At 44.4% G+C, this 72089-nt stretch overlaps 1 protein-coding gene and 1 long non-coding RNA gene across 3 annotated transcripts; one reads left to right on the forward strand and one right to left on the reverse strand.

The window, feature by feature from the left end:
* The first annotated feature begins 21619 nt into the window (after positions 1 to 21619).
* On the forward strand, positions 21620 to 24244 carry LOC123726892 (uncharacterized). Of its 2 annotated transcripts, none has more exons than XR_006759019.1 (5): positions 21620 to 22095; positions 22500 to 22750; positions 23000 to 23193; positions 23464 to 23589; positions 23731 to 24244. It is a non-coding gene; the product is annotated as an uncharacterized lncRNA (long non-coding RNA). The 2 variants fall into 2 exon arrangements; XR_006759020.1 differs by having other exon boundaries at positions 21620 to 22025; positions 23731 to 24243.
* Positions 24245 to 24803: 559 nt separating this feature from the next.
* LOC106570721 (histone-binding protein RBBP4) lies at positions 24804 to 49610 on the reverse strand. Its single transcript, XM_014143204.2, has 12 exons — positions 49467 to 49610; positions 45157 to 45304; positions 44885 to 45030; positions 39701 to 39874; positions 35561 to 35676; positions 33112 to 33272; positions 32659 to 32785; positions 30867 to 30944; positions 30693 to 30769; positions 27920 to 27977; positions 27645 to 27755; positions 24804 to 27544 (listed from the first exon to the last, which is right to left on the reverse strand). The coding sequence occupies exons 1-12, from the start codon at positions 49480 to 49482 to the stop codon at positions 27482 to 27484; spliced, it is 1275 nt and encodes a 424-aa protein (XP_013998679.1). The 5' UTR covers positions 49483 to 49610; the 3' UTR covers positions 24804 to 27481.
* Between the last annotated feature and the right edge of the window lie 22479 nt (positions 49611 to 72089).

Consider the following 72089-nt stretch of genomic DNA (forward strand, 5'->3'; position numbering starts at 1 on the left):
TCACAAATTAAAAAACAATGCGAGAGTTTTCTATAGATCATCTCTGACCATTCCCAACATTCTTCTGTTAGCAATATTGTTCAAGTATTCGCTTTAGAAACTGTTTAAATTTCAGCGGGAAGACTGTCTGTTAACAAAGACATTCCTTTGGTTAATTCTGGCGGGGAAAAAAGAGTCCTCTGCTTCCGTAATTTACAACCATCTAGCAGCTTCCTCCCCCCTCCTTGGGTGAGAGAGGGTCTGGTTAGTGTCATCCCTCGCCAAGCTGATCTGACCCATTCTGATTTTATTTTACTAGGCAAGTCAGTTAAGAACAAATTCTTAATTACAATGAAGGCCTACACCGGCCAAAGCCGGACGATGCTGGGCCAACTGTGCGCCGCGGGACTCCTCTGTGATACAGCCTGGATTCGAACCAGTTGTCTGTAGTGACGCCTCCAGCACTGAGACACAATGCCTTAGACCACTGCGTCACACGGGAGCACCCCAGGACAGTCATGACAACCCCCATATGCATCAGAGTCACATTTTTCCCAGGTATTTTACAGCTTGTTTCTAGCATCACCGACCAAAGCGCTGTTATAGATCTCTTTATACAATTGTATCCGTTTTATTTTCATCCGAATCTTAAGCTAACAAGGGTGCTTTTTGATATTCCGTTTAATAGAAGGCCAATGGCATACCTTCTCAGACCCCCTTAACTCAGGTCCTGGTTTTAACTTAACAGGTCTTCACTAACACAGAGGTAGGTGATTTAAAAAGTGCATGGTGGGTAGAGGAATTGACTGATAAATCTATGGATATATCAGCCTATATATAACGGCCTATAGCCTAATTTAATTTGTCAAACAGGTAGACCTACCTCTTACTTCTTAAATAGGAAAGATAGGCTCCAAAACAAAGCCCTCTTGTTGTTAGTAAAGACTAATTAAAATAAAGACGGTTGAAATTAATTATGCATAGGCTACTCGAATTTGCCTCCTTTCAGCATCATGAGCTGTCCATTTCTGATTTATTGTACTGAGGCTGCTGCTTCAAGTTTCAGCATCACAATGTACGTTACTCAAATTTGGCTTATAGTGAGGTCAATAACGCCGATAAGTACATCAACAAAAATACAGTTGAAGTTGGAAGTTTACATACACCTTAGCCAAATACATTTAAACTCAGTTTTTCACAATTCCTGACATTTAATCCTAGTAAAAATTCCCTGCCTTAGGTCAGTTAGGATCACCACTTTATTTTAAGAATGTGAATTGTCAGAATAATAGTAGAGAGAATGATTTATTTCAGATTTTATTTATTTCATCACATTCCCAGTGGGTCAGAAGTTTACATACACTCAATTAGTATTTGGTAGCGTTGCCTTTAAATTGTTTAACTTGGGACAAACATTTTGGGTAGCCTTCCACAAGCTTCCCACAATAAGTTGGGTGAATTTTGGCCCATTCCTCCTGACAGAGTTGGTGTAACTGAGTCAGGTTTGTAGGCCTCCTTGCTCGCACACACTTTTTCAGTTCTGCCTACAAATGTTAAATAGGATTGAGGTCAGGGCTGTGTGATGGCCACTCCAATACCTTGACTTTGTTGTCCTTAAGCCATTTTGCCACTACTTTGGAAGTATGCTTGGGGTCATCGTCCATTTGGAAGACCCATTTGAGAAAAAGCTTTAACTTCCTGACTGATGTCTTGAGATGTTGCTTCAATATATCCACATAATTTTCATCCCTCATGATGCCATCTATTTTGTGAAGTGCACCAGTCCCTCCTGCAGCAAAGCACCCCCACAACATGATGCTGCCACCCCGTGCTTCATGGTTGGGATGGTGTTCTTCGGCTTGCAAGCCTCCCCCTTTTTCCTCCAAACATAACGATGGTCATTATGGTCAAACAGTTCTATTTTTGTTTCATCAGACCCGAGGATATTTCTCCAAAAAGTACGATCTTTGTCCCCATGTGCAGTTGCAAACCGTAGTCTGGCTTTTTTATGGCGGTTTTGGAGCATTGGCTTCTTCCTTGCTGAGCGGCCTTTCAGGTTATGTCCAAATAGGACTCGTTTTATTGTGGATATAGATACTTGTACCTGTTTCCTCCAGCATCTTCACAAGGTCCTTTGCTATTGTTCTGGGATAGATTTGCACCTCTCGCACCAAATTATGTTCATCTCTAGGAGACAGAATGTGTCTCCTTCCTGAGCAGTATGACGGCTGTGTGGTCCCATGGTGTTTATACTTGCGTACTATTGTTTGTACAGATGAACGTGGTACCTTCAGGCATTTGGAAATTGCTCCCAAGGATGAACCAGACTTGTGGAGGTCTACAATTCTTTTTCTGAGGTCTTGGCTGATTTATTTTGATTTTCCCATGATGCCAAGCAAAGAGGCACTGAATTTGAAGGTAGGCCTTTCAATACATCTACAGGTACACCTCCAATTGACTCAAATTATGTCAATTAGGCTATCAGAAGCTTCTAATGCCATGACATCATTTTCTGGAATTTTCCAAGCTGTTTAGTGAATTTTAAGTGAAGTAATCTGTCTGTAAACAATTGTTGGAAAAATTACTTGTGTCATGCGCAAAGTAGATGCCCTAACCGACTTTCCAAAACTATAATTTGTTAACAAGAAATTTGTAGGTGGTTGAAAAACGAGTTTTAATGACTCCAACATAGGTGTATGAAAACTTCCGACTTCAACAGTATTGTTTTTAATCAATTAAATTATGGTATATCCTCTTTGGGAAAGGCGTACCACTAGCGCCCGGCCTCGACAACATCCGGTGAAATTGCAGAGCGCGAAATTCAAAATACAAAATTGGTAATATTAAAAATTCAAGAAAATACAAGTGCTATGCATTGGTTAAAAGCTTAACTTCTTGTTAACTTCTTAGGGATAGGGGGCAGTATTCGGAAGTTTGGATGAATGAGGTGCCCAAAGTAAACTGCCTGTTACTCTGGCCCAGTGTCTAGGATATGCAAATAATAGTATTATTGGATAGAAAACACTCTAAAGTTTCCAAAACTGTTAAAATAATGTATGTGAGTCTAACAGAACTGATATAGCAGGCAAAAACCCGAGGAGAATCCATTCAGAATGTTTTTTTTGGAGGTGACATCTTTTAAAATGCCTGTCTATGTGGAAATCAATGGAAATCCTCCCAGATTGCAGTTCCTAGGGCTTCCAGTAGATGTCAACAGTCTTTAGAAAGAGTTTCTGGCTTGTTTTTTGAAAAATGAGCTAGAATTTGTAGTTTTTCTTAATGGCTCCCATTTTGGCTGTAGTGTTTGTAGCACGTTCCGGTGAGGGCGCGCACTTCGTTATTTATCTCCGTCTTAAATTTGTATTGTTTATTTACCTATTAGGGTACCTGAGGATTGATTAGAAACGTTGTTTGACTTGTTTGGACTACATTTTTTGGTAATGTTTGGGATTCATTTTGTATGCATTCTGAACGAGGGAAACCGGTGGATTATTGAATGAAGCGCGCCAACTAAATTTACTTTTTTGGGATATAAAGAAGGACTTTATCGAACAAAACGACCATTTGTGATGTAGCTGGGACCCTTTGGATTGCAAACAGAGGAAGACCTTCAAAGGTAAGTGATTTATTTTACATCTGACTTTCGTGATGTCTCTGCTTGGTTGGAAAATGTTTTTAATGCTTTTGTACGCGGGGCGCTGTCCTCAGATAATCGCACGGTATGCTTTCGCCATAAAGCCTTTTTGAAATCTGACAAAGCGGCTGGATTAAATTGCAAGCTATCAAAGTTGACCTCTGGTCCTCCTTCTTATCTTTGTGCTCTTCTTCTCAAATTGAACAGAATATAGGCACTAGGCTAGTCCATGCGCAAAGTAGTACAATTTTTTGGACTTGGGCTAATCCCCCTCAAAATTCTGAAGAACCCTTGACTCTCCTCCTGAACTTCCACCGTAGCCCTACACAGCACAGCCATTGGTTAAGCAGCACAGCCATTGGTTAGGCAGCACAGCCATTGGTTAGGCAGCACAGCCATTGGTTAGGCAGCACATGAAAATGTTTTGGATCAGCAAGAGCAGAGCAGGCCAGGACTCAGGATTGGATTCTCCTTTGTAATGTGTGATGCAGCCTAGTTTTAATTACACCATCCCAGCAGCTATCTTAGAAATATAACTTTGCTCTGTGCTTCTCTGAGCATGCGCTTCATAAACTATAACCTATAGGCTATGGATCATGTGATTGAGACCACACTAAATATCCTATAAGTGCAATTGATATTGCGCGCCCAGTGGAGAATCAGAGATGAGGGACAGCATTGGGCACACATCGATATGTAGCCTAAAAAGCATCTAATTCTAAAACACTGATAAATATTGATATTTCATCAATTACAAATTACATGACCCTCTCCTGGACTAGATTTAAAAAATACTAAACCATCCCCTTGACTGAAATTGAAAAAGCCCCTTCTCATTTTCCTCCAGGTAACCATTCTGTAAATGTGCGTCCCTTAAACTGACGGATTTTGATGTGGATGTTTTTATTATGTTCATTAGATTGACACACTTGTGGACTCTCTTCAGGTTAAATTGATATATACATACAGTGCATTTGGAAAGTAATCAAACCCCTTCCCTTTTTCCATATTTTGTTACGTTACAGCCTTATTCTGAAATTGATTCAAACTTTTTTCCCCCTCATCAATCTACACACAATACCCCATAATGTCAAAGCAAAAACAGCTTTTTAATTTTTTGGGGGAAATATGACATTTACATAAGTATTCAGACCCTTTACTCAGTACTTTGCTGAAGCACCTTTCGCAGAGATTACAGCCTCAAGTCTTCTTGGATATGACGCAACAAGCTTGGCACACCTATATTTGGAGAGTTTCTCCCATTCTTATCCGCAGGTCCTCTCAAGATCTGTCAGGTTGGATGGCGAGCGTCACTGCACAGCTATTTTTAGGTCTCTCCAGAGATGTTCAATCGGGTTCAAGTCCAGGCTCTGGCTGGGCAAATCAAGGACATTCAGAGACATGTCCCGAAGCCACTCCTGCATTGTCTTGGCTGTGTGCTTAGGGTTGTTGTCCTGTTGGAAGGTGAACCATCGCCCCAGTCTGAAGTCCTGAGCACTCTGTATCAGGTTTTCATCAAGGATCTCTCTGTACTTTGCTCCGTTCATCTTTCCCTCAATCCTGACTAGTGTCCCAATCCCTGCCACTGAAAAAAATCCCTGCAGCATGATGCTGCCACCACCATGCTTCACTGTAGGGATGGTATTGGCCAGGTGATGTGCGGTGCCTGTTTTCCTCCAGACATGACACTTGGCATTCAGGACAAAGAGTTCAATGTTTGTTTCATCATACAAGAGAATCTTGTTTCTCATGGTCAGTCAGAGTCCTTTCGGTGTCTTTTGGCATACTCCAAGCGGGCTGTCATGTGCTTTTTGCTGAGGAGTTGCTTCCGTCTGGCCACTCTATCATAAACGCCTGATTGGTGGAGTGGTGCAGAGACGGTTGTCCTTCTGGAAGTTTCTCCCATCTGCACAGAGGAACTCTGTCAGAGTGACGATCGGGTTGTTGGTCACCTTCCTGACCAAGGCCCTTGTCCCCAGATTGCCCAGTTTGGCCAGGCGGCCAGCTCTAGGAAGAGCCTTTGTGGTTCCAAACTTCTTCCGTTTAAGAATGACAGAGGCCACTGTGTTCTTGGGGACCTTCAATGCTGTAGACATTTTTTGGTACCCTTCTCCAGATCTGTGCCTCGACACAATCCTGTCTCGGAGCTCTACGGACAATTCCTTCAACCTCACGGCTTGTTTTTTGCTCTGACATGCATTGTCAAATGGTTGGACCTTATATAGACAGGTGTGTGCCTTTCCAAATCATGTCCAATCAATTTAATTTACCACAGATGGAAACAGGATGCACCAGAGCTCAATTTCGAGTCTCATAGCAAAGGGTCTGAATACTTATGTGAATAAGTTATTTCTGTTTTTTATTTGTAATACATTTGCAATAATAAAAAATAAAAAAAGTTTTCACTTTGTCATTATGGGGTATTGTGATGTCATCAAGGGGTATTGTGACGTCATTAAGGGGTATTGTGATGTCATTATGTTACAGTTGTTCTCTGGTTGTGGGCTACAGACCCAGTCCACACTCTCTCCTCTTTCTCCCTGTGGACCAGTGCTTATTAATAAACAAACATAATCAGGGTAGTCATGGTGATGCATAGCAGCACAGGAACTGTTAGAAAAGAGGCCGGGTCAATCCTCTCTCTCTCTCTCTCTCTCTCTCTCGCTCTCCCCCCCATTTCATCCCTCCCTTTCTCTTTATCTCTCTTCCGCTCTCCCTCACTCAGATCCACTGTATAAGATTCGTCCAGTGGATATACAGAGGACTGAGGGCAGAGGAGAAATGATTCTGAGCGGTCTGGTGAACGGCAAGTTCATAAAGAGTGTCTTCAAACAGGATCAGAAGAGGTCAGTGAGCCAGTGGGATCATCACTACTTTTCTCAACACTCGTTAGTTACAACATTCTACTAATAGTTTTACTGGTGTGGCCTTTTCCTCTCTGAATCAGGATAGCCAACTCTGGGACAGCTTGTTTGTGAACAGACATGAACTATGGGATATAAACTAACTAGTAGAGTCTGTGAATTGAAACTGTAGAATAGTTCACGGATGTTCACTAACTCCAGGACAAGTTTGTTTGTGAACAGAGTCAGACATCATGTAAGCAGCAGAGGCTCTGTAGGAATGTGTCCTCTCCAAGGGTATCCTGCCCAGGCACGGAGAGAGAGAGAGAGAGACAGATGGTTCCCCTGCCACGCCTGTCACGGTAACTGTCAATCCCAAGGCACTGTCTGGTGACACTGCAGTTAGTTTAACTTCTACGGAGAAACTGGCACTGAAAACAGGGGACCTCATGTAATATTCATACTTCATATTGAGAAGGTATCAGTGATTCTCATTCACATAAATTGACACAGGCAACAGACTAGGTATCAGTGATTCTCATTCACATAAATTGACACAGGGAACAGACTAGGTATCAGTGATTCTCATTCACATAAATTGACACAGGGAACAGACTAGGTATCAGTGAATCTCATTCACATAAATTGACACAGGGAACAGACTAGGTATCAGTGATTCTCATTCACATAAATTGACACAGGGAACAGACTAGGTATCAGTGATTCTCATTCACATAAATTGACACAGGGAACAGACTAGGTATAAGTGAATCTCAAAAGGTTGACAATGATTGTCGGGACCTACGTTTTGAGTCGTGTGTAATACATGACTAATTATTTTTTGGGGGTCACTGCTGAACATTAGGTCCTGCTTAGAAACGTTGACTTTTGTTTACTTGGTGGGATCACAAAGAAACTAAAAACACTTTTAAGATAGGTCAAAAGAGCACAAAACAGTCTGCTTTTCTTAACTTGCAGAGAAGGCTAAGATTAGCTCTGCCTAGCTTTATCAAGCTCTGTCATTATAGCTGGTCTTCCTGAGGCGTTATGAATAGCTTGTCCATTGATTGGATTCTGCCACATGACGTGTTATGATAATGTACTCTGTAATGTAATCTATGCTAGTAGTCAGAGTGTCAGAGCCGAAGGCTTTCATGCATGCTTATACAAGCCCAGGCTAGACGGTGTCACAGCCAGGCTATAAGGTGTCACAGCCAGGCTATAAGGTGTCACAACCAGGCTAGAGGGTGTCACAGCCAGGCTATAAGGTGTCACAGCCAGGCTATAAGGTGTCACAGCCAGGCTATAAGGTGTCACAGCCAGGCTATAAGGTGTCACAGCCAGGCTATAAGGTGTCACAGCCAGGCTATAAGGTGTCACAGCCAGGCTAGAAGGTGTCACAGCCAGGCTAGAGGGTGTCACAGCCAGGCTAGAGGGTGTCACAGCCAGGCTATAAGGTGTCACAGCCAGGCTATAAGGTGTCACAGCCAGGCTATAAGGTGTCACAGCCAGGCTATAAGGTGTCACAGCCAGGCTAGAGGGTGTCACAGCCAGGCTAGAGGGTGTCACAGCCAGGCTAGAAGGTGTCACAGCCAGGCTATAAGGTGTCACAGCCAGGCTATAAGGTGTCACAGCCAGGCTATAAGGTGTCACAGCCAGGCTAGAGGGTGTCACAGCCAGGCTAGAAGGTGTCACAACCAGGCTATAAGGTGTCACAGCCAGGCTAGAGGGTGTCACAACCAGGCTATAAGTTGTCACAACCAGGCTATAAGGTGTCACAGCCAGGCTAGACAGTGTCACAACCAGGCTAGAGGGTGTCACAGCCAGGCTAGAGGGTGTCACAGCCAGGCTATAAGGTGTCACAGCCAGGCTATAAGGTGTCACAACCAGGCTAGAGGGTGTCACAGCCAGGCTAGAGGGTGTCACAGCCAGGCTATAAGGTGTCACAGCCAGGCTAGAGGGTGTCACAACCAGGCTATAAGGTGTCACAGCCAGGCTATAAGGTGTCACAACCAGGCTATAAGGTGTCACAGCCAGGCTATAAGGTGTCACAGCCAGGCTAGAGGGTGTCACAGCCAGGCTAGAGGGTGTCACAGCCAGGCTATAAGGTGTCACAGCCAGGCTAGAGGGTGTCACAGCCAGGCTATAAGGTGTCACAGCCAGGCTATAAGGTGTCACAGCCAGGCTATAAGGTGTCACAGCCAGGCTATAAGGTGTCACAACCAGGCTAGAGGGTGTCACAGCCAGGCTAGAAGGTGTCACAACCAGGCTATAAGGTGTCACAGCCAGGCTAGAGGGTGTCACAACCAGGCTATAAGTTGTCACAACCAGGCTATAAGGTGTCACAGCCAGGCTATAAGGTGTCACAGCCAGGCTATAAGGTGTCACAGCCAGGCTAGAAGGTGTCACAGCCAGGCTAGAGGGTGTCACAGCCAGGCTATAAGGTGTCACAGCCAGGCTATAAGGTGTCACATCCAGGCTATAAGGTGTCACAGCCAGGCTAGAGGGTGTCACAGCCAGTCTATAAGGTGTCACAGCCAGGCTATAAGGTGTCACAGCCAGGCTAGAGGGTGTCACAGCCAGGCTAGAGGGTGTCACAGCCAGGCTAGAGGGTGTCACAGCCAGGCTATAAGGTGTCACAGCCAGGCTATAAGGTGTCACAGCCAGGCTATAAGGTGTCACAGCCAGGCTAGAAGGTGTCACAGCCAGGCTATAAGGTGTCACAGCCAGGCTATAAGGTGTCACAGCCAGGCTATAAGGTGTCACAGCCAGGCTAGAGGGTGTCACAGCCAGGCTATAAGTTGTCACAGCCAGGCTATAAGGTGTCACAGCCAGGCTATAAGGTGTCACAGCCAGGCTAGAGGGTGTCACAGCCAGGCTATAAGGCGTCACAGCCAGGCTAGAGGGTGTCACAGCCAGGCTATAAGGTGTCACAGCCAGACTAGAAGGTGTCACAACCAGGCTATAAGGTGTCACAACCAGGCTATAAGGTGTCACAGCCAGGCTAGAAGGTGTCACAGCCAGGCTATAAGGTGTCACAACCAGGCTATAAGGTGTCACAGCCAGGCTAGAGGGTGTCACAGCCAGGCTAGAGGGTGTCACAGCCAGGCTAGAGGGTGTCACAGCCAGGCTAGAGGGTGTCACAGCCAGGCTAGAGGGTGTCACAGCCAGGCTATAAGGTGTCACAGCCAGGCTATAAGGTGTCACAGCCAGGCTATAAGGTGTCACAACCAGGCTATAAGGTGTCACAGCCAGGCTAGAGGGTGTCACAGCCAGGCTATAGGGTGTCACAGCCAGGCTAGAGGTGTCACAGCCAGGCTATAAGGTGTCACAGCCAGGCTATAAGGTGTCACAGCCAGGCTATAAGGTGTCACAGCCAGGCTAGAGGGTGTCACAGCCAGGCTAGTAAGGTGTCACAGCCAGGCTATAAGGTGTCACAGCCAGGCTAGAGGGTGTCACAGCCAGGCTAGAGGGTGTCACAGCCAGGCTATAAGGTGTCACAGCCAGGCTAGAAGGTGTCACAGCCAGGCTATAAGGTGTCACAGCCAGGCTAGAGGGTGTCACAGCCAGGCTAGAGGGTGTCACAGCCAGGCTAGAGGGTGTCACAGCCAGGCTATAAGGTGTCACAGCCAGGCTAGAGGGTGTCACAGCCAGGCTATAAGGTGTCACAGCCAGGCTATAAGGTGTCACAGCCAGGCTAGAAGGTGTCACAGCCAGGCTAGAGGGTGTCACAGCCAGGCTATAAGGTGTCACAGCCAGGCTATAGGGTGTCACAGCCAGGCTATAAGGTGTCACAGCCAGGCTATAAGGTGTCACAGCCAGGCTAGAGGGTGTCACAGCCAGGCTATAGGGTGTCACAGCCAGGCTATAGGGTGTCACAGCCAGGCTATAAGGTGTCACAGCCAGGCTATAAGGTGTCACAGCCAGGCTAGAGGGTGTCACAGCCAGGCTATAAGGTGTCACAGCCAGGCTATAAGGTGTCACAGCCAGGCTATAGGGTGTCACAGCCAGGCTAGAAGGTGTCACAGCCAGGCTAGAGGGTGTCACAGCCAGGCTATAAGGTGTCACAGCCAGGCTATAAGGTGTCACAGCCAGGCTATAAGGTGTCACAGCCAGGCTATAAGGTGTCACAGCCAGGCTAGAGGGTGTCACAGCCAGGCTATAAGGTGTCACAGCCAGGCTATAAGGTGTCACAGCCAGGCTAAGAAGGTGTCACAGCCAGGCTATAAGGTGTCTCAGCCAGGCTATAAGGTGTCACAGCCAGGCTATAAGGTGTCACAGCCAGGCTATAAGGTGTCACAGCCAGGCTAGAGGGTGTCACAGCCAGGCTAGAGGGTGTCACAGCCAGGCTATAAGGTGTCACAGCCAGGCTATAAGGTGTCACAGCCAGGCTAGAAGGTGTCACAGCCAGGCTATAAGGTGTCACAGCCAGGCTAGAAGGTGTCACAGCCAGGCTAGAAGGTGTCACAGCCAGGCTATAAGGTGTCACAGCCAGGCTATAAGGTGTCACAGCCAGGCTATAGGGTGTCACAGCCAGGCTATAAGGTGTCACAGCCAGGCTATAAGGTGTCACAGCCAGGCTATAAGGTGTCACAGCCAGGCTAGAGGGTGTCACAACCAGGCTATAAGGTGTCACAGCCAGGCTATAAGGTGTCACAGCCAGGCTATAAGGTGTCACAGCCAGGCTATAAGGTGTCACAGCCAGGCTATAAGGTGTCACAGCCAGGCTATAAGGTGTCACAGCCAGGCTATAAGGTGTCACAGCCAGGCTAGAGGGTGTCACAGCCAGGCTATAAGGTGTCACAGCCAGGCTATAGGGTGTCACAGCCAGGCTATAAGGTGTCACAGCCAGGCTATAAGGTGTCACAACCAGGCTATAGGGTGTCACAGCCAGGCTAGAAGGTGTCACAACCAGGCTATAAGGTGTCACAGCCAGGCTAGAGGGTGTCACAACCAGGCTATAAGGTGTCACAGCCAGGCTATAAGGTGTCACAGCCAGGCTAGAGGGTGTCACAGCCAGGCTAGAGGGTGTCACAGCCAGGCTATGAGGGTGTCACAGCCAGGCTATAGGGTGTCACAGCCAGGCTATAAGGTGTCACAGCCAGGCTATAAGGTGTCACAGCCAGGCTAGAAGGTGTCACAGCCAGGCTATAAGGTGTCACAGCCAGGCTATAGGGTGTCACAGCCAGGCTAGAAGGTGTCACAGCCAGGCTATAAGGTGTCACAGCCAGGCTATAAGGTGTCACAGCCAGGCTATAAGGTGTCACAGCCAGGCTAGAAGGTGTCACAGCCAGGCTATAAGGTGTCACAGCCAGGCTATAAGGTGTCACAGCCAGGCTAGAGGGTGTCACAGCCAGGCTAGAGGGTGTCACAGCCAGGCTATAAGGTGTCACAGCCAGGCTATAAGGTGTCACAGCCAGGCTATAAGGTGTCACAGCCAGGCTAGAGGGTGTCACAGCCAGGCTATAAGGTGTCACAGCCAGGCTATAAGGTGTCACAGCCAGGCTAGAGGGTGTCACAGCCAGGCTAGAGGGTGTCACAGCCAGGCTAGAGGGTGTCACAGCCAGGCTATAAGGTGTCACAGCCAGGCTATAAGGTGTCACAGCCAGGCTATAAGGTGTCACAGCCAGGCTAGAAGGTGTCACAGCCAGGCTATAAGGTGTCACAGCCAGGCTATAAGGTGTCACAGCCAGGCTAGAGGGTGTCACAGCCAGGCTATAAGGTGTCACAGCCAGGCTATAAGGTGTCACAGCCAGGCTATAAGGTGTCACAGCCAGGCTAGAGGGTGTCACAAGCCAGGCTATAAGGTGTCACAGCCAGGCTAGAGGGTGTCACAGCCAGGCTATAAGGTGTCACAGCCAGGCTAGAGGGTGTCACAGCCAGGCTATAAGGTGTCACAGCCAGGCTATAAGGTGTCACAGCCAGGCTATAAGGTGTCACAGCCAGGCTATAAGGTGTCACAGCCAGGCTAGAAGGTGTCACAGCCAGGCTAGAGGGTGTCACAGCCAGGCTAGAGGGTGTCACAGCCAGGCTATAAGGTGTCACAGCCAGGCTATAGGGTGTCACAGCCAGGCTATAAGGTGTCACAGCCAGGCTATAAGGTGTCACAGCCAGGCTATAAGGTGTCACAGCCAGGCTATAAGGTGTCACAGCCAGGCTATAAGGTGTCACAGCCAGGCTAGAGGGTGTCACAGCCAGGCTATAAGGTGTCACAGCCAGGCTAGAGGGTGTCACAGCCAGGCTATAAGGTGTCACAGCCAGGCTAGACGGTGTCACAGCCAGGCTAGAAGGTGTCACAGCCAGGCTATAAGGTGTCACAGCCAGGCTATAAGGTGTCACAGCCAGGCTATAAGGTGTCACAGCCAGGCTATAGGGTGTCACAGCCAGGCTATAAGGTGTCACAGCCAGGCTATAGGGTGTCACAGCCAGGCTAGAGGGTGTCACAGCCAGGCTATAAGGTGTCACAGCCAGGCTATAAGGTGTCACAGCCAGGCTAGAGGGTGTCACAGCCAGGCTATAAGGTGTCACAGCCAGGCTATAAGGTGTCACAACCAGGCTAGAGGGTGTCACAGCCAGGCTAGAGGGTGTCACAGCCAGGCTATAAGGTGTCACAGCCAGGCTAGAGGGTGTCACAGCCAGGCTATAAGGTGTCACAGCCAGGCTAGAGGGTGTCACAGCCAGGCTAGAGTGTGTCACAACCAGGCTAGAAGGTGTCACAGCCAGGCTATAAGGTGTCACAGCCAGGCTAGAGGGTGTCACAGCCAGGCTATAAGGTGTCACAGCCAGGCTATAAGGTGTCACAGCCAGGCTAGAGGGTGTCACAGCCAGGCTAGAGGGTGTCACAGCCAGGCTAGAGGGAGTCACAGCCAGGCTATAAGGTGTCACAGCCAGGCTATAAGGTGTCACAGCCAGGCTATAAGGTGTCACAGCCAGGCTAGAGGGAGTCACAGCCAGGCTATAAGGTGTCACAGCCAGGCTATAGGGTGTCACAGCCAGGCTAGAGGGTGTCACAGCCAGGCTATAAGGTGTCACAACCAGGCTAGAGGGTGTCACAGCCAGGCTATAAGGTGTCACAGCCAGGCTATAAGGTGTCACAGCCAGGCTATAAGGTGTCACAGCCAGGCTATAAGGTGTCACAGCCAGGCTAGAGGGAGTCACAGCCAGGCTATAAGGTGTCACAGCCAGGCTATAAGGTGTCACAGCCAGGCTATAAGGTGTCACAGCCAGGCTAGAAGGTGTCACAGCCAGGCTAGAGGGTGTCACAGCCAGTCTATAAGGTGTCACAGCCAAGCTATAAGGTGTCACAGCCAGGCTATAAGGTGTCACAGCCAGGCTATAAGGTGTCACAGCCAGGCTAGAAGGTGTCACAGCCAGGCTAGAAGGTGTCACAGCCAGGCTAGAAGGTGTCACAGCCAGGCTAGAGGGTGTCACAGCCAGGCTATAAGGTGTCACAGCCAGGCTAGAGGGTGTCACAGCCAGGCTAGAGGGTGTCACAACCAGGCTATAAGGTGTCACAGCCAGGCTATAAGGTGTCACAGCCAGGCTAGAAGGTGTCACAGCCAGGCTATAAGGTGTCACAGCCAGGCTATAAGGTGTCACAGCCAGGCTAGAAGGTGTCACAGCCAGGCTATAAGGTGTCACAGCCAGGCTATAAGGTGTCACAGCCAGGCTATAAGGTGTCACAGCCAGGCTATAAGGTGTCACAACCAGGCTAGAGGGTGTCACAACCAGGCTATGAGGGTGTCACAGCCAGGCTATAAGGTGTCACAGCCAGGCTATAAGGTGTCACAGCCAGGCTATAAGGTGTCACAGCCAGGCTATAAGGTGTCACAGCCAGGCTATAAGGCGTCACAACCAGGCTAGAGGGTGTCACAGCCAGGCTATAAGGTGTCACAGCCAGGCTATAAGGCGTCACAACCAGGCTAGAGGGTGTCACAGCCAGGCTATAAGGTGTCACAGCCAGGCTATAAGGTGTCACAGCCAGGCTAGAGGGCGTCACAGTGTTTTTGTGAATGCTTGAGTATGAGGATCTGAGTGAATGTGTGTGTTCCTAAGAATGAGACAGTTGTTTAGGCATATTGCTGTAATAAACCCCCTCCCCCATAACCCTTACCCCGCCTGACCCCTTCATCTGTTCCTGACCATCAACCTCAGTTTACAGAGTGCTCACTTAGACAGCACTCAAAGGCAACGCCACCAAGTCTGCCAAGTGTATTAACCAAGTTAGAAAGCCCTCCTTGATAACAGAGGGTTGTGTATTAACCATGTTAGAAAGCCCTCCTTGATAACAGAGGGTTGTGTATTAACCATGTTAGAAAGCCCTCCTTGATAACAGAGGGTTGTGTATTAACCAAGTTAGAAAGCCCTCCTTGATAACAGAGGGTTGTGTATTAACCATGTTAGAAAGCCCTCCGTGATAACAGAGGGTTGTGTATTAACCATGTTAGAAAGCCCTCCTTGATAACAGAGGGTTGTGTATTAACCATGTTACAAAGCCCTCCTTGATAACAGAGGGTTGTGTATTAACCATGTTAGAAAGCCCTCCTTGATAACAGAGGGTTGTGTATTAACCATGTTACAAAGCCCTCCTTGATAACAGAGGGTTGTGTATTAACCATGTTAGAAAGCCCTCCTTGATAACAGAGGGTTGTGTATTAACCATGTTAGAAAGCCCTCCTTGATAACAGAGGGTTGTGTATTAACCATGTTAGAAAGCCCTCCTTGATAACAGAGGGTTGTGTATTAACCATGTTAGAAAGCCCTCCTTGATAACAGAGGGTTGTGTATTAACCATGTTAGAAAGCCCTCCTTGATAACAGAGGGTTGTGTATTAACCATGTTAGAAAGCCCTCCTTGATAACAGAGGGTTGTGTATTAACCATGTTAGAAAGCCCTCCTTGATAACAGAGGGTTGTGTATTAACCATGTTAGAAAGCCCTCCTTGATAACAGAGGGTTGTGTATTAACCATGTTAGAAAGCCCTCCTTGATAACAGAGGGTTGTGTATTAACCATGTTAGAAAGCCCTCCTTGATAACAGAGGGTTGTGTATTAACCATGTTAGAAAGCCCTCCTTGATAACAGAGGGTTGTGTATTAACCATGTTAGAAAGCCCTCCTTGATAACAGAGGGTTGTGTATTAACCAAGTTAGAAAGCCCTCCTTGATAACAGAGGGTTGTGTATTAACCATGTTAGAAAGCCCTCCTTGATAACAGAGGGTTGTGTATTAACCATGTTAGAAAGCCCTCCTTGATAACAGAGGGTTGTGTATTAACCATGTTAGAAAGCCCTCCTTGATAACAGAGGGTTGTGTATTAACCATGTTAGAAAGCCCTCCTTGATAACAGAGGGTTGTGTATTAACCATGTTAGAAAGCCCTCCTTGATAACAGAGGGTTGTGTATTAACCATGTTAGAAAGCCCTCCTTGATAACAGAGGGTTGTGTATTAACCATGTTAGAAAGCCCTCCTTGATAACAGAGGGTTGTGTATTAACCATGTTAGAAAGCCCTCCTTGATAACAGAGGGTTGTGTATTAACCATGTTAGAAAGCCCTCCTTGATAACAGAGGGTTGTGTATTAACCATGTTAGAAAGCCCTCCTTGATAACAGAGGGTTGTGTATTAACCATGTTAAAAAGCCCTCCTTGATAACAGAGGGTTGTTCTATTTGATCAGATGTTCAGGAGATAGAAAGTCACAATGATTTTAATAGAGTTATAATATGTTATTAGAGTTACAATATGTTATTAATAGAGTTATAATATGTTATTAATGTAGTTATGTGATAGAGTTACAATAGGTTATTAATATATTTATAATATGTTATTAATATATTTATAATATGTTATTAATATATTTATATTATGTTATTAATATAGTTATGTGATATTAATAGAGTTACAATATGTTATTAATAGAGTTATAATATGTTATTAATAGAGTTATAATATGTTATTAATAGAGTTATATGTTATTAATAGAGGTATAATATGTTATTAATAGAGTTATATGTTATTAATAGAGTTATATGTTATTAATAGAGTTATAATATGTTATTAATAGAGTTATATGTTATTAATAGAGTTATAATATGTTATTAATAGAGTTATATGTTATTAATAGAGTTATATGTTATAGAGTTATGTGATATTAATAGTTACAATATGTTATTAATATATTTATAATATGTTATTAATATAGTTATGTGATATTAATAGAGTTACAATATGTTATTAATAGAGTTATATGTTATTAATAGAGGTATAATATGTTATTAATAGAGTTATATGTTATTAATAGAGTTATATGTTATTAATAGAGTTATAATATGTTATTAATAGAGTTATATGTTATTAATAGAGTTATAATATGTTATTAATAGAGTTATATGTTATTAATAGAGTTATAATATGTTATTAATAGAGTTATATGTTATTAATAGAGTTATATGTTATAGAGTTATGTGATATTAATAGTTACAATATGTTATTAATATATTTATAATATGTTATTAATATAGTTATGTGATATTAATAGAGTTACAATATGTTATTAATAGAGTTATATGTTATTAATATATTTATAATATGTTATTAATATAGTTATATGTTATTAATATATTTATAATATGTTATTAATAGAGTTATATGTTATTAATATATTTATAATATGTTATTAATATAGTTATGTGATATTAATATAGTTACAATATGTTATTAATAGAGTTATAATATGTTATTAATAGAGTTATAATATGTTATTAATAGACGTATAATATGTTATTAATAGAGTTATATGTTATTAATAGAGGTATAATATGTTATTAATAGAGTTATAATATGTTATTAATAGACGTATAATATGTTATTAATAGAGTTATAGGTTATTAATATATTTATAATATGTTATTAATAGAGTTATATGTTATTAATATATTTATAATATGTTATTAATATAGTTATGTGATATTAATATAGTTACAATATGTTATTAATAGAGTTATAATATGTTATTAATAGAGTTATAATATGTTATTAATAGACGTATAATATGTTATTAATAGAGTTATATGTTATTAATATATTTATAATATGTTATTAATATATTTATAATATGTTATTAATATATTTATAATATGTTATTAATATATTTATAATATGTTATTAATATATTTATATTATGTTATTAATATAGTTATGTGATATTAATAGAGTTACAATATGTTATTCATAGAGTTATAATATGTTATTATTAGAGTTATAATTTATCATTAGTAGAGTTATAATATGTTATTAATATATTTATAATATGATATTAATAGAGTTTATTGTTGGTTAAGGGCTTGTAAGTCAGCATTTCACGGTATGTTCTACACCTGTTGTAATCGGCGCGTGTGAAAAATAACATTTGATTTGATTTGATTAATCACAACTTCTGCGACATTTGTCTTCATCTTCTTCCTCTTCATCACAGGGCATGGAGGATCAAGAGTCTGAGCTGCCGACGGACCCCGACATCTGTTTGGATCCGCTGTTCATCAGTACAAACACACTCCTGACTGGCTCAGTCTCGGACACCTCCCTATCGGACACCTCCCTATCGGACAACTCCCTATCGGACACCTCCCTATCGGACACCTCCCTATCGGATACCTCCCTATCGGACACCTCCCTATCGGACACCTCCCTATCGGACACCTCCCTATCGGACACCTACAGGGAGACACACCTCCCTATCGGACACCTCCCTATCGGACACCTCCCTATCGGACACCTCCCTATCGGACACCTACAGAGAGACACACCTGGATGAGACACAAGCCCAGTTTAAGGACATGGACACCACGTTTAGGAGTTGTGTAGGAGAAACTACAGACTATTTTGGGCCTTACCTGTCGACGACAACCCACACCAACACACGCCTTAGTGGGTTAGGACAGATCCAGCAACACCTTAATGGGTTAGGACAGATCCAGCAACACCTTAGTGGGTTAGGACAGATCCAGCATCACCTTAGTGGGTTAGGACAGATCCAGCCACACCTTAATGGGTTAGGACAGATCCAGCCACACCTTAATGGGGTTAGGACAGATCCAGCCACACCTTAATGGGTTAGGACAGATCCAGCCACACCTTAATGGGTTAGGACAGATCCAGCCACACCTTAATGAGTTAGGACAGATCCAGCCACACCTTAGTGGGTCAGGACAGATCCAGCCACACCTTAATGGGTTAGGACAGATCCAGCCACACCTTAATGGGGTTAGGACAGATCCAGCATCACCTTAATGGGTTAGGACAGATCCAGCCACACCTTAATGGGTTAGGACAGATCCAGCCACACCTTAATGGGTTAGGACAGATCCAGCCACACCTTAATGGGGTTAGGACAGATCCAGCCACACCTTAATGGGTTAGGACAGATCCAGCCACACCTTAATGGGTTAGGACAGATCCAGCCACACCTTAATGAGTTAGGACAGATCCAGCCACACCTTAGTGGGTCAGGACAGATCCAGCCACACCTTAATGGGTTAGGACAGATCCAGCCACACCTTAATGGGGTTAGGACAGATCCAGCATCACCTTAATGGGTTAGGACAGATCCAGCCACACCTTAGTGGGTTAGGACAGATCCAGCCACACCTTAATGGGGTTAGGACAGATCCAGCCACACCTTAGTGGGTTAGGACAGATCCAGCCACACCTTAGTGGGTTAGGACAGATCCAGCCACACCTTACTGGGTTAGGACAGATCCAGCCACACCTTAATGGGTTAGGACAGATCCAGCCACACCTTAGTGGGTTAGGACAGATCCAGCCACACCTTACTGGGTTAGGACAGATCCAGCCACACCTTAATGGGTCAGGACAGATCCAGCCACACCTGAGGGAGATGGATGACCTGTTGAAGAGTTGTGAGGACATGACAGGTGTGTCCTTCAACTCCTACCTGTCCACCAGGTACACAGACACTCACCTGACTGGGCCAGCTCAGAACCAGAACCAGTCAGACACTCACCTGACTGGACCAGCTCAGAACCAGAACCAGTCAGACACTAACCTGACTGGGCCAGCTCAGAACCAGAACCAGTCAGACACTAACCTGACTGGGCCAGCTCAGAACCAGAACCAGTCAGACACTCACCTGACTGGGCCAGCTCAGAACCAGAACCAGTCAGACACTCACCTGACTGGACCAGCTCAGAACCAGAACCAGTCAGACGCACACCTGACTGGGCCAGCTCAGAACCAGAACTGGGCCAGCTCAGAACCAGAACCAGTCAGACACACAGAAGATGGATGCTATGATGAGGAGCGTGGTGGTAATGATTGTCACACAGGTGCCTCCATCTTGACCTACACAGACACACACATGGAGGAGTCTAGGAGCCAGTGCCAAAGTCAGCTGAAGGAGGTGGAATCCATTTTGGATCAGAGTGGAGCCACAGGAGCCGCTGTCCAGCCTCAGTTGCCTCCTCTTAACTCAGCAGGCACTCAGCTGAGTGGCACTATGGCTGAGTATCAGACAGAGCTAATGGGGATGCTGGCCATGTTAGACCTCTGTACGGAGGAGGCAGGGATTACTTTTGACCCTTTAGAGTGGACTTACCCTAGCTTACCCAAAGGATATGGCGAACCCAACCCCAACATAAGGTAACACAAGACAGACACATGGAGAGAGGACACAAGGACACATGGAGAGAGGACACAAGGACTCATGGAGAGAAGACTAGCAACACAAGGACACATGGAGAGAGGACACAAGGACACATGGAGAGAGGACACAAGGACTCATGGAGAGAGGACTAGCAACACAAGGACACATGGAGAGAGGACACAAGGACACATGGAGAGAGGACACAAGGACTCATGGAGAGAAGACTAGCAACACAAGGACACATGGAGAGAAGACTCGCAACACAAGGACACATGGAGAGAGGAGAGAGGACTAGCAACACAAGGACTCATGGAGAGAGGACTAGCAACACAAGGACAGATGGAGAGAGGACTAGCAACACAAGGACACATGGAGAGAGGACTAGCAACACAAGGACAGAGGACTAGCAACACAAGGACACATGGAGAGAGGACTGGCAACACAAGGACACATGGAGAGAGGACTAGCAACACAAGGACTCATGGAGAGAGGACTAGCAACACAAGGACACATGGAGAGAGGACACAAGGACTCATGGAGAGAAGACTAGCAACACAAGGACTCATGGAGAGAGGACTAGCAACACAAGGACTCATGGAGAGAGGACTAGCAACACAAGGACTCATGGAGAGAGGACTAGCAACACAAGGACTCATGGAGAGAGGACTAGCAACACAAGGACTCATGGAGAGAGGACTAGCAACACAAGGACACATGGAGAGAGGAGAGAGGACTAGCAACACAAGGACTCATGGAGAGAGGACTAGCAACACAAGGACAGATGGAGAGAGGACTAGCAACACAAGGACACATGGAGAGAGGACTAGCAACACAAGGACAGAGGACTAGCAACACAAGGACACATGGAGAGAGGACTGGCAACACAAGGACACATGGAGAGAGGACTAGCAACACAAGGACACATGGAGAGAGGACTAGCAACACAAGGACACATGGAGTCTGTGGGGAATACCAAGACTGAAGGACTGGAGTCTGGGAGAGGTGTGGATCTGAAACCATATTTGGGCAGTACCTTTGGCCAATTTGAGCCCCCAAGCTATCAAGCTATCTCGACAAAAAGACATTCAGGTGAGTTAGGAGACTGTGGAGAGACACACACAAGAGGTCCCATGTCCATGGTGTGTGAAGAGGACACAGACGGGGACATAGAGGGGGACATGATGGGAGGCCAACAACTAGAGACATAGGTGGGAGGGGTGGAGTTGAGGGGAGGGGTGGAGTTGAGGGGAGGGGTGGAGTTGAGGGGAGGGTGGAGTTGAGGGGAGGGGTGGAGTTGAGGGGAGGGGTGGAGTTGAGGGTGGAGTTGAGGGGTTCCGTGTGTAACCGATGTGAAATGGCTAGTTAGTTAGCGGTGGTGCGCGCTAATAGCGTTTCGATCAGTGACGTCACTCGCTCTGAGACTTGAAGTAGGGTTTCCCCTTGCGTTGCAAGGGCCGCGGCTTTTGTGGCGCGATGGGTAACGATGCTTCGTGGGGTGTCAGTTGTTGATGTGTGCAAGGGTCCCTGGTTCGAGCCCGGGTTGAGGCGAAGAGAGGGACGGAACCTACACTGTTACACGTGCAGGAGTTGGGTACTGTGCTGGAGGAGTGTATCGAGGAGGTGGTGAGAATGGAGAAGCGACGGGGTGAACTGATGGGAGAGCTGCAGGCACTAAGAGAGGAGAAGACGGGACAGAGGAAGGGAGTGAAGGAGGGCAGGCGGCACAGTTAAGGCAGCTGCTGAATATTGAGGCAGATGGGAGGAGGGAGGCGCAGATGAGGGAGTGGCAGTCTGAGGGCTGAGAGGAGTGAGGAGGAGGAGGAGAGGAGGCTGTCCAGTGTGCGTCTGGAGAGGCAGTGTCTTCAGGAGGAGATGAGGAGGCTGAAGTGGAGGCTGTTCTCTGTCGCCAGTGAGTGTTCTCACAACCAGGTCATCCTGGCAACCCAGCAGCGTGAGGTGGCCCAGCTCAACAAGGAACAGTTAGGGAGGGACAAGAGTGTTCTTCTGACCATTCCAGAACCTTATGAGTATTCATGAAACATCTGGGTGTTCCAGCACCTTCTGAGCATTAGACAACCTTCTGAATGTTCCAGAACCTTATGTGCATTCTAGAACCTTCTGAGCGTTCTATATAATTCCGGGGAGTTAGGATCTATGAGAGTGTTCTGGAGCATTCTAAATGTTCCAGAATAGAGTGCTCCAGAACCGTCAGAGAATTCTGGAACCTTGGTGTTTCAGAACCACCTGTGTTCGAGAATAACTACTGCTTCATCAGAGCTCAGAGAAGGCAATGTTGGTTCTTCTGAGTTTCTCTCATGTCCATCTCTCTCCCTCCCTCCCCTCTCTCTCTCTCTCCCCGTCTCTCTCTCTCTCTCTTCCCCAGATGGAACTCGACACACTGATCATCCAGCTGACTGAGGAGGTGTCTCAACTCCGCTCCACCCACCAGACCCAGCTCTCCACCTTGCAGTCCCAGCTCTCCACCCACCAGACCCAGCTCTCCACCTTGCAGTCCCAGCTCCAGACACCCAGCCAGACACCCAACCCCACAGAGGAGATGACCCAGAGCAAGAGGACCTAGTGTGGGGACATACAGCAGTACCTGCAGGGAGGGCTCAAAGCCCTGGAGGAAAGGTATTCTCTCTCAACATTGCCAGGTGTTATCATAACTCAAAGGTGATCTCTAGTTAAGCATGGCACTAGGATTGACACAACAGTTATGATGTACGCAATTATCATGATTGATACTATAATCAATACTTATTTATCATGATACCAACTTCCATTAAATCAAATCAAAGTTTATTGGTCACGTACACATATTTACAGATGTTATGGCAGGTGCAACTAAATGCATTATCATCATCTCTCCTCCTCCCCCAGGTATGAGCCAATGCTGCTGGCCCTGTTGAAGCGGAGAGGGAGAGGACGTCAGAGGCCCAGGTGAAGGCCAGGCAGCAGGCCCAGGAGTTGAGGGCCCACCGGGGGCCCCTGAGAGAGGAGGGACAGAGGCTGGGGCTGCAGAGAGCCTGCCTGGAGGAAAGACCCACAGGAGAGAGGACGTGGAGCAGTACAGGGTATGGAGGGATGAAGGGAGAGATGGAATAAGGTCCAGTAGACAGGGTTGGAATTACAAGGCTGTCCAGAAATGCTTCACTCATAACAAATCCCTCCAACATACACAGACATAGATTAAAACACCAGCCTATCAGTTCATTATAAACACTCATGTCAGGTTTATTAACACGTCAGGTTTATAAACACTCATGTCAGGTTTATGAACACTTATGTCAGGTTTATGAAACGTTTCTGAAGCCGTATTTAGCCCTCCGTCTCCCTCCCCACAGGAGACAGTGGACAGGCTGGAGGACACTAATAGAGAGCAGAAGACAAAGCTACAAATCCAGAAGAGGGAAACCAAGGAGTTGGAGGAACTGAGAGACAGACTTACTAAAAGAACTCTACCTGTACAGGTGAGACAATTTACCGTTTCACACTCCTAACTCACATTAGCTATTAGAATCAGTGAATTATATGTAACTAGACACTAGCTTATAATATGGTTAACAAGGTTGTAAATATTGACTGTAATCTGGTGTTTTTTCTCTCTTTAGAGATATTGTCGAAGACAATAACGATATAACCAGAGTGCAAGAGAAAACCACCGGAACAAATAAAAATCTTTCAGTTTAGGTTACAGGACACAAACAACCTTTTCTCAGTTCATAGTTACTCCTTTCCAAAAATCATACCATCCTTACAAATGTACTTTAATACACCTTTCAGAAGGTTCTACCCGATTGTAAAAAAAAGAAAAAAAGAAAAGGAAGTAGAAAACCAGGAAGTAGAAAACCAGGAAAAAGCAAGGCAGTTTTGTACACTGGTAGCTGAAATCTGCGGGGAATTCCCATCAGATTGGGAAGGGTATCTAGAGAAAACAAGCTCGTCATCATTCTCATTCAATATTTAAAGACATGGTAAAACATCTGTAGAGAAGAAGATTCTGGAACAGTCTGAAGATAGATGTAATGCATTCTTCATAGTGCAACAAATAAAAGGTGTCCTTTAAAACTAAACTGTGTGAGTGATGAGTCAGAGCACAGGGACTTGTGTTCCAAAACGGCACCCTATTCCCTACATAGAGCCCTACTTTTGATTAGGGCCCTATGTCAAAAGTAGTGCACTATGTGAGGATTAGGGTACCATATGGGACAGATGGAGGGAGAGGGATGGTGTGCATATAAGGGCAACATGGTGGAATGTTTTTAAAACAATAACAAAGGCTAATGGAGTGAGAGTGAGCCCAGACGCAGTGTACCAAATGGCACCCTATTCCCTATGTAGTGCACTACTTTTGAATTTCATTTACATGACAATGGCTAACTGAATATGGGTTAACACCTTCCCACAAAGCACCTGTCTTGATGATGCAGAGGTTGTTGATTCTGCTCACTCACCTGATGGAAACATACTTCACCAATAAATATAACAATATAGCTTACGTAACGAACACTGGTGACAGACTGGAGCGGGGGACGTCTCATGTGGAACTGACCCGTAAGTATTAGACAAAGAACAAAGCATTATCAGCTGAGTGAATTAAGAGTCAACAAGCTTAACGGAAGAAAAAAATAAAATAATTAATAACCCATCATGATACTCATTCAAATGAACGCCAAGTCAAAGCTGAATGGAAAAACATTTTATTCAGAAAGCACATCTGAATAGAGGAGAGAGTAAGATGACAAGGAAAATACATACACAATATATATATATATATTTTAAAAAAAAAACAGACATCACAAAATAAAACCAGACATTACAATATCCAAAAACAGACATCACATCCACCGAGGACTAGCTAAAACACTTCAACCAAACACAAAATGATAAAAAATATATATTAATATATATTAATTATCTGGCTTCATGGGCCTATTGAATGTAAATGTGACATTCTGCATAACGGTTGGTACAGATACTTGTTTCTTAGAGAGGATACTAACTCAGCTCTTTAACCATCGTTGTTAAACACGAAGAGAAGAAGAACAACAAGAGAGAGGATACTAACTCAGCTCTTTAACCATCGTTGTTAAACAAGAAGAGAAGAAGAACAACAAGAGAGAGGATACTAACTCAGCTCTTTAACCATCGTTGTTAAACAAGAAGAGAAGAAGAACAACAAGAGAGAGGATACTAACTCAGCTCTTTAACCATCGTTGTTAAACACGAAGAGAAGAAGAACAACAAGAGAGAGGATACTAACTCAGCTCTTTAACCATCGTTGTTAAACACGAAGAGAAGAAGAACAACAAGAGAGAGGATACTAACTCAGCTCTTTAACCATCGTTGTTAAACACGAAGAGAAGAAGAACAACAAGAGAGAGGATACTAACTCAGCTCTTTAACCATCGTTGTTAAACAAGAAGAGAAGAAGAACAACAAGAGAGAGGATACTAACTCAGCTCTTTAACCATCGTTGTTAAACAAGAAGAGAAGAAGAACAACAAGAGAGAGGATACTAACTCAGCTCTTTAACCATCGTTGTTAAACACGAAGAGAAGAAGAACAACAAGAGAGAGGATACTAACTCAGCTCTTTAACCATCGTTGTTAAACAAGAAGAGAAGAAGAACAACAAGAGAGAGGATACTAACTCAGCTCTTTAACCATCGTTGTTAAACAAGAAGAGAAGAAGAACAACAAGAGAGAGGATACTAACTCAGCTCTTTAACCATCGTTGTTAAACACGAAGAGAAGAAGAACAACAAGAGAGAGGATACTAACTCAGCTCTTTAACCATCGTTGTTAAACAAGAAGAGAAGAAGAACAACAAGAGAGAGGATACTAACTCAGCTCTTTAACCATCGTTGTTAAACACGAAGAGAAGAAGAACAACAAGAGAGAGGATACTAACTCAGCTCTTTAACCATCGTTGTTAAACACGAAGAGAAGAAGAACAACAAGAGAGAGGATACTAACTCAGCTCTTTAACCATCGTTGTTAAACACGAAGAGAAGAAGAACAACAAGAGAGAGGATACTAACTCAGCTCTTTAACCATCGTTGTTAAACAAGAAGAGAAGAAGAACAACAAGAGAGAGGATACTAACTCAGCTCTTTAACCATCGTTGTTAAACACGAAGAGAAGAAGAACAACAAGAGAGAGGATACTAACTCAGCTCTTTAACCATCGTTGTTAAACACGAAGAGAAGAAGAACAACAAGAGAGAGGATACTAACTCAGCTCTTTAACCATCGTTGTTAAACAAGAAGAGAAGAAGAACAACAAGAGAGAGGATACTAACTCAGCTCTTTAACCATCGTTGTTAAACAAGAAGAGAAGAAGAACAACAAGAGAGAGGATACTAACTCAGCTCTTTAACCATCGTTGTTAAACACGAAGAGAAGAAGAACAACAAGAGAGAGGATACTAACTCAGCTCTTTAACCATCGTTGTTAAACACGAAGAGAAGAAGAACAACAAGAGAGAGGATACTAACTCAGCTCTTTAACCATCGTTGTTAAACACGAAGAGAAGAAGAACAACAAGAGAGAGGATACTAACTCAGCTCTTTAACCATCGTTGTTAAACAAGAAGAGAAGAAGAACAACAAGTGCTGGGACAGAGACTCACTCTATTGGCTGTATCCTATTGGCTGTATCCTATTGGCTGTATCCTATTGGCTGTATCCTATTGGCTGTATCCTATTGGCTGTATCCTATTGGCTGTATCCTATTGGCTGTATCCTATTGGCTGTATCCTATTGGCTGTATCCTATTGGCTGTATCCTATTGGCTGTATCCTATTCAGTGGGAAATGGCGCTTCTAACAGAATTAGTAAAATGGGAGTTTGTCGTATCGCCACGGGTGGGGTGGGGGCAATCGAGGGATTATAAAAAAAAAATACTCTTTATATTACAGTACAAAACCAGTTCTAGAAGAGAGAGATTTTTCTTAGACAATAAATTACTCTTTTAAAATGCAGAGAGAGCGAGCAAGCGAGATAGAGGGAGGAGTTTGCTCCTGTGACACGTTCATCTGTTGAGTCAAGGGAAAAGTCGTTTCTGGCTACGTCCCAATTATCTCACCTTCCTCACAAAGTATACACTTGTTCAATTCTCTTCACTGATTTGAAAGGAAATAAGTGGTATAAGAAATAGGGTAGAACATTCCCATACCTCCACCAATCCAATCTTTTTAGATTTGTGAGAAGTAGTGAATGAGTGTACATTTCAGGTGAACGCATACATTATTGGGGGACAACCCAGCGGCATTTTGTGCCACATGATATTGTTCAGAGTACAAAAGGAAGGCGGAGTACTTGGATTGGGAAAGGGGGTGGAGTCACGCCTGATTGGATCACTCAGGCTGTGACTTCCTGGTCTCCTCCTGCTTCTGGATCCTCATCGTTATAAATGTTCTCAGCCTGGAGGGAGAGACAGAGGTGGTGTGGAGGGAGTAAACCTGGGAGACCGTGTGAGTGTGTGTGTGTGTGTGTGTGTGTGTGTGTGTGTGTGTGGTCTCACCATCTGCCAGACTTGCATGATGTTGTCCTCAGACACAGAGCAGATGACCCAGGGCTCGTTGGGGTTCCACGAGAAGTCAGAGATCTTGGCTGTGTGTCCTCCATGGATGAACTAGGGAAAGGGTTGGGAAACATTTAATTGACAGTGTTTACCTCACTATTGCTTCCTGGCCTAGCTGCTGCTCAACTCCTGATCAAACCAATCATTTTCAATAGAACAAGTTCCATATCAACGGAACATGAAGCTTCGGAAGGTGCGATCACTGTAAACCTCACCAGTAGCTCAGGGGGACCGTCCTCTGCATCCTCTGCAGACTGCTCCTCTCCTATTTTACTACAAAACAAAAACACAGCAATGAGTTTTACCGGAGGCCTAGAGATAATACAATAATATGTACACAGTATCCTTGACTTATTCAACACTGTGTTGTGATACAGCCTACATTCAAAACAGATTGTCATTTGTTGTTTCCCCCCCCTCAGCCATCTTCACACAATAAAGCCATAATGATAAAAACGAAAAAAAAAACGTTTTTATTGAAAATTAAATGCAGAAATCTCTCATTTACATAAGTATTCACACCCGAGTCGTTAGAGTCACCTTTGTCAGAGATTACAGCTGTGAGTCTAAGAGCTTTGCACACCTGGATTGTACAATATTTGCACATTATTCTTTGAACAAAAATTATTCAAGCTTGGTTAAGTTGGTTGGTGATCATAGCTAGAAAGCCATTTTCAAGTCTGCGCCATAGATTTTCAAGACAATTTAAATCTAAAACTAACTAGGCCATTCAGGAACATTTCATGTGATGTTGGTAAGCAACTTGTGTATATTTGACTTTGTGTTTTAAGTTATTGTCCTGCTGAAAGGTGGATTTGTCTCCCAGTGTGGAAAGCAGACTGAATCATGTTGTTTTCCTCCAGGTTTTTGCCTGTGCTTAGCTGCATTCCGTTTATTTTTTATCCTGGGAAAAACTCCCCAGTCCTTGCCGATTACAAGCATACCCATAACATGATGCAGCAACCACAACACTTGAAAATATGGAAAGTGGTACTCAGTAATGTGTTGTTTTGGATTTGCATGTTTATGGAATATTATTTATTCTGTACAGGCTTCCTTTCCACTCTGTAATTTAGGTTAGTATTGTGGAGTAACTACAATGTTGTTGATCCATCCTCAGTTTTCTCCTATCACAGCCATTAAACTCTAACTGTTTTAAAGTCACTATTGGCCTCATGGTGAAATCCCTGAGCGATTTCCTTCCTCTCCGGCAACTGAGTTAGGAAGGACACCTGTATCTTTGTAGTGACTGGGTGTATTGATATACCATCCAAAGTGTAATTAAAAGGTTTGGACACACCTATCATTCAAGGATTCTTCTTAATTTTTACTATTTTCTACATTGTAGAATAATAGTGAAGACATCAAAACTATGAAATAACTCATGTAGTAACCCCCAAAAAAGTGTTAAACAAATCAAAATATATTTATATGAGATTCTTCAAAGTAGCCAGCCTTTGCCTTGATGACAGCTTTACACACTGTTGGCATTCTCTCAACCAGCTTCATGAGGTAGTCACCTGGAATGTATTTCAATTAATAGGTGTGCCTTGTTAAAAGTTAAGAAAGAAAGAAATTCCACAAATTAATGCTGTTTGAGCCAATCAGTTGTGTTGCGACAAAGTAGGGGATAGCAGAAGAACATCGCCCTATTTGGTAAAAGACCAAGTCCATATTGTGGCAAGAACATCTCAAATAAGCAAAGAGAAATGACAGTCCATCATTACTTTAAGACATGAAGGTCAGTCAATCCGGAACATTTCAAGAACTTTGAACGTTTCTTCAAGTGCAGTCGCAAAAATCATCAAGGGCTATGATGAAACTGTCTCTCATGAGGACCGCCACAGGAAAGGAAGACCCAGAGTTACCTCTGCCGCAGAGGATATGTTCATTAGAGTCACCAGCCTCAGAAATTGTAGCCCAAATAAATGCTTCACAGAGTTCAAGTAACAGACATATCTCAACATCAACTGTTCAGAGGAGACTGTGTGAATCAGGCCTTCATGGTCGAATGGCTGCAAAGAAACCACTACTAAATAAGAAGAACAGACATGCTTGGGCCAAGAAACACGAGCAATGGGCATTAGACCAGAGGAAATCAGTCCTTTGGTCTGATGAGTCCAAATTTGAGATTTCTGGTTCCAACCGCTGTGTCTTTGAGAAGCAGAGTAGGTGAACAGATGATCTCCTTATGTGTGGTTCCCACCGTGAAGCATGGAGGAGGAGGTGTGATAGTGTGGGGGGTGCTTTGCTGGTGACACTGTCAGTGATTTATTTAGAATTCAAGTCACACTTCACCAGCAAGGCTACCACAGCATTCTGCAGCAATACGCCATCCCATCTGGTTTGCGCTCAGTGGGACTATCATTTGTTTTTCAACAGGACAATGACTCAACACAAACCTCCACGCTGTGTAAGGGCAATTTTACCAAGGAGAGTGATGGAATGCTGCATCAGGACCTGGCCTCCACAATCAGCCAACCTTAACCCGACTGAGATGGTTTGGGAAGAGTTGGACTGCAGAGAGAAGGAAAAGATGCCAACAAGAGCTCAGCATATGTGGTAACTCCTTCAAGACTGTTGGAAAAGAAGCTGGTTGAGAGAATGCCAAGAGTGTGCAAAGCTGTCACCAAGGCAAAGGGTGGCTACTTTGAGGAATCTCAAATATATTTGGATTTGTTTAACACTTTTTTGGTTACTACATGATTCCATGTGTGTTATTTCATAGTTTTGATGTCTTCAATATTATTCTACAATGTTTAAAATAGTCAAAATAAAAGAAAAACCCTTGAATGAGTATTTGTGTCCAAACTTTTGACTGGTACTGTAATTCCACTGACATTATGGGGTATTGTGTGTAGTGACAAAGCATCTCAATGTAATACATTTTAAATTCAGGCTGTAACAACAAAATGTAGAAAAAGTAAAGTGTGAATACTTCCTGCATCACTATTGTAGTGAAAGGTGCTAAGGGTCTTTATGTCCTACCTGAGGTCCCACACGTTGAGTCGCCTGTCAGTGCCACTGGACGCCAGGATGGTCTCGTTATGGGGCGACCACTGGACCTGCAGCAGACAAATGGGCGAGCTCAGATCAGACACAGGACCAATCACAGGGCTTAGAGGACTAGACTAAACAAAGTCTTGCTAAACTGTGTCCTACCTGGAAGATCTCATCTTTGTGCGACTCAAACGAGTGGAGCTTCAGTTTGAGGTTACGCAGGTCCCACAGAGCCACAGTCTGAGGAGAGACAACACAGGCATGTGATGACATACAGCCGTCATTACTGTTACGTAACCCTTATGACATGTCATGGCTTATGGAAATAAGCCTTTGGCCTTTATTTTTAATTAAATCAATAAAAATTACAAGTTTTATGTAGCTGTTATAACAGTGTTATGTAGCTCTGACAGTGTCATGAATACAAAACACCAACTTTGTCTGCAGAGCCAGTGGATAAACGGACACGCAGCTGTCATAACAGGTTATAAGCATAGTGTAGCCCCATAGTCAGGGATTGGAACCAAAATTATTTCCAATCCTTTCATTCTGAACAGAACCATTCTTTCGTTACATTCCATTGTTCCGACCGACAATGTAAAGTACTTAAGTCCCCTGACAACCCAAAGTACTTGATACATTTTGAAAGCTTAGTAGAAAAGGAAAATGGTGCAACTCACACTAAACAGAGAACATCCCTGGTCATCTCTACTGCCTCTGATCTGGAGGACTCACTAAACAGAGAACATCCCTGGTCATCTCTACTGCCTCTGATCTGGAGGACTCACTAAACAGAGAACATCCCTGGTCATCTCTACTGCCTCTGATCTGGAGGACTCACTGAACAGAGAACATCCCTGGGCATCCCTACTGCCTCTGATCTGGAGGACTCACTAAACAGAGAACATCCCTGGTCATCCCTACTGCCTCTGATCTGGAGGACTCACTAAACAGAGAACATCCCTGGTCATCCCTACTGCCTCTGATCTGGAGGACTCACTAAACAGAGAACATCCCTGGGCATCCCAACTGCCTCTGATCTGGCAGACTCAATAAACACAAATGCATCTTTTGTAAATGATGTCTGAGTGTTGGAGTGTACCCCTGGCTATCTGTAAATACTATCTGAGTGTTGGAGTGTACCCCTGGCTATCTGTAAATACTATCTGAGTGTTGGAGTGTACCCCTGGCTATCCATACATTTTAAAAACAAGAAATTGGTGCCGTCTGCTTTGCATAATATCACATTTTAAATAATTTATACTTTTACTATTGAAACTTAAGTATATTTTAGCAATTACATTTACTTTTGATACTTCAGTATATTTAAAACCAAATACTTTTACTCAAGTAGTATTTTACTGGGTGACTTCTACTTGAGTCATTTTCTATAAAGGATTTTCTATCATGACTATCAGTTCCAATACACATAATTCCGGCTAGAGCTTGACAGCTAGATCAGAGCTAACGTTCACTAGCTAGCTAACAAGCTTGTGTGCAGAGCGGCACCAGAATTAAAATAATTTAAAAAAAAAAAGTACTACCTTTTTGTAGTTAATAAATCCAATGTGAAAATGTGATAACTATAGTATCCTTAAACTAGCATTGAAAAATTGAAAGCCTTCCTCTAATAAAATCTCCCTCCCTAATTTCTGAATCATGCTTGTAAAGTCAGTAGCTACAGTAGACTATGTATGCTTCAGAGGGATGGGCCGGTAACCTACACACATACACACTGGCAAAAGGTTTTCAGCTGGCAGGCAGAACACTGGAATATGAATCTAAGTGATAAAAGTGAGTGCTTTGCCTAGGGTGCTTTGTTGCGTTTTCTTTGTGGGACTGGGAAAGAATGCCCAGAACGTTAAAGATAGTTGTAAACCGGTCCCCATGCTTTTCAAAATAACCCTTGCTTATAAAGGATAGAGTGTTCAAGTAAAGCGTTACCAAAACGAACCTTGTCTGCAGAGCCGGTGGCCAGGATAAATTCACTGTAGGGGTTGAAGGAGAGACAGTTGACCTCTGCTGTGTGGGCGTCCACAGCGTGGCTGGGCTTGGACGTGTTGTTGGAACGAGTATCCCAGCTGAAAGAGACAAGGGGTCAAAGGTTAAGGGACAGATGGTTGAGTTGACCTCTAAAATTAGGCCGTTGCTGCAGTGCAATACGGTTTTCTGTATTGTCAACGACTAAATAACACCATTGTGGCTTTTTGTACATTTAAATAAAACCAATTTATATAATAATCTTGTTATGGACTGTTTCTGTACAAATTCTGGATTATGGAAATGATTAATAAGCAAGTAAGATTCCCATTCTATCTGAGGGAGAGAGATCAAAGGTTAGGGACCAACAGTTGACCTCTGCTCAGAGTTCATTTTAAAAACAGATTGACAGGTTTGAACAACTCACATCATGAGTTTCTGGTCATCCGCTACAGATCCAAACAGTGACTCATGGAGGAGATGCCAGGATACATCTTCCACTACAGCAGTATGTCCTGTAAAGATGGTTTTAGCATCCACAATCTTCCCTTCTTTAGGTACTGCACTGATGTCCCACATACAGATAGTCTAGAGAGAGAGAGAGAGAGAGCGAACGAGACATAGAAAATCTTCAAAATATTAGAACCAACAAATAAAAAAAAACCACTTGAATTTCAAGAATAAGTACCAAATCTTGTGGTTGAGAGCATCAAAAATGAGCTGCAGAAAAACAGCCCCGAGCTGCAGAAAAACAGCCCCGAGCTGCAGAAAAACAGCCCCGAGCTGCAGAAAAACAGCCCCGAGCTGCAGAAAAACAGCCCTGAGCTGCAGAAAAACAGCCCCGAGCTGCAGAAAAACAGCCCTGAGCTGCAAGGTGCACAAGTTACTAACTATTCATTGAGCAAGGGGCCGTTTTCCTGACATTAGGGATCATGGGCTAATATCCCCAATATATAACAGCGGAGACAAATTAGACCCTTATAAATACCGGGCTATTTGTGTGAGCATTAATCTGGGGAAGGTATTTTGTAGTATCTTAAACAAGATAATTTTTTACCTTCTCCAAAGCGGTATAGGAGGAGATTTGGTGAGCATGTTATAGGCTTCCCCCACACGTGAGGGACAGTGAGTGACCACTAGATAAATATGTTTCATCAGGTCGTAGTGAGGGACAGTGAGTGACCACTAGATAAATATGTTTCATCAGGTCGTAGTGAGGGACAGTGAGTGACCACTAGATAAATATGTTTCATCAGGTCGTAGTGAGGGACAGTGAGTGACTACTAGATAAATATGTTTCATCAGGTCGTAGTGAGGGACAGTGAGTGACCACTAGATAAACACTATTCTTTGGATGTACATTACCAGTGAAAAGTTTTAGAACACCTACTCAGTCAAGGGTTTTTCTTTAGTTCGACTAGTGAAGACATCAAAACTATGAAATAACACGTATGGAATCATGTGGTAACCAAAAAAAGTGTTAAACAAATCAAAGTACAGCAATAAGAAGAGACTTGCTGGTTAAGTGTGCCTTGAATCGAGCTTTTAAGTTCCAACCGTGGTGTCCTTGTGAGACGCAGAGGAGGTGAACGGATGATCTCTGCATGTGTGGTTCCCACCGTGAAGCATGGAGGAGGAGGTGTGATGGTGCTTTGCTGGTGACACTGTTATTTATTTATAATTCAAGGCACATTTCACCAGCCTGGCTACCACAGCATTCTGCAGCAATACGCCATCCCATCTGGTTTCCCTTAATGGGACTATCATTTGTTTTTCAACAGGACAAATACCCAAAACACACCTCCAGGCTGTGTAAGGGCTATTTGCCAAAGAAGGAGAGTGATGGAGTTCTGCATCAGATGACCTGGCCTCCACAATCACCCGACCTCAATCCAATTAAGATGGTTTGGGATGAGTTGGAGCGCAGAGTGAAGGAAAAGCAGACAACAAGTGCTCAGCATATGTGGGAACTCCTTCAAGACTGTTGGAAAAGCATTCCAGTTGAAGCTGGTTGAGAGAATGCCAAGAGTGTGCAAAGCTGTCACCAAGGCAAAGGGTGGCTACTTTGAGGAATCTCAAATATAAAATATATTTTGATTTGTTCCATGTGTTTTTTCATAGTTTTGATGTCTTCACTATTATTCAACACGAAGAAAATAGTAAAAATGAAGAAAAAACCCTTGAATGAGTAGGTGTTCAAACTTTTGACTGGTACTGTACATATTACTTTACTTTTAATTTATTTATAACACTTAATTGCCTCCACATAATAGTGATCCTCACTCCACAGTGGAGGGTTGTGGTGTGGAAGCTGAACTACACAGCAACCCCCCCCCACTGAACGCAGCCCCCCCCACTGAACGACGCCGCGACTCAGACCCTCCACAGCGACCCAGACCCTCCACAGCGACCCAGACCCTCCACAGAAGTCCACAGCGACCCAGACCCTCCACAGCGACCCAGACCCTCCACAGCGACCCAGACCCTCCACAGAAGTCCACAACAACCCAGACCCTCCACAGCGACCCAGACCCTCCACAGAAGTCCACAGCGACCCAGACCCTCCACAGCGACCCAGACCCTCCACAGCGACCCAGACCCTCCACTGTCGAAGAAAACACTCCCATTAATATGTTTTTTGTTTCCATCTGTAGGTCGTGTATTGGAAATGTTTTGGATGCTTCGGCAATACATCCTGCCTGAATTTCATGACAATAAAGCAACTTTGAGTAGAAAGAGAGACAGAAAAAGAGTGTTTTATTCAAACAGGCTAAAGGTGTTTCCTTTCCTTCACCTGTAATGATTTGAGATGATCTGTGTGTTGTGGTATGTCAGCCTTACTGGTTACCAATTGCATTGTGGGTGTGTTCTCTTACATGGTCGTCTGAAGCACTAAGGAGACACCCAGAGAGGTTAGGGTTCCACGAGAGGCCGTAGCCCTCCTTCTGATGTCCCCTCAGGCGCAGGTCTGGAGTACACTCTCCTGAAGGGTCTGTGGAGGAGGACAAGACACACTGGTTATATTGGCTACCATGTTGTCCTTCTATTGAACTGGACATGTTACCTAAAATACAGTACAATTAAAAACAAAAACTTTTTTTTTTTAAATGAGAAGTAGGCATCGGTCTGAAGCCGAAAAAGCAAGGAAATTCACATGAGCACCACAACGCCTATTCCACCCATGCTCTACCAAGGTTTTACAGCACCACAACGCCTATTCCACCCATGCTCTACCAAGGTTTTACAGCACCACAACGCCTATTCCACCCATGCTCTACCAAGGTTTTACAGCACCACAACGCCTATTCCACCCATGCTCTACCAAGGTTTTACAGCACCACAACGCCTATTCCACCCATGCTCTACCAAGGTTTTACAGCACCACAACGCCTATTCCACCCATGCTCTACCAAGGTTTTACAGCACCACAACGCCTATTCCACCCATGCTCTACCAAGGTTTTACAGCACCACAACGCCTATTCCACCCATGCTCTACCAAGGTTTTACAGCACCACAACGCCTATTCCACCCATGCTCCACCAAGGTTTTACAGCACCACAACGCCTATTCCACCCATGCTCCACCAAGGTTTTACAGCACCACAACGCCTATTCCACCCATGCTCCACCAAGGTTTTACAGCACCACAACGCCTATTCCACCCATGCTCTACCAAGGTTTTACAGCACCACAACGCCTATTCCACCCATGCTCTACCAAGGTTTTACAGCACCACAACGCCTATTCCACCCATGCTCTACCAAGGTTTTACAGCACCACAACGCCTATTCCACCCATGCTCTACCAAGGTTTTACAGCACCACAACGCCTATTCCACCCATGCTCTACCAAGGTTTTACAGCACCACAACGCCTATTCCACCCATGCTCTACCAAGGTTTTACAGCACCACAACGCCTATTCCACCCATGCTCTACCAAGGTTTTACAGCACCACAACGCCTATTCCACCCATGCTCTACCAAGGTTTAACAGCACCACAACGCCTATTCCACCCATGCTCTACCAAGGTTTTACAGCACCACAACGCCTATTCCACCCATGCTCTACCAAGGTTTTACAGCACCACAACGCCTATTCCACCCATGCTCTACCAAGGTTTTACAGCACCACAACGCCTATTCCACCCATGCTCCACCAAGGTTTTACAGCACCACAACGCCTATTCCACCCATGCTCCACCAAGGTTTTACAGCACCACAACGCCTATTCCACCCATGCTCCACCAAGGTTTTACAGCACCACAACGCCTATTCCACCCATGCTCCACCAAGGTTTTACAGCACCACAACGCCTATTCCACCCATGCTCCACCAAGGTTTTACAGCACCACAACGCCTATTCCACCCATGCTCTACCAAGGTTTTACAGCACCACAACGCCTATTCCACCCATGCTCTACCAAGGTTTTACAGCACCACAACGCCTATTCCACCCATGCTCTACCAAGGTTTTACAGCACCACAACGCCTATTCCACCCATGCTCTACCAAGGTTTTACAGCACCACAACGCCTATTCCACCCATGCTCTACCAAGGTTTTACAGCACCACAACGCCTATTCCACCCATGCTCTACCAAGGTTTTACAGCACCACAACGCCTATTCCACCCATGCTCTACCAAGGTTTTACAGCACCACAACGCCTATTCCACCCATGCTCTACCAAGGTTTTACAGCACCACAACGCCTATTCCACCCATGCTCTACCAAGGTTTTACAGCACCACAACGCCTATTCCACACATGCTCTACCAAGGTTTTACAGCACCACAACGCCTATTCCACCCATGCTCTACCAAGGTTTTACAGCACCACAACGCCTATTCCACCCATGCTCTACCAAGGTTTTACAGCACCACAACGCCTATTCCACCCATGCTCTACCAAGGTTTTACAGCACCACAACGCCTATTCCACCCATGCTCTACCAAGGTTTTACAGCACCACAACGCCTATTCCACCCATGCTCTACCAAGGTTTTACAGCACCACAACGCCTATTCCACCCATGCTCTACCAAGGTTTTACAGCACCACAACGCCTATTCCACCCATGCTCTACCAAGGTTTTACAGCACCACAACGCCTATTCCACCCATGCTCTACCAAGGTTTTACAGCACCACAACGCCTATTCCACCCATGCTCTACCAAGGTTTTACAGCACCACAACGCCTATTCCACCCATGCTCTACCAAGGTTTTACAGCACCACAACGCCTATTCCACCCATGCTCTACCAAGGTTTTACAGCACCACAACGCCTATTCCACCCATGCTCTACCAAGGTTTTACAGCACCACAACGCCTATTCCACCCATGCTCTACCAAGGTTTTACAGCACCACAACGCCTATTCCACCCATGCTCTACCAAGGTTTTACAGCACCACAACGCCTATTCCACCCATGCTCTACCAAGGTTTTACAGCACCACAACGCCTATTCCACCCATGCTCTACCAAGGTTTTACAGCACCACAACGCCTATTCCACCCATGCTCTACCAAGGTTTTACAGCACCACAACGCCTATTCCACCCATGCTCTACCAAGGTTTTACAGCACCACAATGCCTATTCCACCCATGCTCTACCAAGGTTTTACAGCACCACAATGCCTATTCCACCCATGCTCTACCAAGGTTTTACAGCACCACAACGCCTATTCCACCCATGCTCTACCAAGGTTTTACAGCACCACAACGCCTATTCCACCCATGCTCTACCAAGGTTTCACAGCACCACAATGCCTATTCCACCCATGCTCTACCAAGGTTTTACAGCACCACAATGCCTATTCCACCCATGCTCTACCAAGGTTTTACAGCACCACAACGCCTATTCCACCCATGCTCTACCAAGGTTTTACAGCACCACAACGCCTATTCCACCCATGCTCTACCAAGGTTTTACAGCACCACAACGCCTATTCCACCCATGCTCTACCAAGGTTTTACAGCACCACAACGCCTATTCCACCCATGCTCTACCAAGGTTTTACAGCACCACAACGCCTATTCCACCCATGCTCTACCAAGGTTTTACAGCACCACAACGCCTATTCCACCCATGCTCTACCAAGGTTTTACAGCACCACAACGCCTATTCCACCCATGCTCTACCAAGGTTTTACAGCACCACAACGCCTATTCCACCCATGCTCTACCAAGGTTTTACAGCACCACAACGCCTATTCCACCCATGCTCTACCAAGGTTTTACAGCACCACAACGCCTATTCCACCCATGCTCCACCAAGGTTTTCCAGCACACAGCTTTGACCTACTACAGTAGCAACTCGAGTTGCTCGAACCGGTGTTAGAACATCTGAGCGTCGGCTGAGAAAAAATATGTTTTTAAATTGTCAGAACTGCTACAAAAAAGGTAGCACGACATTGGTTCTTAACGGACAGAAACGTGAGAGCGATAAATTATACATTTTATTTTAAAATGTTTTTTTGTTTTTTTATACATTTTATAAAAACTGCACCAACAAACTTTTAATCAATCTGACCTTTTTTTTTTTATTATTTTTTTTTTACATCCAATGGTCACTTTATGGACGCTATAATGTTGTTTTAATTCGACGTCTAGAATTTGAGCTAGGTGGGCGCAAAATCTTTAATAGCTAACGACTGTTAATAATCCAGTACGCGGTTCTCTGTAAATGGCCAGACGAGGGTACAGTTGTGTACCGTACCTCCAATCACTCATCGACATTGGTGTCAAATTGGCATAGATATGATGGTAGGGATGTTTTGAATTTAACATCGAACTTCAACCAATGACATACTACTGCGGCAGCGGTTCTCCTAAACCAAATGGAAGCCGACGGAAAAACACTTGCAGCCAATATCCAATGGCTTACGCTTACTCCCAGATCTGTGCATGGGTTGGCGTTAGGGAGGAGGTATTAAAAGGGGAAGGAGGTCTTAAAGGGGAAGGAGCTAGGGAACGGCTAAATGGAACCAGGCCCTTCCCTATTCTGTTTCAGGTCTTACCAGGTTTGGATGGATGCTTGGTGTAGTCGAAGACCAGTACGTCTGAGGTGGGGGTCTTGGTAGCGATGATGCAGGGGTTCTGGGGCATGTACCTGGCCCGGTTCACCTCTCCCTCATGATTGATCTTTATCTCAATCTCTATCTTTCCACTCACTGAGCCAAAACCTCCAAACTCTACATAGAGAAGGAGACAGGAGAGCAACTGTTTGTTATCATTATGTACTACTGCAAAGTAGATTCCTTCACTTTTCAAGCCGAGGTCTTGGATTGGACGGCATTGAGAAGTGTGTGTGTGTGTGTGTGTTAGGGATGTGAAAAATGGAACATTTGTTTTCACGTTAAAAACTGCAATCTAAAGGTTTCCGTTAAAAACGATAACAACATTTCATAAAATTCCACGTCAAATCCTATTGCATGGTATGACCGATAGGGGGTAATGAAGTTCTTCCGCAGTGGTACAGTAGGTATCAGGAATCTGCTTGGGGCAGGTACCACAGTCATACAGTAGGTATCAGGAATCTGCTTGGGGCAGGTACCACAGTCATACAGTAGGTATCAGGAATCTGCTTGGGGCAGGTACCACAGTCATACAGTAGGCATCAGGAATCTGCTTGGGGCAGGTACCACAGTCATACAGTAGGGGTCAGGAATCTGCTTGGGGCAGGTACCACAGTCATACAGTAGGGGTCAGGAATCTGCTTGGGGCAGGTACCACAGTCATACAGTAGGGGTCAGGAATCTGCTTGGGGCAGGTACCACAGTCATACAGTAGGTATCAGGAATCTGCTTGGGGCAGGTACCACAGTAATACAGTAGGCATCAGGAATCTGCTTGGGGCAGGTACAACAGTAATACAGTAGGGGTCAGGAATCTGCTTGGGGCAGGTACCACAGTCATACAGTAGGGGTCAGGAATCTGCTTGGGGCAGGTACCACAGTCATACAGTAGGGGTCAGGAATCTGCTTGGGGCAGGTACCACAGTAGGCATCAGGAATCAGGTCTCTCACGCCATTCTGATCCAACCATTCTCTCTCTACACATACGAACGCAGCACACACAAACCCCTACTAGGCCTCCAGGAACGACTGACCCATCTAACTGATGACATACACTTAAAAACTGTAGACAAGCTACATTCCTTGGCAAATCACAACAGCTTTATCACAGATTCAATACGGACTGGTTGATTAAAGTAGGGAAATGTGTTCCAACCACATGCTGCAGTTCTGGAACAATTCATGCATGTTATCTATCTTTGGGGAACTGCAATAGTGCGCCATTTTGATTAGAACCTGCCTAGGTTTGGGGGGGGGCTTGTAACCTAGACTGAAATATGCTACAAAAAAAACATTGTTTTGTTGAAGGCAAAGAGCAGATTCATTAGTCTGTTGTTTTTCTTGTTCCATGTTTAACAGAAGCCTTCCGACCAAGTTTAAACTCACAAATCAAACAGGGTAAAATATACCCACATTTGGGGAGTTTTATATACACTTGTTAAAAATAATAAATTGTAGCTTTCTAAACACGGTTAACTGTATTTATAAAGGGAATAACACAGTTAACTGTATTTATAAAGGGAATAACACAGTTAACTGTATTTATAAAGGGAATAACACAGTTAACTGTATTTATAAAGGGAATAACACAGTTAACTGTATTTATAAAGGGAATAACACAGTTAACCCTATTTCTAAAGGGAATAACACAGTTAACCCTATTTCTAAAGGGAATAACACAGTTAACTGTATTTATAAAGGGAATAACACAGTTAACCCTATTTCTAAAGGGAATAACACAGTTAACCCTATTTCTAAAGGGAATAACAAAGTTAACTGTATTTATAAAGGGAATAACACGGTTAACTGTATTTATAAAGGGAATAACACAGTTAACTGTATTTATAAAGGGAATAACACAGTTAACTGTATTTATAAAGGGAATAACACAGTTAACTGTATTTCTAAAGGGAATAACACAGTTAACTGTATTTATAAAGGGAATAACACAGTTAACTGTATTTCTAAAGGGAATAACACAGTTAACTGTATTTATAAAGGGAATAACACAGTTAACCCTATTTCTAAAGGGAATAACACAGTTAACCCTATTTCTAAAGGGAATAACACAGTTGAAACAGGAGTAAACGGTGAACAGTGATATTAAATGTTTCAGTAGCGCGACCCGCAGCTCAAACGGCGCTCGCAGTCTTTCAATTAGCAAATGACCTTGTGACTCAAGTAGGGTCATTGACAATGGCTACATATCAACTGTAATCATTACTGTAATCAGCGCTTTTCGCCCACCAACTTAACCACGATGACGTGCGCTTTATATCCCTGGCAAATCATTTGAGATGCGCATCTCCTCTGCCTAACGTTCCAGCGTTGCTAGGTAGACCTAACGTTCCAGCGTTGCTAGGTAGGCATAACGTTCCAGCGTTGCTAGGTAGGCCTAACGTTCCAGCGTTGCCAGGTAGGCCTATCCTCTGCCTAACGTTCCAGCGTTGCTAGGTAGGCCTAACCTCTGCCTAACGTTTCAGCGTTGCTATGTAGGCCTATCCTCTACCTAACGTTCCAGCGTTGCTAGGTAGACCTATCCTCTACCTAACGTTCCAGCGTTGCCAGGTAGGCCTAACCTCTGCCTAACGTTCCAGCGTTGCTAGGTAGACCTATCCTCTACCTAACGTTCCAGCGTTGCCAGGTAGGCCTAACCTCTGCCTAACGTTCCAGCGTTGCTAGGTAGGCCTATCCTCTACCTAACCTTCCAGCGTTGCCAGGTAGTCCTAACCTCTGCCTAACGTTCCAGCGTTGCTAGGTAGACCTATCCTCTGACTAACGTTCCAGCGTTGCTAGGTAGGCCTATCCTCTGCCTAACGTTCCAGCGTTGCTAGGTAGGCCTATCCTCTACCTAACGTTCCAGCGTTGCTAGGTAGACCTATCCTCTGCCTAACGTTCCAGCGTTGCTAGGTAGGCCTAACCTCTGCCTAACGTTCCAGCGTTGCTAGGTAGACCTATCCTCTGCCTAACGTTCCAGCGTTGCTAGGTAGGCCTATCCTCTGCCTAACGTTCCAGCGTTGCTAGGTAGGCCTATCCTCTGCCTAACGTTCCAGCGTTGCTAGGTAGACCTATCCTCTCCCTAACGTTCCAGCGTTGCTAGGTAGCCTATCCTCTGTCTAACGTTCCAGCGTTGCTAGGTAGGCCTATCCTCTGCCTAACGTTCCAGCGTTGCTAGGTAGACCTATCCTCTGCCTTACGTTCCAGCGTTGCTAGGTAGACCTATCCTCTGCCTAACGTTCCAGCGTTGCTAGGTAGGCCTATCCTCTGCCTAACGTTCCAGCGTTGCTAGGTAGGCCTATCCTCTGCCTAACGTTCCAGCGTTGCTAGGTAGGCCTATCCTCTGCCTAACGTTCCAGCGTTGCTAGGTAGGCCTATCCTCTGCCTAACGTTCCAGCGTTGCTAGGTAGACCTATCCTCTGCCTAACTTTCCAGCGTTGCTAGGTAGGCCTGTCCTCTGCCTAACGTTCCAGCGTTGCCAGGTAGGCCTATCCTCTGCCTAACATTCCAGCGTTGCTAGGTAGGCCTATCCTCTACCTAACGTTCCAGCGTTGCTAGGTAGGCCTATCCTCTGCCTAACGTTCCAGCGTTGCTAGGTAGGCCTAACCTCTGCCTAACGTTCCAGCGTTGCTAGGTAGGCCTATCCTCTACCTAACGTTCCAGCGTTGCTAGGTAGGCCTATCCTCTGCCTAACGTTCCAGCGTTGCTAGGTAGACCTATCCTCTGCCTAACGTTCCAGCATTGCTAGGTAGGCCTATCCTCTGCCTAACGTTCCAGCGTTGCTAGGTAGACCTATCCTCTGCCTAACGTTCCAGCATTGCTAGGTAGGCCTATCCTCTGCCTAACGTTCCAGCGTTGCTAGGTAGGCCTATCCTCTGCCTAACGTTCCAGCGTTGCTAGGTAGGCCTATCCTCTGCCTAACGTTCCAGCGTTGCTAGGTGGGCCTATCCTCTGCCTAACGTTCCAGCGTTGCTAGGTGGGCCTATCCTCTGCCTAACGTTCCAGCGTTGCAAGGTAGGCCTATCCTCTGCCTAACGTTCCAGCGTTGCTAGGTAGGCCTATCCTCTGCCTAACGTTCCAGCGTTGCCAGGTAGGCCTATCCTCTGCCTAACGTTCCAGCATTGCCAGGTAGGCCTATCCTCTGCCTAACGTTCCAGCGTTGCTAGGTAGGCCTGTCCTCTGCCTAACGTTCCAGCGTTGCTAGGTAGGCCTGTCCTCTGCCTAACGTTCCAGCGTTGCTAGGTAGACCTATCCTCTGCCTAACGTTCCAGCGTTGCTAGGTAGGCCTATCCTCTGCCTAACGTTCCAGCGTTGCTAGGTAGACCTATCCTCTACCTAACGTTCCAGCGTTGCTAGGTAGACCTATCCTCTGCCTAACGTTCCAGCGTTGCTAGGTAGACCTATCCTCTACCTAACGTTCCAGCGTTGCTAGGTAGGCCTATCCTCTGCCTAACGTTCCAGCGTTGCTAGGTAGGCCTATCCTCTACCTAACGTTCCAGCGTTGCTAGGTAGGCCTATCCTCTCCAACGTTCCAGCGTTGCTAGGTAGACCTATCCTCTGCCTAACGTCCAGCGTGCTAGGTAGGCCTATCCTCTGCCTAACGTTCCAGCGTTGCTAGGTAGACCTATCCTCTGCCTTACATTCCAGCCAGGCCTAACGTTCCAGCGTTGCTAGGTAGGCCTATCCTCTGCCTAACGTTCCAGCGTTGCTAGGTAGACCTATCCTCTACCTAACGTTCCAGCGTTGCTAGGTAGACCTATCCTCTGCCTAACGTTCCAGCGTTGCTAGGTAGACCTATCCTCTGCCTAACGTTCCAGCGTTGCTAGGTAGGCCTATCCTCTGCCTAACGTTCCAGCGTTGCTAGGTAGGCCTATCCTCTGCCTAACGTTCCAGCGTTGCTAGGTAGACCTATCCTCTGCCTAACGTTCCAGCGTTGCTAGGTAGGCCTGTTTGTTTATGTTTCCGGACCTGTTAGTGTGGTGATAAATGCACTGTGATTTTAATTTTGTGGAGAAAATAAAAACATTGTTTTTGCGGTCGTTTTTTTTCTCTTAACGTTAAAGATTAAATTCTGTTTTAAACGTTCACACCCCTATTGTGTGTGTCTGTAACAAGAAAGAGTGTGTCTCACCGCCTTTCTCGCTGTCGTAGTGCGAAGCATCAAACTGGGCATCGTCATTGGGCAGCTGAACGCTGGCGATGACCAGGTGATTCTGCTCGTCTGACGTGTGCGTCCCCAGAACCAGACGGTGCACGCTGAAGTCCTTCCCCTCAGGCCTGGTAAACAAACAGACAGCAACCAAACAGAGGAAGCGGGACCGGAGAACGTGGCATCAATGGGTAGTTTAAGGCCAAAACTAAGGTGTGTTTTTGAGATGTCTTGTTAGCGTTGTGCGTGTATACCTGGATACATCCGGCAGCCACTGTGCGGTGAGGCTGGGCCACTCCAGAGCGTGGGTCATCACCAGGTCATAGAGGAATGGACTGTTCTTCTTCCAGATCTTATACTCCTCATTTATCACCCTCTCCTCCACTGCATCATCAAAAACACCTAGAGACAGACACAGAGAGAGAGAGAGAGAGAGAGAGAGAGAGAGAGAGAGAGAGAGAGAGAGAGAGAGAGAGAGAGACACACACACACACAGAGAGAGAGAGAGAGAGAGAGAGAGAGACAGACACAGACACAGACAGAGACCGAGAGAGAGAGAGAGAGAGAGAGAGAGAGAGAGAGAGAGACACACACACACACAGAGAGAAAGAGAGAGAGAGAGAGAGACACACACACACACAGAGAGAAAGAGAGAGAGGGAGAGACACACACACACACACACACACACACACAGAGAAAGAGAGAGAGAGAGACAGACAGACAGACAGACAGACAGACAGACAGACAGACAGACAGACAGACAGACAGACAGACAGACAGACAGACAGACAGACAGACAGACACACAGAGGGAGAGAGAGGGAGAGAACGTTTATGGTGTGAATGTTGGACAATGTTAGCTAATTTCAGATATATTGTAGATTTTTTTTGCAGTTCCAGTCTCTGACACTGGTGAGCTGTCTCTGTTGTCAACAGAAGATAGTGTAACATTGAGTAGGATGCAGCATACACTGAGTATACCAAACATTAAGAACACCCCCCCCCCCAGAACATCCTCAATTCATCGGGACACTGACTCCACAAGGTGTATTTCACAGGGATGCTGGCCCCATGTTGACTCCAATGCTTCCAACAGTTGTATCAAGTTGACTGGATGTCCTTTGGGTGTCGGACCCTTCTTAATACACACGGGACACTGTTAATCATGGGGGGAAACCCAGCAGCGTTGCAGTTCTTGACAAACCGGTGCGCAACGCAGCGCACCTACTGCAATACCCTGTTAAAAAGGCACTTAAATCTCATCTTGTCCATTCAACCATGTCTCAAGGCTTCGAAAATCCTTCTTTAAACCCCCTTCATCTACACTGAAGAGAGAGAGACATGGTAACGTCAGAGAGAGAGAGACCCTTAACGTCAATAAGGGAATCATAGCCTTCACTTGGATTCACATTGGTCAGTCTGTCATGGAAAGAGCAGGGTGTTCTTAATGTTTTGTTCACTCAAGTGTATGATGTTAGCTTTCTGTACAAGTGACATTTGAATAAAGAGGACATAACTAGCCAACTAAAAAAACATAGCATTGCATAGTTTGGCTAGCCACAGCAAGCTAGGTGGTAGGCTACTCTGACTCAACACGGGAGGCCCAGCTCTATAGATCATCCAACCACAGCACTGCCTGGAGTTTGATAAACGGCATTGGCACTTGGATTGGTATCAGTGCTATGGTCAGATGACATGAACAGAAAAGCAGAAAAGTAGCTTGTACATATGGTGCTGGATCTTTGATGTTAAGGGGCTATTTTGTTTCCACTGGTCCTGTGACCCTTGTTAAAGGTTAACAGCATTAGGAACTTTACCCAGTAACAGGTCACTTTATCCAAAAACCTGGCTGTGTCTGCCAGGAGGCTGACACTTAGCTACAAGTGGATCAATAACCCAACCATGAATCAACATCCACGAATCAACATCCACGAATCAACATCCACGAATCAACATCCACGAATCAACATCCACGAATCAACATCCACAAAGAACTGGTTAAAATAAATACAAGCAGTGATGAAGTCAATCTCTCCTCCACTTTGAGCCAGGAGAGATTGACATGCATATTATTAATATTAGCTCTCTGTGTACATTTAAGGGCCAGACATTCTGCCCTGTTCTGAGACAATTGCACTTTTCCTAAGTCCCTTTTTGTGGCACCTGCCCACACGACTGAACAGTAGTCCATGTGCGACAAAACTAGGGCCTGTAGGACCTGCCTTGTTGAAAGTGTTGTTAAGAAGGTAGAAACCAGGGCCTGTAGGACCTGCCTTGTTGATAGTGTTGTTAAGAAGGTAGAAACTAGGGCCTGTAGGACCTGCCTTGTTGAAAGTGTTGTTAAGAAGGTAGAAACCAGGGCCTGTAGGACCTGCCTTGTTGATAGTGTTGTTAAGAAGGTAGAGCAGTGCTTTATTGTGGACAGACTTCTCCCCATCTTAGCTCCTGTTGTATCAATATGTTTTGACTATGACAGTTTACAATCCAGGGTTACTCCAAGCAGTTTAGTCATCTCAACTTGCTCAATTTCCACATAATTTATAACAGGATTTAGTTGGTTTTGGGTTTAGTGAATGATTTGTCCCAAATAATATGCTTTTAGTTGTTAAAATATTTAAGATGAACTTATTCCTTGCCACCCACTCTGAAACTAACTGCAATAGTGTTGAGTCATCCACACGCTTGTCATTAGTAAAGATTAAAAATGCAAGGGGCCTAAGACACCTGCCCTGGGGAATTCCTGACTCTACCTGGATGATGTTTTTATTTTATCTTTATTTAACTAGGCAAGTCAGTTAAGAACAAATTCTTATTTTCAATGACGGCCTACCAGGGAACAGTGGGTTAACTGCCTTGTTCAGGGGCAGAACGACAGATTTGTACCTTGTCAGCTCGGGGATTTGAACTTGCAACCTTTCGGTTAGTAGCCCAACGCTCTAACCACTAGGCTACCCCATGTTAGAGAGTCTTCCATTAAAAAGAACACCCTCTGTGTTCTGTTAGACAGGTAACTCTTTATGCACATTATAGCAGGGGGTGTAAAGCCATAACACCATAAGTTTTTCCAGCAGCAGACTATGATTGATAATGTCAAAAGCAGCACTGAAGTCTAACAAATCAGCACCAAACATCTTTTTATCATCAATTTCTCTCAGCCAATCATCAGTCATTTGTGTAAGTGCTGTGTTTGTTGAATGTCCTTCCCTATAAGCGTGCTGAAAGTCTGTTGTCAATTTGTTTAACTGTAAAATAGCATTGAATCTGGTCAAACAAGTTTTTCCAGAAGTTTACTAAGGGTTGGTAACAGGCCGATTTTTCGGGTATTTGAGCCAGTAAAAGGGGCTTTACTATTCTTAGGTAGTGGAATGACTTTTGCTTCCCTCCAAGCCTTGGGACACACACATTCTAGTAGGCTTAAATTGAAAACATAGCAAATAGGAGTGGCAATATCATCCGCTATTGGCTTGTCATTGTTGAGAGACAACAATAATTGAAGAGGGCAGTCCAAGCACAGACAAAGGATATTAAGGATCTGTAAAGATGTTGTATGGAGGACTGGTCTAAGATCCCGGTGAAGGTGTTCTCCAATATCAGAAAACATTTTCAGAAAAAGGCTGTGCCGTTATCCTCGCAGTGGGGAGGGTGCTAGAGTATTGCAAACAGAGGTGTCAATCATTTTAACCCTTAACTTTTAGATAATTATTTTCATTACTTTTTAAATAAAATCTATTTCTCTGAGCAATTGTATTAGCATAAAAAAATAATATAATTTGCTTTGTTACTCATTTTTATCAATGGTGCCAGCAATGACGGACCTGTATGTATGGATAAAAACGGAATAGGTTTACTTTAGGGTATAGGGCCATGCATCAGAGAAAGAGAGAGAGACTAGCGAGAATATTTTCTGACTGGACATTTTCAGCCACTTTGGTGTTATTCTCAATCAAGTTCAAATAGGCAAAAACCATCATCTGTCAAACTACGAGGTCTTCACCATCGACAATGGCTGTCAATAATCGTCGATACTATCATAATATCCCTCAACCCTAACGGTTTATTATATTGTGTACATATCAGTTTATTACTATGCATTTTAGCTACCTTCTAACGTCATTGACCTGTTGTTAGTTTACTTTTTACTATTGATTATTGTACTGCAATGTCTAGGGAGTTAGCACGTAACCATTTCAATACATATTTTATTCCTACTGTAAACTGTGGACGTGACGAATACAGTTTGATCAGACTTCAGTGCCACCTAGCAAAGTTAACTAGGTAGCTACCTAAGCTAAGACAAGGTATGGGAATACCTTCGTAACTAGCTGGTTAGCTCGCTAGCTACATAAAGTCAGAGTACAGACTAAACGAGTATCTTTGGCCAGAGAGCAAGCCGCAAGTGTGTTTTAAATGTATCCGACCAGACTTCCGTAAAAAAAGAGTGGTGCAAAACCCGGCGCATTAGCACGCTAGCAAGCTAACGTTAAAATTAATCCGTTAGCTAGCTGATTAGCAAGATTTTATCAACACTATGTGAACAGTAACATAGCAACAAGATGACCATTTACCTTCCTTATCGGCCATTATAACGAATCCCACGGGACAGACTAGGGGAATCTTGAATTCGTCAGGCTAACTCCAATGGGGGCACATTAGCTAGTTGGCTAAAATGTCACAAAATGCGCTTAACAACCGACAGGGCAAAGAGGCGCTGGGCCACCAATCAGCAAGAGAGCCTGGTCTGACGTCATTTTGGTACCAAAACACAAAATGCGGAAGTTTCACATGGACCTGATGGCCTGTCAGTTGAATTCTATAGGCAGTTTTGGAAGTTACTAGATTACCCTATTATTTTTTTATTTTTTTGTGTGTTTCAAGACTGAATTGAAAATGGTGATATTGTGTCCACTATGAAACAGGGCCTTATTTCACTGATCCTGAAGCCGGATAAAGACCCTTCTCTCATTGACACTTGGAGACAAATTATGTTATTAAATATTGATTGAACATTACACGTTGATTGCTCTGGTTTCTGCCAAAAATATTAAAAGAAAGGAGTAGATAATATTATAAATTAGACTCAAATAGGATTTATGAAGGGCCGTGACTTAAACTCCAATATTTGTTTAGTCTTGGACCTTTTACATTGTTCAGATGCAATTTGACTCAGATGCTGTTGTTTTAATTTTGGGCTTCTGTAAAGACTTTGACATAATTGAACATGCAATTCTCTTTCGGTCTCTTAAACTTTTTGGTTTTCTGTTAACATTTTTCAAAGTCATTCGCTTTTTTTTTTTACAAAGATATAAATAGTTCTGTGATACTAAACCGTAATACATCCAAAATATTCAGTATCAACAGAAGTGTACGACAGGGATGCCCATTTTCTCCCTTTTTATTCATTTTGGTTGTGGAACTTCTACCTCTAGATATTCTGAATGATGCAAATCTGCATGGCTTATCCATTTTTAACAGAGAAATCAAAATTTGACTCTGATGATAAAGAAATAGAAAATATTCCTGTAAAAGGACTGTGTTAAATATTTAGGAATACATCTATTAAAAAAAAACACTTAAGTCAGACAACATATTAATTTCTCTCCTAAAATTAAGAAAAGCAAGAACATATTTAATAATTTGCTACAAATGGATCTTTCTATACTTGGGAGAGTGCTTCTGTCCAAGGCAGAGGGACTGTCTTGCTTTGTGTACCCCTCATTATCATTATTTGTAAATCCCTCTACGTGTAAAGAGATCAATAAGTAGTTTCTTGACTTTATCTGGAAAAAATAAGTCTCACAAACTGAAAAAAAGTCAGTCCTCTCTAATAAAATAGATGAAGGAGGTTCGAAAGTGTTGGATTTTGTTGACATAAATAACACTTCCAAGATCAATTGGTTGAAAATACTTTTTCTCAATACATAATCAATGTGGTATTAATAAGTGTTTAATAAGTAGGGAGGTCTTCAGTTTTTACTGAAATGTAATTTTTCCTGAAAGATTACCCGCTAAATTGACTAGGTTTCACCAACAAGCTTTAATGTCCTGGGAAATATTTTTCCTGCACATTTCTTCTCTGCATAAAGCTCTTTTGTGGAATAAGCAGTAACACACACTAACCCACTACGTCTATGTCCCCATCCGTCTAGGAGCAGTAGGTCTCTTGGCCCCGCCCCTCTCAGTCCTCAACACCCCAGAACCTGTCCGTCCCTCCCGGATCCTCCCATTGGACAGCAACCTGCTGTTTGAGTTCCTGCTCTTCCTCTACCTTGCTGGTGGCGCTGTTCATTCAGCACCACCCATCAGGATGACATAGAGCTAGTGGGTGTCTGTCTCACTTCCTAAAACTATGCTAGTTCTCCCTCACTAGAACTAGTAACGTTTTAGTAAAGATCTTTGATTTCTAAGATCACAGTGTGTCTGGTCCTGATCTCTTCCTGTCCCTCTGTTTCAGAGTCTCCGGTTGAGGGGGGCTGCTCCCAGAGTGCGGACTGGTGGGGAGGAACAGGACCCTCTAACCTAACCCTACCACTGCCAGCCAACCAGCTGTGTCTGATCAGCCCCTGGAGTGTGGCCAACCAATGACTTTCCTACCATTTACCTGTGGACCCAGAGAAACTTCCCAGTCTGGCCCGGAACACATAGTTGTTGTTCCAGCGCTCCGCCACCAGATGTAGCAGGCATGTTAAGAACCCAGGTTGGTGAGGAGGGAAGAGGGACTCCATGATGCTATATATATATATATATATATATATATATATATATATATATTAGGACAAACAATGTCAGAGTGGCATTGACTAAAATACAGTAGAATAGAAAACAGTATACATATGAGATAAGTAAAGCAGTATGTAAACATTATTAAAGTGACTAGTGTTCCATTATTAAAGTGATCAATTATTCTATGTCTATGTATATCAAATCAAATCAAATGTTAATTGTCACATGCGCCGAATACAATAGGTGTAGACCTTACAGTGAAATGCTTACTTACAAGCCCTTAACCAACAATGTCGTTTTAAGAAAATACAAAAAAAAAGTAAGAGATAAGAAAAACAAATAATTAAAGCGCAGCAGTAAATAACAATAGTGGGGCTATATACAGGGGGGTACCGGAATAGAGTCAATGTGGAGGCTATATACAGGGTGTTACGGTACAGAGTCAATGTGGAGGCTATATACAGGGTGTTACGGTACAGAGTCAATGTGGAGGCTATATACAGGGGGTACCGGAATAGAGTCAATGTGGAGGCTATATACAGGGGGTACGGTAATGTGGAGGCTATATCAGGGGACCGGAGTCAATGTGGAGGCTATATACAGGGTGTTACGGTACAGAGTCAATGTGGAGGCTATATACAGGGTGTTACGGTACAGAGTCAATGTGGAGGCTATATACAGGGGGTACCGGAATAGAATGTAGCTATATACAGGGACCGAGTTAATTAGCTATATACAGGCGGTACAGAGTCAATGTGGAGGCTATATACAGGGGGGTACCGGTACAGAGTCAATGTGGAGGCTATATACAGGGGGGTACCGGTACAGAGTCAATGTGGAGGCTATATACAGGGGGTACAGGTACAGAGTCAATGTGGAGGCTATATACAGGGGGTACCGGTACAGAGTCAATGTGGAGGCTATATACAGGGTGTTACGGTATAGAGTCAATGTGGAGGCTATATACAGGGGGTACCGGTACAGAGTCAATGTGGAGACTATATACAGGGTGTTACGGTACAGAGTCAATGTCACTGGTGTCGAGGTAATTGAGGTAGTTTGTACACGTAGGTAGAGTTATTAAAGTGACTATGCATAGATGATAACAGAGAGTAGCAGCGGCGTAAAAGAGGGGGTGGGGGGGCAATGCAAATAGTCTGGGTAGCCATTTGATTTGCAGTTCAGGAGTCTTATGGCTTGGGGGTAGAAGCTATTTAGGAGCCTCTTGGACCTAGACTTGGCGCATCCGGTACCGCTTGCCGTGCGGTAGCAGAGAGAACAGTCTATGACTAGGGTGGCTGGAGTCTTTGACAATTTTTAGGGCCTTCCTCTGACACCGCCTGGTATAGAGGTCCTGGATGGCAGGAAGCATGGCCCCGGTGATGTACTGGGCCGTACGCACTACCCTCTGTAGTGCTTTACGTTCAGAGGCCGAGCAGTTGCCATACCAGGCAGTGATGCATCGCGTCAGGATGCTCTTGATGGTGCAGCTGTAAAACTTTTTGTGGATCTGTGGACCCATGCCAAATCTTTTCAGTCTCCTGAGGGGGAATAGGTTTTTACCGTGCCCTCTTCACGACTGTCTTGGTGTGCTTGGACCATGTTAGTTTGTTGATGATGTGGACACCAAGGAACTTGAAGCTCTCAACCTGCTCCACTACAGCCCTGTCGATGAGAATGGGGGCGTGCTCTGTCCTCCTTTTCCTGTAGTCCACAATCATCTCCTTTGTCTTGATCACGTTGAGGGAGAGGTTGTTGTCCGTGCACCACATGGTCAGGTCTCTGACCTCCTCCCTACAGGCTCTCATCATTGTCGGTGATCAGGCCTACCACTGTTGCGTCATCATGAAACTTAATGATGGTGTTGGAGTCATGCCTGGCCGTGCCCTCACCCCTGAGGGGCCCCCGTATTGAGGATCAGCATGGCAGATGTGTTGTTACCTACCCTCACCACCTGGGGGCGGCCCATCACGAAGTCCAGGATCCAGTTGCAGAGGGAGGTGTTTAGTCCCATGGTCCTTAGCTTAGTGAAGAGCTTTGAGGGCACTATGGTGTTAAACACTGAGCTGTAGTCAATGAATAGCATTCTCACATATGTGTTCCTTTTGTCCAGGTGGGAAAGGGCAGTGTAGAGTGCAATAGAGATTGCATCATCTGTGGATCTGTTGGTGCGGTATTGCAAATTGGGGTGGGTCTGGGGTTTCTGGGATAATGGTGTTGATGTGAGCCATGACCAGCCTTTCAAAGCATTTCATGGCAGCAGACGTGAGTGCTACGGGTCGGTAGTCATTTAGGCAGGTTACCTTAGTGTTCTTGGGCACAGGGACTATGGTGGTCTGCTTGAAACATGTTGGTATTACAGACGCAATTTTCGGTCAAAAGAGACAGTAGCAGCAACATTATGTACAAAACAAGTTACGAACAACGCAATTATTTTTATTTTTGTTAAATAGTATGGTTGGTTAAGAGCCGATAAGATGGCAGCCCTCCCCTCCGCGCCATCGTAAATAGGGCATCAGCCTCTAAGGTGCAGGGATGAGTAACCGGCTGGTAGCCGGCTAGTGATGGCTATTTAACAAGTCTGATGGCCTTGAGCTGTTTTTCAGTCTCTCGGTCCCAGCTTTTATGCACCTGTACTGACCTCGCCTTCCGGATGGTTGCGTGGTGAACAGGTGATGTCCTTGATGATCTTTTTGGCCTTCCTGTGACATTGGGTTGATAGAGGATTGATCCTGCATGATCAGAGGGCAGGCTGACTAGATTATATTAGACAGGTCCTCATGTACGTTAACTGGCAACATGTGTTTTTAATGGCAGAGTGTACTGCAGAGCTATTATGTCTACAGTGGCTTGTGAAAGTATTCACCCCCCTTGGCATTTTTCTTATTTTGTTGCCTTACAACCTGGAATAAAAAATAAAACAATTTTGGGGGGGTTGTATCATTTTATTTACACAATATGCCTATCACTTTGAAGATGCAAAATATGTTTTATTGTGAAACAAACAAGAAATGAGACAAAAAAAAAATGAAAGCTTGAGCGTGCTTAACTATTCAATGACTACCGACCAAAGTCAATACTTTTTTTTCTTGCAGCAATTACAGCTGAAAGTCTCTTGGGGTATGTCTCTATAAGCTTGGCACATTTAGCCACTGGGATTTTTGCCCATTCTTCAAGGCAAAACAGCTCCAGCTCCTTCAAGTTGGATGGGTTCCACTGGTGTACAGCAATGTTTAAGTCATACCACAGATTCTCAATTGGATTGAGGTCTGGGCTTTGACTAGGCCATTCCAAGACATTTAAATGTTTTGTCCTTAAACCACTCGAGTGTTGCTTTAGCAGTATGCTTAGGGTCATTGTCCTGCTGGAAGGCGAACCTCTATTCCAGTCTCAAATCTTCCCTGTATTTAGCGTGATCCATCATTCCTTCAATTCTGACCAGTTTCCCAGTCCCTGCCGTTGAAAAACATGGTGTTCTTGGGGTGATGAGAGGTGTTAGGTTTGCACCAGTTTGCACCAGACATAGCGTTTTCCTTGATGGCCAAAAAGCTCAATTTTAATCTTATCTGACCAGAGTAACTTCTTCCATATGTTTGGGAAGTCTCCCACATGCCGTTTGGCGAACACCAAACGTGTTTGCTTATTTTCTTTCTTTAAACCTTCTTCAGGCTAGGGTCTATTTTTCTCCACTTCCTGTCTGACTGAAGCACCCAAAGTAAACTGCCTGTTGCTCAGGCCCTGAAGCCAGGATATGCATATCATTTGTACCATTGGAAAGAAGGCACTCTGAAGTTTGTAGAAATGTTTACATAATGTAGGAGACTATAACACAATAGATATGGTAGGAGAAAAACCAAAGAAAAACCAACCAAATTCTTTTTTTTTGAGAGCCCATGCTCTTACAATGGAAAGTATAGTATCGTATCGCAAATCCAGCTCCCAGATTGCAATTCCTATTGCTTCCACTAGATGTCAACAGTCTTTGTCAAGGTTTCAGACTCGTTTCTTTCAAAACGAGGAAGAATAATGAGTTTTAGTACTAAGACTCAGAGTTGGAAATCAGTCTGTGCATACGCGATGAAGAGGACGCACACCTGCTAATATCGTTTTCCTATTGAACATACTTCTTCTTTCCGTATGGAATATTATAGTTTAATTACATTTTAGGGTACCTGAGGGTTAAATAGGAATGTATTTTGACTTGTTTTAACAAAGTTTAGAGGTAGCTTTTTGGATTCCTTTCTCTGCACATTGAACGTGTGGATTACTGAAATCGATGGCGCCAACTAAAACAGACTTTTTGGGATATAAAGAAGGACTTTATCTAACAAAACGACACTGCATGTTGTAGCTTGGACCCTTTGGATTGCAAATCAGAGGAAAATGTTAAAAAAGTAAGTGAATATTTAAATCGCTATTTGTGAATTTATGAAACCTGTGCTGGTTGAAAAATATTTTGATGTGGGGCGCCGTCCTCAAACAATCGCATGGCATGCTTTCGCTGTAAAGCCTATTGTAAATTGGACAATGCAGTTAGATTAACAAGAATTTAAGCTTTTAACCGATAAAAGACACTTGTATGTAGCTAAATGTTTAATATCCATAATTTTTATGATAATTTATTTGAATTTCACCGGAAGTTGTCGACAGGTGTCCCGCTAGCCGTAAGAAGTTTTTAAGCAATTGCTTTTTTCTGCCCACTCTTTCATAAAGCCCAGCTCTGTGGAGTGTATGGCTTAAGGTGGTCCTATGGACAGATACTCCAATCTCCGCTGTGGAGCTTTACAGTTCCTTCAGGGTTATCTTTGGTCTCTTTGTTGTCTCTGATTAATGCCCTCCTTGCCTGATCCGTGAGTTTTGGCAGGTTTGTTGTGGTGCCATATTCTTTCCATTTTTTAATAACGGATTTAATGGTGCTCCGTGGGATGTTAAAAGATTCTGATATTTTTTTTGTAACCCAACCCTGATCTGTACTTCTCCACAACTTTGTCCCTGACCTGTTTGGTGAGCTCCTTGCTCTTCATGGTGCCGCTTGCTTGGTGGCGCCCCTTGCTAAGTGGTGTTGCAGAGTCTGGGGCCTTTCAGAACAGGTATATATATATATATACTGAGATCATGTGACAGATCATGTGACACTTAGATTGCACACAGGTGAACTTTATTTAATTATGGCTAGGGGTTCCGCTAGCGGGAACGTTTCCACAACATCCGGTGAAATGGCAGAGGGGGAAATCAGATTAAATTATTATAAATATTTAGCTTTCATACATTCACAAGTGCAATACACCTATTAAAGCTTAACGTCTTGTTAATCTAGCCACCGTGTCAGATTTCAAAAAGGCTTTACGGCGAAAGCAAACCATGCGATTATCTGAGGACAGCACCCCATCAAACAAACACATGACAATCATATTTCAACCCGCCAGGCGCGACACAAAACTCAGAAATAACTATATAATTCATGCCTTACCTTTGAAGATCTTCTTCTGTTGGCACTCCAATATGTCCCAGAAACATCACAAATGGTCCTTTTGTTCGATTAATTCCATCGTTATATCTCCAAAATGTCCATTTATTTGGCGCGTTTGATTCAGAAAAACACCGGTTCCAGCTCGCCCAACATGACTACAAAATATCTAATAAGTTACCTGTAAACTTTGTCAAAACATTTCAAACAACTTTCCTAATCCAATTTAAGATATTTTAAAACGTAAATAATCTATAAAATTTAAGATGGGATAAACTGCGCTCAATACCTGGATGAAAACAAAGTGAAGCACGTTCCAGGTCGCGCGCACCAAAACATTAGAGCGCACTGGGCTGGACCCTCATTCTGAACAGCCTTACTTCTTCATTTCTCTAAAGAAAAACATCAACCAATTTCTAAGACTGTTGACATCTAGTGGAAGCAATAGGAACTGCAACCAAGTGCCACAGAAATCTATGTTCCCATAGAAAACCACTTGAAAACACAGTGAACTCCCCAAAAATTTATCCTGGATGGTTTGTACTCGGGGTTTCGCCTGCCAAATAAGTTCTGTTATACTGACAGACATAATGTTAACAGTTTTAGAAACATTAGAGTGTTCTATCCAAATCTACCAATTATATTCATATCCTAGCTTCTGGGCCTGAGTAGCAGGCAGTTTACTTTGGGCACGCTTTTCATCCGGATGTGAAAATACTGCCCCCTATCCCAAACAGGTTAGCTAATTACGTGACTTCTGAAGGTAATTGGTTGCACCAGGTCTTATTTAGGGGCTTCACAGCAAAGAGGTGATTACATATGCACACACCACTTTTCTGTTTTACATTTTTTGAAACAAGTTCTTTTTTTCATTTCACTTCACCAATTTGGACTATTTTGTGTACGTCCATTACATGAAATCCAAATAAAAATCAATTTCAATTACAGGTTGTAATGCAACAAAATAGAAAAAACGCCAAGTGGGATGAATACTTTTGCAAGGCACTGTATGTGGCACCACTCACCCATTGTGGAATAGTTTCTGCACAGCAGATATTGTAGCTAATTCCTCACTAGAGATGGACTTACAGTACATGCAAGGCCATTCCTTGAAAAACGAAGAATAGCTCTCAGTTAACCCACAGAGGTCTCAGTTAACCCACAGAGGTCTCAGTTAACCCACTGAGGTCTCAGTTAACCCACAGAGCTCTCCGTTAACCCACAGAGGTCTCCGTTAACCCACAGAGGTCTCCGTTAACCCACAGAGGTCTCAGTTAACCCACAGAGGTCTCAGTTAACCCACAGAGTCTCTCCCACAGAGGTCTCCGTTAACCCACAGAGGTCTCCGTTAACCCACAGAGGTCTCAGTTAACCCACAGAGGTCTCAGTTAACCCACAGAGGTCTCAGTTAACCCACAGTGGTCCCAGTTAACCCACAGTGGTCCCAGTTAACCCACAGTGGTCTCAGTTAACCCACAGAGCTCTCCGTTAACCCACAGAGGTCTCAGTTAACCCACAGTGGTCCCAGTTAAGCCACAGTTTTACTCCTTGATGTTTAAAACCCATTGTAACCTGGCAGGGCGATATGATCCTGTTGCTAAAGACTCTTTTGGGGAGAGTTTCAGCCTGGCTTTGAACTGGTCAAAACTTAATATATTAAAGTTATTAAGACCATGGGGGATGTAATGAGCTCAGTCCTCTTGCTTGAGAGCAGGGAATGGATGTGTGTGAATACAAAGCCAAATTTGGCTATGTTTTTCACTGTGTAGATACAATCAACTAACATTCCCCTTTGGATCACCCTTCCATGGATCTTTTCTTCATTCATATTAGGGTTGTTTTTGTGTGTACAGAGAGATGTGTACAGAGAAGATGTGTACAGGGAGACGTGTACAGAGAGAACTTGAATTAAAGAATGTAAATAATTAACCAATCATCTAGTCTCACTTCATCATCACATCTGTCACTCTCACCATAAGGTCATGTTAAATAGTTAAAACAATGTTAAATAAACATTTTTGATTAGAACAAGATGGAGCAGCAGTGATACATCCCATAATATAGTGTTCCTTGTTTTCACTGCCCTTAATATCATGAGAATAAGGACAGGCGCCACATGATGGATTAAATCTGTTTGGAGAATGAGACATAGTGGTTCCCAGCTTGACTTCTTTGACACAAACTTTACATCATGAGGAAAATGCAGTTTAAAACTATTCACTTTTGGATAAAAGTGTCCTATATCGGCCTACAAGGTTTTCATTGTAATCCATTAGGGAGTCACATGATGACTGTGACCCTATGAATAAACCTGCTATTCAACGTGTTTGGCTGGCAGTACGTTTGGCTTGGAGTCTTGCTTTGCAAGTTATCTGACTGCTGTGGTGATGGCTGTGATACTGGAGGTGCTTGGTAAACCCCAGGATGTAAAACCCAGGATGTAAAACCCAGGATGTAGACACCGGGATGTAGACACCGGGATGTAGACACCGGGATGTAGACACCGGGATGTAAACCCCGGGATGTAGACCCCGGGATATAGACACCGGGACGTAGACCCCGGGATGTAAACCCCAGGATGTAAACCCCGGGACGTAGACCCCAGGACGTAAACCCCAAGACGTAGACCCCAAGACGTAGACCCCAAGACGTAGACCCCAAGACGTAGACCCCAGGACGTAAACCCCAGGACGTAGACCCCAGGACGTAGACCCCAGGACGTAAACCCCAGGACGTAAACCCCAGGATGTAGACCCCAGGATGTAGACCCCAGGATGTAAACCCCAGGATGTAAACTCCAGGACGTAAACCCCAGGATCTGGACCCCAGGATCTGGACCCCAGGATGTAAAGCCCAGGACGTATTTACACATACGTTGTGTCAAATCAATTGTATATCAGTTGTACAACCTGAATGCATAGGGGGCCATTAAACTTCTTTGGGATAGGGGGCGGTATTTTGACGTTCGGATGAAAAGCATGCCCAAAGTAAACTGCCTTCTACTCAGGCCCAGATAGGAAACACTCTAAAGTTTCTAAAACTGTTAAAATGATGTCTGAGTATAACAGAAGATATTTGGCAGGCGAAACACCGAGGACAAACCATCCAGGATTTTTGTTTTTGTGGTTGAGTTGACTGTGTTTTTAAGTGGTTTTCTATGGTAAACTAGATTTATGAGGCACTTGCTTACAGTTCCTATGGATTCCACTAGATGTCAACAGTCTTAGAAATTGGTTGATGTTTTTCCTTTGAGAACTGAAGAAGTACGGCTGTTCAGAATGACAGTCACGCCAAGTGTACTTTTTTGTTTGTTGCGCACGACCTGTAGCTCGCTCCACTTTGATTTTATCCGCTATTGAACACAGTATATTCTGTCTTAAATTTTATCGATTATTTACATTTTAGGATACCTAAGGATGGATTAGGAAAGTTGTTTGAAATGTTTGGACAAAGTTTACAGGTAACTCATTAGATAACTACAAGTTATGTTGGGCGAGTTGGAACTGGTGTTTTTCTGAATCAAACGCGCCAAATAAATGGACATTTTGGAGATATATAAAAAAGGAGTTTATCGAACAAAAGGACCATATGTGATGTTTCTGGGACATATTGGAGTGCCAACAGCAGAAGATCTTCAAAGGTAAGGCATGAATTATATCGTTATTTCTGACTTTTGTGTCGCCACCTGCCTGGTTGAAAATGATATGTTATGTATTTGTTTGCTGGGCGCTGTCCTCAGATAATCGTATGGTTTGCTTTTGCCGTAAAGCCTTTTTGAAATCTGACACCGCGGCTGGATTAACAAGAAGTTAAGCTTTATTTTGACATATTGCATGTGTATTTTCAAGATTGTTAAATATTTACAATACTGTAGTTTGAATTTGGCACCCTGCACTTTCACTGGAAGTTGGTCAGGTGGGACGCTGCCGTCCCACCTATCCTAGAGAAGTTTTTAAGGGAAAGAATAACACTGAGTATTCAAGATGTTATTTTAAAACTGCATACAACATTATGACCTGTTCTTTCCATGATATAGACTGACCAGGTGAAAGCTATGATCCCTTATTGATGTCGGTTAAATCCACTTCAATCAGTGTAGATGAAGTGGAGGAGACAGGTTAATAAAGATAGATTTTTAAGCCTTGATACAATTGAGACATGGATTGTGTATGTGTGCCATTCAGAGGATGAATGGGCAAGACAAAAGATTTAAGTGCCTTTGAACAGGGTATGTTAGTAGGTGCCAGGTGCACCGGTTTGTGCTGCTGGGTTTTTCACACTCAACAGTTTCCTGTGGAGGGTTCAGCCTCTTAGTGGAGCGTAGGGCCTCAACAGGACGGAGGGTTCAGCCTCTTAGTGAAGCGTAGGGCCTCAACAACACGGAGGGTTCAGCCTCTTAGTGGAGCGTAGGGCCTCAACAGGACGGAGGGTTCAGCCTCTTAGTGGAGCGTAGGGCCTCAACAACATGGAGGGTTATGGAGATGTGACTCCTGATGCCCCATCATGACATTAATCAGTCAGGTCCAAAATGATTGGCACATGTCTCCATTTATTCCATCATTACACCTTTAAAGCCTGACTCCTATCAATGATCCTGCCTTCATTTGGAGAATGTATAGAAACGTGGGAAAGATATTTCCTTTCTACATTAAAGGGAAAGGGGAAAGGGGGGGATACCTAGCCAGTCGTCCAACTGAATGTATCCAGCTGAAATGTATCTCCACATTTAACCCAACCCCTCTGAATCAGAGCGGTGGGGGGCTGCCTTAATCTACATCACCCAAAATGGTAAACAATTCCTGGATTAACAAAACATGAACAGATTGAAAACTGCAGTATGAACACCTGCAAAAGAAAGTAATTTCACGTAGAAAGAAAATTGCTTTTAGTACAGCACTTATCGGGGTAAAAAGTATGCTACTGGGTGAATTATGACTACTTTATGTTGACTTGTGTATCTAATAATTGTTATTAACATACCCTGCATGCCTCCGTGTGGGTTCAATCCCTTTTGTAGGGAAGTGAACTCAAACGGCGTTCACAAGACGTGAACCTCTCCTCACTCTCCCTACAACGTGCAGCTATCTAGGTGACATACGTGACACAGAGAAACCACAAGATAGTCTGTCTTTTTACTAATGTGGATCTCAATACACTTATAAAGTCACAGATATATATTCTATTTAAACATACCCTTAGTTCGATAAGGTCAAATGATCTGTTAGCCTTCATTTATAATTCCTTGTAACCTATAAAGGGAAAGGGGGATACCTAGTCAGTTGTACAACTGAATGCATTCAATTGATAGTCAAATAACAAAATAATGTTGCACTTTTTAAATATATATATATATATATTTAAAAAGTGCAACATTATTTTGTTATTTGACAGATATAGTGACACAAATATATATATTTATTATTATATATATATATTTATTATTATATATATATATATATATATATATATATATTATTATATTTCTTACCTTTATTTAACTAGGCAGGTCAGTTAAGAACAAATTCTTATTTACAATGACTGTCTACCCCAGCCAAACCCGGATGTCACTGGGCCACCCTATTGGACTCCCAATCACAGCTGGATGTGATACAGCCTGGATTTGAACCAGGGACTGTAGTGACACCTCTTGCACTAAAATGCAGTGCCTTAGACCGCTGCGCCACTCAGGAGCACTTGGCAGCCTACTGTGGAATTGTAATGGTCAAGATGACGTTTACCCTTTTTATTTGCAATAGACTGCCAACGTGAGATTTGGAACCTCCACTGTTTATAGTTTTCATTTATCAGATGGAACTTGGGTGTCTTGGAGATAGAAGTAAATAATAACTAATAAACATAATAAAGAAACATCGTGAACCCAGTCTGAATGGTTATACAGCCAGTACATCTATAGAATACTGGAACGGTATTGGAGCTAAGGTGGCTGAGAGTTTTGCAACCGATTGGATGCTCGAAGACATCGGCCACAAGCTTGAATCAAGACAGCTTTGGGAGCAAAAAAAGGGGCAGGTGTCTTGGTCATCCTCCTAGACATGATGTAAAATCCACTGACGCAAGTAAGACCATTATACATGCACCATAATAACAGCAGCTTTTACCAAAGCTTTCAACAAAATTGACTTTACAGTGGTAACTAAGTGCTTGATTCAGCTAGGAGTCAGAGAGCCTCTTATCCCACTGGGTCTGTAGCTTCATCTCTAACAGGAAGCAGAGGTTGAGGTACTAAAGGATCTGTCAACATCTGACCTATGGAGTGACTCAAGGTACAGTTCTTGGACCCCTTATTTTCCTGTCCCTCATCGACGGTGAACTTCAGAAGTTCCATCACAGGTGGAAATACAATGATGGCATGAATATTGCAGAGTGCATTAATAAGAGTGTGGGCAGGTATCCAGCCTTCAACATGTTCTAGAAAATATGGTGCTCTTAGGTAAATGAGCACTCCATGCAGCTCAACCCAAACAAGTGCAAAGTCCTGCATGTTTGCTTTACAAACAACCCAACCCCCTTTTGGAACCCTTGTACCTGAACGGGAACACTCTGCAAACAACATATGATATTAAACTGCTAGAATCCAGGATGACCTGAGCTGGACCAGCAGGTGGAAAAGGGGAACCAGAACCTCTTTGTGGTTCTCTGTGGCTCAGTTGTTAGAACATGCCCATGCAAAACCAGGATTATGGGTTCCATTCCCAAACCCAGCCTAGTCACCATCTACACCACCAACTATGGGCCTGTACTAGAATACAGTGCCCATGCATGGCAATACTATCTCACCTCAAACATGACTGGACAATTGGAGTATAATAAAGAAGTGAGCATGCTGGTCTATCCTTGGACCGCGCATACAGCAGCTACACATCAGCACACTGAACACTCAACCTCTGCCCACTGATTGAGAGAAGAACCCAACAGTCTGCCTCCAGTCTGCCCGTCACCACCTCTGGTCTGCCCGTCACCTCCTCCGGTCTGCCCGTCACCTCCTCCGGGCTGCCCGTCACCACCTCCGGTCTGCCCGTCACCTCCTCCGGTCTGCCCGTCACCTCCTCCGGGCTGCCCGTCACCACCTCCGGTCTGCCCGTCACCACCTCCGGTCTGCCCGTCACCACCTCCGGTCTGCCCGTCACCTCCTCCGGTCTGCCCGTCACCTCCTCCGGTCTGCCCGTCACCTCCTCCAATCTGACAACAGGAACGTCCTACCACAACCAATCATCACAACCTCTGGAAGAAAAACACGTCACTCACACAATCTGTCAGAGCAAGAACTGACCGATGTCAAAGTTCATCCATCCCCTACACGACTCAATTACTGACCGATGTCAAAGTTCATCCATCCCCTACATGACTCAATTACTGAACGATCTCAAAGTTCATCCATCCCCTACATGACTCAATTACTGAACGATCTCAAAGTTCATCCATCCCCTACATGACTCAATTACTGAACGATCTCAAAGTTCATCCATCCCCTACAAGACTCAATTACGGAACGATCTCAAAGTTCATCCATCCCCTACATGACTCAATTACTGAACCATGTCAAATGTCATCCATCTTTACATTCTTGAATGCTCAGCAGGACAGGAATGGTCCAATTCACACATTTATCAAGAGAACATCCCTGGTCATCTCTGCTGCCACTGATCTGGTGGACTCACTAAACACAAATGTTTCATTTGTAAATTATGTCTGAGTGTTGCAGTGTGCCCCTGGCTATCCTTAAAAAAAGAAATGTTGAAATGGTGCCGTTTGGTTTGCTTAATATAAGGAATTTGAAATAATATATACTTTTACTTTTGATACTTAAGTACTATTTTACTGGGTGACTTTTACTTCAGTCATTTAGGTATCTTTACTTTCACTCAATTATGACATTGGGTACTTTTTCCACCACTGGGGGGGGCACCATCCAACCCTGCCTATAATAAGTAGCCCTAGTCTACTTGCCATACCTGCTCTTATACCTGAGTCATTATCTAGCATGCCTACCTGCAACAGGACAGTAGACACTATTCAACCATATGGAGCTGTGGGGTCAAGACGAACACCTAAACCCTCCAGTGTGTTAGTCCTCGTGGTGTTAGCTGGAACAGAAGACTGGACCCTCCAGTGTGTTAGTCCTCGTGGTGTTAGCTGGAACAGAAGACTGGACCCTCCAGTGTGTTAGTCCTCATGGTGTTAGCTGGAACAGAAGACTGGACCCTCCAGTGTGTTAGTCCTCGTGGTGTTAGCTGGAACAGAAGACTGGACCCTCCAGTGTGTTAGTTCTCATGGTGTTAGCTGGAACAGAAGACTGGACCCTCCAGTGTGTTAGTCCTCGTGGTGTTAGCTGGAACAGAAGACTGGACCCTCCAGTGTGTTAGTCCTCGTGGTGTTAGCTGGAACAGAAGACTGGACCCTCCAGTGTGTTAGTTCTCGTGGTGTTAGCTGGAACAGAAGACTGGACCCTCCAGTGTGTTAGTCCTCGTGGTGTTAGCTGGAACAGAAGACTGGACCCTCCAGTGTGTTAGTCCTCGTGGTGTTAGCTGGAACAGAAGACTGGACCCTCCAGTGTGTTAGTCCTCGTGGTGTTAGCTGGAACAGAAGACTGGACCCTCCAGTGTGTTAGTCCTCATGGTGTTAGCTGGAACAGAAGACTGGACCCTCCAGTGTGTTAGTCCTCGTGGTGTTAGCTGGAACAGAAGACTGGACCCTCCAGTGTGTTAGTCCTCGTGGTGTTAGCTGGAACAGAAGACTGGACCCTCCAGTGTGTTAGTCCTCGTGGTGTTAGCTGGAACAGAAGACTGGACCCTCCAGTGTGTTAGTCCTCGTGGTGTTAGCTGGAACAGAAGACTGGACCCTCCAGTGTGTTAGTCCTCATGGTGTTAGCTGGAACAGAAGACTGGACCCTCCAGTGTGTTAGTCCTCGTGGTGTTAGCTGGAACAGAAGACTGGACCCTCCAGTGTGTTAGTCCTCGTGGTGTTAGCTGGAACAGAAGACTGGACCCTCCAGTGTGTTAGTCCTCGTGGTGTTAGCTGGAACAGAAGACTGGACCCTCCAGTGTGTTAGTCCTCGTGGTGTTAGCTGGAACAGAAGACTGGACCCTCCAGTGTGTTAGTCCTCGTGGTGTTAGCTGGAACAGAAGACTGGACCCTCCAGTGTGTTAGTCCTCGTGGTGTTAGCTGGAACAGAAGACTGGACCCTCCAGTGTGTTAGTCCTCATGGTGTTAGCTGGAACAGAAGACTGGACCCTCCAGTGTGTTAGTCCTCGTGGTGTTAGCTGGAACAGAAGACTGGACCCTCCAGTGTGTTAGTCCTCGTGGTGTTAGCTGGAACAGAAGACTGGACCCTCCAGTGTGTTAGTCCTCGTGGTGTTAGCTGGAACAGAAGACTGGACCCTCCAGTGTGTTAGTCCTCGTGGTGTTAGCTGGAACAGAAGACTGGACCCTCCAGTGTGTTAGTCCTCGTGGTGTTAGCTGGAACAGAAGACTGGACCCTCCAGTGTGTTAGTCCTCGTGGTGTTAGCTGGAACAGAAGACTGGACCCTCCAGTGTGTTAGTCCTCGTGGTGTTAGCTGGAACAGAAGACTGGACCCTCCAGTGTGTTAGTCCTCGTGGTGTTAGCTGGAACAGAAGACTGGACCCTCCAGTGTGTTAGTCCTCGTGGTGTTAGCTGGAACAGAAGACTGGACCCTCCAGTGTGTTAGTTCTCATGGTGTTAGCTGGAACAGAAGACTGGACCCTCCAGTGTGTTAGTCCTCGTGGTGTTAGCTGGAACAGAAGACTGGACCCTCCAGTGTGTTAGTCCTCATGGTGTTAGCTGGAACAGAAGACTGGACCCTCCAGTGTGTTAGTCCTCGTGGTGTTAGCTGGAACAGAAGACTGGACCCTCCAGTGTGTTAGTTCTCATGGTGTTAGCTGGAACAGAAGACTGGACCCTCCAGTGTGTTAGTCCTCGTGGTGTTAGCTGGAACAGAAGACTGGACCCTCCAGTGTGTTAGTCCTCGTGGTGTTAGCTCGTACAGAAGCCTGCACACCCCGAGGCTCTCCAGGAGAGCTGGTGACCAATGTCCTACATGCCATGATATGTCAGGAAAGCCTGATCCCTACTAACCCTAGCATAGGCAGACCTACTACAATTAATACAACAGATAGTCTCATTTTATTGTGGTGTTGGCCTTAAGACCACATAAATGCAGGGTTGATCTGGGCCTGTACTCAGAGCCCAGGGTCTTGGTCCATCGGCACTATTTCCTGACAACCAAATAAACCCGTAACCCTTAGAAACATGTTGTGTTGATCTGGAAGTATTTGATAGGTGGAAACAATATGCTGGTAGCTCCATCTTGACCTCATTGTTCACAAAGCGGCACAGCTGGCTGTCTAGTTCCCGCCTATTCTTTCTTTCGATTGGTGGCTACATCTCATTATTATAATTTGTTTTGAATATTCGATGAGGGTTGTTGACGTCAGCCGCCTGTATTCAGAGGAGAGAGACGCTAAGCTACTAGCCTCATTTCATGAATATGCATAGCCATCTCGTGACAACTCCGATATTATGTGTTTTTACTCAAAGTCGCCGGGATGTCACGTGTCATACTTCAATCAGTTCACTCGTAACGACTTAAGGATTATGAACTTTCTATTCGATCAAATAAACCTCACATAGCAAATAAGCCATGAATTTTTGTTGTTGACCAAATTCGACACTTTCTCATTGATCTCCATACAAAAACTCCAAGGCTTGGTGGGCGAAACAACGCATAAAATACCACCTGTTGGAGGGAGAGAGATTTTCCGCAGAGAAGGGCTTCTCAAAAATTGAAAGCAGTCGGGTCGTCACTAATTAGCACAAACACAAAGTCAGAAGGCCCACCTAATAAAATAAAAAAACATTAAAAAAAAAATAATAATAAAAAAATATATATATATACTGCTCAAAAAAATAAAGGGAACACTTAAACAACACATCCTAGATCTGAATGAAAGAAATAATCTTATTAAATACTTTTTTCTTTACATAGTTGAATGTGCTGACAACTAAATCACACAAAAATAATCAATGGAAATCCAATTTATCAACCCATGGAGGTCTGGATTTGGAGTCACACTCAAAATTAAAGTGGAAAACCACACTACAGGCTGACCCAACTTTGATGTAATGTCCTTAAAACAAGTCAAAATGAGGCTCAGTAGTGTGTGTGGCCTCCACATGCCTGTATGACCTCCCTACAACGCCTGGGCATGCTCCTGATGAGGTGGCGGATGGTCTCCTGAGGGATCTCCTCCCAGACCTGGACTAAAGCATCCGCCAACTCCTGGACAGTCTGTGGTGCAACGTGGCGTTGGTGGATGGAGCGAGACATGATGTCCCAGATGTGCTCAGTTGGATTCAGGTCTGGGGAACGGGCGGGCCAGTCCATAGCATCAACGCCTTCCTCTTGCAGGAACTGCTGACACACTCCAGCCACATGAGGTCTAGCATTGTCTTGCATTAGGAGGAACCCAGGGCCAACTGCACCAGCATATGGTCTCACAAGGGGTCTGAGGATCTCATCTCGGTACCTAATGGCAGTCAGGCTACCTCTGGCGAGCACATGGAGGGCTGTGCAGCCCCCAAAGAAATGCCACCCCACACCATGACTGACCCACCGCCAAACCGGTCATGCTGGAGGATGTTGCAGGCAGCAGAACGTTCTCCACGGCGTCTCCAGACTCTGTCACGTCTGTCACGTGCTCAGTGTGAACCTGCTTTCATCTGTGAAGAGCACAGGGCGCCAGTGGCGAATTTGCCAATCTTGGTGTTCTCTGGCAAATGCCAAACGTCCTGCACGGTGTTGGGCTGTAAGCACAACCCCCACCTGTGGACGTCGGGCCCTCATACCACCCTCATGGAGTCTGTTTCTGACCGTTTGAGCAGACACATGCACATTTGTGGCCTGCTGGAGGTCATTTTGCAGGGCTCTGGCAGTGCTCCTCCTTGCACAAAGGCGGAGGTAGCGGTCCTGCTGCTGGGTTGTTGCCCTCCTACGGCCTCCTCCACGTCTCCTGATGTACTGGCCTGTCTCCTGGTAGCACCTCCATGCTCTGGACACTACGCTGACAGACACAGCAAACCTTCTTGCCACAGCTCGCATTGATGTGCCATCCTGGATGAGCTGCACTACCTGAGCCGCTTGTGTGGGTTGTAGACTCCGTCTCATGCTACCACTAGAGTGAAAGCACCGCCAGCATTCAAAAGTGACCAAAACATCAGCCAGGAAGCATAGGAACTGAGAAGTGGTCGGTGGTCACCACCTGCTGAACCACTCCTTTATTGGGGGTGTCTTGCTAATTGCCTATAATTTCCACCTGTTGTCTATTCCATTTGCACAACAGCATGTGACATTTATTGTCAATCAGTGTTGCTTCCTAAGTGGACAGTTTGATTTCACAGAAGTGTGATTGACTTGGAGTTACATTGTGTTGTTTAAGTGTTCCCTTTATTTTTTTTTAGCAGTGTATATATATCTATATATATATATAAACTAAAAAGAGAAAAAAAAACATTTACAAAAATGAAGGCCCGCCTACCCGACCAATCGGATGAGGGAGTGTGATGGTTTGTGGGAAAACGCCTCCTTTTTGAAATGGTTGAACCTCCCATATAACTAAATACATCCAGGAACAAGAACTGGCAACATAACTAAAATGAATAACATTGAGAAAGGTCAAACATTTTGGTGAAAAGGGTAAGATGTCTTCTCTTTATTAGATAATTAGCAGTTAACTTTTTCTACTCTCTTCTAAAATGAGCTTGCTTGCACAATGGATTCCATTCCAAGCACAGAGTTATTCTATTTGACAGGGAAACGTTGTTAGTTTCTCTACAGGCCTTTCATTCTATTAGTAATAACATTATTGACCTGCAACAGATGCACAGTATGGATGTTTGACATTTGAGGTGTGTGTGTGTGTGTGTGTGTGTGTGTGTGTGTGTGTGTGTGTGTGTGTGTGTTGTTTGTGTTTAACAGCCAGCCTTCAATATATATAGAGTCAACCTTTATTGTTTATTATTGCACTGATCAACACTTCCACACAGCCAGACACGTGCTGTATATATTACCCAAACTGACTCGCTTTGAGCATGCCTACCAAATGGAACCCTATTCCCTGCATAGTGCAGTACTTTAGACCAGAGCCCTATGGAACCCTATTCCCTATATAGTGCACTACTTTAGACTGGAAACCTATGGGCCCTGGTCAAAAGTAGTGCACTATATATTACCCAAACTGACTCACTTTGAGCATGCATACCAAATGAAACCCTAATCCCTATATAGTGCACTACTTTCGACTGGAAACCTATGGGCCCTGGTCAAAAGTAGTGCACTATATAAGGAATAGAAGGCCATTTGGAATGCAGTCTGAGTGTTTACCACAACAAGGTATTGCGGTGGTAAAATCAGATTATGTTGGGTTATTTGTTGGGATACAAGAGACTGAATGGTCATATTGCTGTGATTGTTGGCGACGCTGAGCTAGCTAGTTGAGTTATCCAGATTATAGATTTTGTCATATTGTAAATTATTTGTGTCTTACACACACACACACACACAAACAGACGCACAGACAGATGCTGCCGTGTGTCACCATGACCACTCCGTGTGTGTGTGTGATGAGTGTCAGCGTGATCATGAGGACACACAGCTGTCTGTCTGGTCGAGCCAGTAAAGTTCATTAGCTCAGCTCTGACACCGACAGTCATGAACCAGACTCAGTAATACATTTAAAACACAGCTCTACGGATGTTATTGACTCTATATACACTCGTCTACCTCTGAGTGTATATAGGTGCTACACATAGGATTTATTTTTTAATTGTTGCATTGTAATTTCAGAAAATGTCCATAATATATATGCAGCTAATAGTGGAATGATAGTGTTTCACAGTATTGCTAACCTGTCAGTGTTGTGATTGGCTGTTATATTGGCCTCTTGATTTCTCCTGTTGGAGCGGCATCTGTTGTCAAACTTGGAAAGCTTTGTTATCTAGTGGAAATCACTAATTTCAGAGCTCATTTTCAGTTTCTTTGAGAAAACAAGTACTGAATAGTGTAGGGAATCATTGGACCATCTAAATCATTGTAAAATATATGATCATTAACAACACATTTTGTTTGTTTCTTTACAGCTTTTTGAAGCTGGTGGACCAAAATGAAACTTACTTTTGGTTTTGGTTCCACAAGCTTCAAACAGGTTGTGATCCACCAGCTTCAACCAGAGGTTGTGGTCCACCAGCTTCAACCAGAGGTTGTGGTCCACCAGCTTCAACCAGAGGTTGTGGTCCACCAGCTTCAACCAGAGGTTGTGGTGCACCAGAGGTTTTGGTCCACCAGCTTCAACCAGAGGTTTTGGTGCACCAGCTTCAACCAGAGGTTGTGGTCCACCAGAGGTTTTGGTCCACCAGCTTCAACCAGAGGTTGTGGTCCACCAGCTTCAACCAGAGGTTTTGGTGCACCAGACCTGACTATTTGGACTAAGAAAATAAGCATTGGTCACTTCACAGCTCACTTGATGATTATAGACTTTAAACATTCACAGCTTTTTTTAAATTGAGTTATTCTCCTTCCTTCCACGCGTTGCCATTCACAGAGCTCAGAATGCCCCTCATATACAGAACTGTAATTGAATCAAAGGACCTACACTTGAATTGATTTGCTTGTGGTTCCAGTGGTCTGCCTATAGGGAAACGCCACATTGATCCTATCCTTGGGATTTATGTGTGTTTGAGTCCTTGCTGCATGGTCCGTTGAAACAAACCTTTTTTTACCTGTTGGACCCACTACACTGGCTTTGTCCTAAATGGAACCCTATTCCCTATATACTGCACTTTATAGGGAATAGGGTGCCATTTTGGTTTCAGTCATAGACAAAGTGTTACTGTAGCCTTGCTGCTGTATCCACCTTCACTATAGATGTGATTACAGTATCAATCAGCATTATCATTTGAGTTATCAAA

This window comes from Salmo salar, chromosome ssa14, assembly GCF_905237065.1.
Source record: "Salmo salar chromosome ssa14, Ssal_v3.1, whole genome shotgun sequence".
In the NCBI taxonomy this organism is placed as follows: Eukaryota; Metazoa; Chordata; class Actinopteri; order Salmoniformes; family Salmonidae; genus Salmo; species Salmo salar.

Bases quoted from the DNA above. Each gene is read 5' to 3' on its own strand.
- LOC106570721 (XM_014143204.2), bottom strand. The intron at 45,031-45,156 runs GTATACACGCAC...TTTGTTTACCAG, and splicing joins TGGCTGCCGGATGTATCCAG to GCCTGAGGGGAAGGACTTCA. The intron at 30,945-32,658 runs GTTCGTTTTGGT...GTCTCTCCTCAG, and splicing joins CCACCGGCTCTGCAGACAAG to ACTGTGGCTCTGTGGGACCT.